The sequence below is a fragment of the Apodemus sylvaticus genome, chromosome 16 (assembly GCF_947179515.1).
Source record: "Apodemus sylvaticus chromosome 16, mApoSyl1.1, whole genome shotgun sequence".
In the NCBI taxonomy this organism is placed as follows: Eukaryota; Metazoa; Chordata; class Mammalia; order Rodentia; family Muridae; genus Apodemus; species Apodemus sylvaticus.
In genome coordinates this window covers 3,991,025-4,062,009 of record NC_067487.1, presented here as the reverse complement: position 1 = coordinate 4,062,009, position 70,985 = coordinate 3,991,025, and the positions used below count along the sequence as shown (strand labels likewise).

General features: G+C 45.9%; 2 protein-coding genes across 6 annotated transcripts; both read left to right on the top strand.

Annotated features, from left to right (window-relative positions):
- Positions 1-12,052: 12,052 nt before the first annotated feature.
- Clptm1l (CLPTM1 like) lies at positions 12,053-31,155 on the top strand. 4 transcript variants are annotated; one of them, XM_052159597.1, is made up of 17 exons: positions 12,053-12,423; positions 12,953-13,053; positions 14,262-14,451; positions 18,166-18,311; positions 19,389-19,467; positions 21,652-21,769; positions 22,140-22,234; positions 22,919-23,003; positions 24,169-24,272; positions 25,148-25,213; positions 25,701-25,751; positions 26,491-26,573; positions 27,362-27,396; positions 28,163-28,218; positions 28,303-28,347; positions 28,985-29,100; positions 30,592-31,155. In XM_052159597.1, exons 1-17 carry the CDS (start codon positions 12,262-12,264, stop codon positions 30,674-30,676), a joined length of 1,617 nt encoding a protein of 538 aa, XP_052015557.1. In that variant the 5' UTR covers positions 12,053-12,261; the 3' UTR covers positions 30,677-31,155. The 4 variants fall into 4 exon arrangements, with proteins under 4 accessions (XP_052015557.1, XP_052015556.1, XP_052015555.1 ...); XM_052159596.1 differs by having other exon boundaries at positions 18,163-18,311; XM_052159595.1 differs by having other exon boundaries at positions 14,262-14,457.
- A 9,081-nt stretch (positions 31,156-40,236) lies between these two features.
- On the top strand, positions 40,237-63,177 carry Tert (telomerase reverse transcriptase). 2 transcript variants are annotated; one of them, XM_052159862.1, is made up of 16 exons: positions 40,237-40,564; positions 40,666-41,980; positions 45,899-46,094; positions 49,042-49,222; positions 49,867-50,046; positions 50,735-50,893; positions 52,499-52,600; positions 53,238-53,323; positions 54,684-54,797; positions 55,064-55,135; positions 56,904-57,092; positions 59,188-59,314; positions 59,781-59,842; positions 60,955-61,079; positions 61,268-61,405; positions 61,961-63,177. In XM_052159862.1, the coding sequence occupies exons 1-16, from the start codon at positions 40,346-40,348 to the stop codon at positions 62,062-62,064; spliced, it is 3,369 nt and encodes a 1,122-aa protein (XP_052015822.1). In that variant the 5' UTR covers positions 40,237-40,345; the 3' UTR covers positions 62,065-63,177. The 2 variants fall into 2 exon arrangements, with proteins under 2 accessions (XP_052015822.1, XP_052015823.1); XM_052159863.1 differs by lacking the exon at positions 40,237-40,564 and having other exon boundaries at positions 40,882-40,953; positions 41,463-41,980; positions 61,961-63,176.
- The last annotated feature ends 7,808 nt before the right edge of the window (positions 63,178-70,985 follow it).

Sequence of the window (70,985 nt, the reverse complement as noted above, 5' to 3'; positions counted from 1 at the left end):
CCTTTAGGAGGAAGTGGGTCACAGGAAGGCCCTGTGTGGTCACAGGCCTTGCCCTGGGTCTGGCTCCAGTCCCATCACCTGCTTCTTGGCCTCCTAAGATAAGGAAGCAGCCTCATGCTCCTGACACTGTAGCTATGAGCCACTTTAACCATCATGCTTTCTCCATCATTATGGGAACCCACAAACCATGATCCAAAATAAATCTTTTCTTTCTATGTTGTTTCTTGTCAGCTATTTGGTCATAGCAATGAGGAAGTAAATTAATGCACCTGAAAAATCTACTGTCACAATCAGGAAAGGGCTCCAGGCACTGTCAGGTACTCCTGCCTTGAGCTCATACATCCTTATATTGTGCCTGCATTACAACCTACAGAACACAGTCAAGGTTAGCTCATCTGAGCTACTCGACTCTTACTCTGTGGGATGGAGAGGTAACGCCCATTGCATAGCACCCTACAGGGCAGAGCAGAGAGCTATATATCCCCAGCATCATCAGCACTTCTGTACCATCCAGCAGGTTAGTAATATCAGTGTGAATATGTGTGGGAGTGTGGAGTGAATTTGTGTATGCTTGTATATAAGGATGTGTGTATGGATGAATCCATGTGTGTTTGTATCTAAGTGTGTACATGCTAATAAAGTACTCACAGGAGCCTGGAACACTCACATGTGTCCTGTTTCTGTCAGTCACACATGGGTGAAAAATCACAAGTTGGCCAGGGAGAAAAACATGAGAAGAAAGTACACTGCTTTCTTGTGAAGTCTGGAGAAAAGCAGGTTTTGGAGAGGAGGCATCTGTGTAGCCACTCAGCCAAAGAGTTTAATGGTAAGGGGAAAGGTCAACAGAATAAACAGAAGTAACAACAGAAAGCTGTGGTTGAAACGCAGCAGGAAACAGGCTCTCTGAGGACTCCAGAGCTGCTCAGCATTCATCCTCAGACTTCCGCACAGCACCAGGACCTCGTGGCCAACTGAGGTTCAGCCCCGCTGAGACTCTGCACTGACAGCATCTGGATGGCTAGAATTTGTGCCTTGGTCTCATTCAGCCTTTCCTGGGGCTTCAGTATCATTGGTGTTGGTGCGGAAAGGGTGGCCTGCCACTGGTGCCTCGTCCTGTCTTACTCCACCCAGCTCTCCTCAGAACTTACCCGATCCTCTGCCTGTGAGGTTTAAAGTGGATATCATTGTCACTACATCTTCCTCCTCAGGAACAGACAGAGTTTGGTTCCATCCTGAGTCCCTGGACTCTCTGCCCAGCCTGAGCCACTCTTTGCCTCACCTGGGCATCCCTGGCTGGGATGTCCCCCACATAAATGCCCAGGGAATACTTACCTTGCCTGTGCATGGCTAGTCATTGGGCACCCTGCACCAGGCCAGGACCTACAGGAACCCTTACTTCTCTGCAGCCTTGCTAATGCACTCCTTTCAAGAGCATCTCCACCCCTTGCAAAAGTGAGAGGATCATGGGAGAGAACAAAACAGAGATCCTCTGCCTAAAGGACCAGGTGCTAACTAGCTATCTGCAAGGGACTTGGTATCCTGTCTGGAGGGACACAGAAATGCACCATACCCTCAAAAGAAACGTGGTTTATATTAACCAGTCCCAAGGCAGCTCTGGGGAGTCAGTGAACTTCTCTGAGTGCACCTGTGGAGGTCTAGCAGATGAAAAGCAGGAGGAGCTGTGTACTGCCCTCATTTGCGAAGTTGGTCTACACAGACCTAGCAATTCTGAAATCACTGTGTGTGTTCCAGAACTGAGAAGCAAACAAACATATTATGGGTAATCAGAACAAGTGACATAATTTGTGGGAACTAATGTAAAAGGCGCATTCAGAGCCCTTACCCAGAATGCACTGAAAGCTCAGGAGCTGGGGTTGGGTGGGGGTTACTCCTGCTCACTTCAGTGCTTGACAAGTCAGCCTGGGTAACAACCGGGCTGTGGATAGAACTCAGGGGTGGAGCACTTGTTCAGCACATGGATGGTCCTGGACAACACACACACACACACGCACACACATACATACACACACACATACACACACAAACACACACACACATACATCATAAGAAGACCACAGAATTAATCATGTCCTCCTGTCTGTGCTGAGGCCTCATGTAGCCAGAAACTGTCATATGAACAAGGGTTGCTCTGGAAAGACCAGATGTGAATGAAAATAAGCGGGATGGAGCGAAGGAGCAGGTTGAGCTGGGGCACTGGACATAAGTGGCACACAGACACATAGCCAGCTGCCATGTGTGGATGAAACACAGCATAGGTGTTGGCACCACAGCATGTGTCTCATCTACCCCCCCCCCAAAAAAAAACCTGACACAGGGATACTCAGTGCCCCTGAGTACTCCCACAGCCCAAGTCTTTCTGACACCTTTTTCCAGACAGGGGCATTGTGGTAACCCTAGAGCACCAGTTCCTCACAAGTAAGGCAGGGCTCTGAAGTGATATGCCAAGAGGGCCGAGCCGACCTGAAAAGCATGAAAGTCCAGACCCCAGAGTAATGGGAACCAGGAATGGTCATCCATCAAACAGCACAGTAATGTGGTCAGAGCCATCAAAGAACATCAAGTGCTCAGAAATAAGATAAGTAGTGGCCTGTCGCTTAGCACCAAGTCTTACCCCAAGGGGAGAACAAGGAGTATCTGCACCATGGAAAGACCTGGGCACTGTTTCACAAGCTCCAGCTCAACGATACACAACAGACAAGATGGCAGCCAGTATCTGAGTGCACATGATAACCACCAATCCTGGAGCATCTCCCCTGCCAAGGTCACTGAAGAGAGGAGAAGCTGAGGTGCATTGAGAGGTCCTGGATTGGACACTGGGCCAAGACATGTACATGACACACAAGAACTGTACAAGACATGTACAGTTCACAGCACCATAGTGGAATCAGCATCCTAACTGTGAACCCTACACTGAGCTTATATAAACTGTTGGCCTTGGAGAAAGTAATATGGAATGTGTTGGAATTCTCTGTACTATATTGAAAACTTGGTAAACTATTTTAAAATGACTAGTAAAAAAAAAAAGTACTCCTTAGAGTAGATCTGTGAGAGCTGTGTTCCAAAATCATTTGAGATCTGCCCCTGCCCCATGGTATTCGATAGATGGGGGGAACTAGTGTCCCACAGATTCAAGTCCCCCAAAGACCTTAGAATGATACATGGCTTAGAAATGAGATCCTTTCTAAGTGAGGTAACTCATTCACAAAAGAACACACGTGGAATGCAGTCACTGATAAGTGGATATTAGTCCAGAAGCTCTGAATACCCAAGACACAACTCAATATCAAATCATTTCCAAAAAGGAAGGAGAGGGCCCTGGTCCTGGAAAGGTTTGATGCAGCAGTGTAGGGGATTACCAGGACAGAGAAGTAGGAGGGGGTTGATTGGGGAATGGGTGGAGGGAAGAGGGCTTATGGGACTTATGGGGAGTGGGGAACCGAGAAAGGGAAAATCATATGGAATGTAAACAAAGAATATTGAAAATAAAAAAAAGAAATGAGATCTTTGCAGATGTACTAGTTAAGATGAGATGTATCAGGTTAAGATGGAACCTAAATCTAAGGACTCGCATGTCTTCATAAGAAGAGACCTCAAGAGATCATGTGGGATGCAGCAAATATTGAATGATGTGCCTGTGAGCCAAAGAATTCAACCTCTTTAAAGTTGAGGAAGAGTCAATTCTTGGAGAAGTGGGAGATGAAGACACTATGATCTCAGGCTTGCAGCTTCCAAAATGGCAAAGCCTTTTTCTTATTACTTGGTCCAAGTAACCTGTTCCTATTGTGACATGTATGGGTGTCCCACAGGGTTTGCCTTGCCTTCCAGCCTTTCAGTTACTCTGCTGCTTTTGAGGGAGCCACAGCCACTCATGCTGTAGGAATGACAAAGCAGGATTCAGGTCCTACATAATCCCCATAGAAAGCCAGGAGGCTATGATCTGCATTCCTTTTGAACTTCTTTCCTTCACTGGGCCAGAGTAGGCATCCAGACCTTGCCCCATGTCTCTGCTGATCCAGGAGATATCTGCTTTTGATTTTCTCATGGTGACTTATTTTTTGTAACATTAATTTTCTTAAAATAAGCATGTTTCTGGACATGTTTGGGCTCACAGAAAAACTGAGAAGGCGAAGACTTCCCACATTTCCCTCTCCCCTAGAGTCCAGGCCTTTTCCATTACTGCCCCATACAGTATGAAGAACATTTGTTCAGTTTGTTTCTCTTTCCTGTGCTTTGCCTTTGATGTTTTATAGAAAATGCATCTGTGAAGCCTGGGTATATTTTTCCTTCATATTGTCTTCCAGGAACTTTGCCATTCTTCATTTTAGCCTTTGGTCTCATGCACCTGAAGTTAATTGTGTTTTTATATGTAGCTGCTCCCTGCCTTTTATTGAAAGACCCATCTTCCTTCCAGTGGTCTGCCTTTCTCTCAAATAAAAGGTAAGTTAACTATACTCAACCTGGTCCAAGTTTTGAGATCTCTCTACTCTGCTGATCTATCTGCCTGCTCCTTCACTGGTACCAAAACTTCTTGATTACTGCAACTGCCCAACAGGTCATGAAACGGTTCATCCTGTCAACTTAATTGAGAAGCATCTAGGACATTAGTGACACATGTCTGGGTGTGAGAGGGCACATTTCCAAACACAGTTAGACCAGGAGGGAGCTGACCTGTTCAGCATGCTAAGCCTTCAATAGATTTACAGTGTGATGGTATCACTGGATGGTAGTGAAAGGTAGGCAGGACTGACATGGAGAAAGTAAGTCAGGCTTTGCTGTGGTTCCTTCTATTTCCTTTTTCTGCTTCCTAACTATCAATATAAACTGCTCTCCCACCACCAGGATTGACATAAACTGTACAAAATAAGCAATTCTTCCTTTTAAGGTATTCTCAGGTACTTTGGTAAAGTAAGAAATGCAATACTGAAGTCAGTCTGCCAGTCTCCTACCTTGTTCTATTTGTCCTAATTCTGCACTGGCCATTCTAGGTTGTACAGGCAGTCTGTGGATAGAACTCTGTGGTACCTTGCTGAGATCTGTTTGGATGAACTGATTTTAAAATGGTGGAATGTCTCAAGATTTTGTCATTCTGCTTCCATGGCTCTCTTCCCACAAGGCACCTGCACTGTAATTCTTGGGCAAGCCCATGTTTTTCTTTCCATGCTTAGATCCTTGGCAATTTGGAGTCTTTCTGGGATTGAGCATGGACACTGAGCAGGAAGTAATGGCTCAGATATATCTTTTTCTAAGTTCCCGTACAATTGTCCCAAGAAAACTACTATTCGAGAATTCATCTTTCCCCATCTTCACCATATTTCAAACTATTGAACTTTATTAGCACAATCTGAACAAGGGTAGAACTCCTGAGAGCTCAGGTGTTCTGACATCACACAGAGAACCATCAGCTCTCTTAGAACGCAAGCTACTGAGTCCATGGCTAATGCAAATAACCCGCAAGTGAGCACAGGGAACAATGGCTAAATACTGGGACATTCTGAACAAACCCAAGCTGCACTCATTGTATGTGATTTGTGATGAATTCCTGGAAAAGTCAACAAAATAGTGAAATCATTAGAAATGATGAGTCTCTGTATGCAGGCTAGTACTCATCTCAGGCTTCTCTGTGCCTGGCAAATCTTGTGAAAGTGTCATGAGACCAATCCCACTTATGTCTTTTAGGCAATCCAACACATTCCCCGGACAATCCCTGAAAGCCCCTTAAGGAGTTTCTATTTTCCTCAGCAGACCTTCAGTGTGGCCTAGCCTGGGGTGCAGACGCCTGCCAGTTGTCTTCACCAGTAAGCAGTAGACTCAGAGCTGCCTTGGTCTTTGGCTGACTATGCTCATAGGTTCACGAGCTGTCTTGTGTCTGAACTGCAATCGATTTTCTTTTCATTATGAAGTGCCAGGTCAACCACTCTGTTCATGGAAGCCTGCCTGATAAAACCAATGAGGGCTTTTGTAACTAAGATAGAAATGCAGAGAAAGTCAAGGGGAAAGGATGCCTCTAATGTGTCATCATCCACACCGTGAGGATGAAAACCGGGATGTACAAGAAGAGTGAGGTGATTCACCAAGGAAACAAGAATGGAAACTTTTTTTCTTTTGTAAATAGGAAAACACGCATAGTACATCTCACCTGAAATGTGCATGTGTTTCTCACCTAAGCAATCTCCCAGCACTCTGTGGGCACTAACTGGGTATCTTACCTTTTAATCCACTTCTGACATCAAAGACCTGATTCAGTATAGAACCTACAGGATAAGGGCTCAGCATCATAAAAATCCCTACTTCACCTTCCAGTCACAAGGAGATTCACATTTCTACCCACACTGACAACAACTTTACTTCCCCCAACACTGGATTCAATAGCTTCCTAGGGTAGCTCAAAGAATTCAAGATCTTTTTCCTAGATGTTCTGATTTACTACCAGGAATACACTTGAACAGATAGTTGCAGATGTCCATTGGCTGTGTCAAGGATGCAATGCCAGGGCAACTGAACATCTACATGGGTAAGGAATGTAGATCTCCTCCACCATTTTTATTGCTGTTACTTAAATAATTGTGTCCTCTCAAGTGTAAGCCAGACAATATCCATGGGTTTTAGGTACTTTTCTTGCTATTATAAAAAATACCCCAAGAAAGCAACTTAAAGGAGAAAGAGTTGACTCTAGTTCAAGTATCTAGACCATCATAACGTGAAGTCCTGGTAACAGATAATTATGGCTGCTGGTCAAGCTACATTTGCAGTCAGAAAGCAGGGGGAGATGAATACCATGTTCAGCTTACATTTTTCTTTTAATAAAGTCAAGACCCCAAGGCCAAGGAATGGTGCCATCCTCATTTAGAGTAGATCATCCTGATTCAACTAACCTAATGAAGATGACCACCTTAAAGGGATGCCTTAAATATCTAGAGTAAATACTCCTTTCTTGGCTCAGTTTCCTCATCTATATAGTATGACTTTTCGATCCCAACTTGGGAACCATGCATGAACTGACTGAGTTACTGTGGGAACCAGTTTCAGCAAGAGGTTGTCACATATACTTATCTTTCTTTACCCACCTGACATTAATTCTTGATGGGTTCCACCGGTGTGCCTTGTAATGAGGTGTTCTCTCTGATGTGCCTGACTGGTTAGGTGCCTGCATCTGCATCTATATCTTAGGAACCCAGTATCTTCTGTATTTGTGGTAACTTTTCTTGACTCAGGAAGGGCTCTGTGCCCTAGCACTAGGTCTTGAGGTAGTAGATTCAGAGCTGTCATTATTGCACTTGTCAAGGGGGCAATTACAGAGACAGCCAGGGACGATCCAGTGCTTAGCAAAGGCATCGACTTGGAGCTTGAAGGCCTGATGAGACAACAGAGCCAGCTTCATGTCTGCCACAGAAAGAGCCATTTCCATGAGCTTGTTGGCTGTCAGAAGCTGTTTAGCTCCCCATGAGCTCTAGAGAATATAATCTATTATTTGCTCAAAACCAGATTTCTTGAGGTAACTATAAACCCCAGACTTGAATCACACTGACAGCTCTGTGGGAGGCTGGCCTGGCTGTGTGTACAATAATGACAGGGCTGTGTTTTACAGCTGACACTGGCAACCCCATTGATTTTCCTTCAGAAGAATTGGACCATCAATGAGGGTAATGACCCTAGAGGACCAGCAATGTCCGCACTACATCAGTTTGAATCTGTGGAATCAAGAAATCCAAATGTTTAGAAGCCTGCCTCTACTGCCCACCACCTTCACCCTCCCCCTCTAACTCTAGTGCCCCACAACCCAATTAAGAGGATAGAAGCTTCTGCCCTATAGCATGGGAAGTGATCAGCCCCAGGACTATGCAGAGCACAGAGAGGAGTCCTGAGCCACAAACAGAAGACTAAAATTAAACATGACCGAATGCACCTGTCAGTCTGCAGTCTGAAATGCAAGCCCTGGGTGAACAAGAAGCAGGGGTTTCATGCCTTCCTCATCCAAATAGCTGACATTTGGTTCCAGTCCTGAGTCAGTGGAGCCAAATCAGGATGTATCCACCATGCCCTACAACCTCTTCTCTCGTATCTTTTCTCCCTTACTCAAGACTGAAGGGACAGTGCATCATGGCAAAGCCATTCCTGCTCCCTTTGTGTTCTGACCATTCCCCAGGATTTTTGCAAAGGGACAAAGTGTCTTGAATTTGCACTTCCCCCGTCATTCTGAATTATCACTGTGGCATTGCCAGAGTTCACACTGAACACAAACAAAAAGGTTCAGGTAATTTTTTTTCTGAACATGTTTCCTGGAATGTTCTAAGGGACCTCAAGTAATACTATTGATAAAAGAATTAAAAGTTATTGTATCACCCGCTAACATGGATATAGCACACACTCACATATACATATGTGTATGTGAGTGGAGAGAGGGAGGGAGAGGGATATGATTGCTGAGAAGTTATCCTCTGCAAGAGCAGTACATGCTCTCACATAACCACAATATGAAGGATCTTCTCTGTGCGAATGTAAGAAATAAATCATGTGATTCAGTTTCAAGATGAGGTACACTTAGAGCCAATCAAAGAACCACAAATAAGCAGGAGGCCTCAGCTGCCTTCTAAAGCTGCCGGTTTTTATCTGCTTGTCTGAATGCTCCCAGTTCATCTGTGGGTTGAAATGTCTCAGGCAATGTATTGCATGACTGAGACCACATATCAGAAAAGGAGGAAACTTGAGGCACAGGAGATACATCAGATATGGCTTTGGGTCCTGAACCAACAGAATGAGGAACTTGGCGAAGGGACAATAATAGATACTGCACCATTATACCTCCATGAAGAACTCAATGAGAAATACTGGGGTAATAAAAATGTGATTAAGAATATAAAAAACACTGCTTTGCATGAAATCTCTGCATGCCAGTCATTTTGTCTGGGCTGATCTCTGACTTCTACAGAACCAAATATAAATCTGTCTCAATTTTATTACTTTGACTCTCCCGTACTCCTTTTAAAATATTTATTTTCTCTCTTCCCCTGCCCCCCCCCGTGTGTGTATGTGTGTGTGAGTGTGTGTGTGTGTGTGTGTATGTACATTGTCTGTGTTCATGAAACTAGAGTCAGAGATGGAAATGGGGATTATCCCTAATGTCTGAACAGACACAGCTACCTAGACTTCAATTATACTTAGTTGTCCAGGGTGTCCAAGACTGGATGGGCTATGAGGGCAGGAGTCCAGCAAATGTAGAACACTGGTTTCTGGGATTTGAAGTTTCTGCCCTGTGAAGAATGTTGACAAACTGTAAATTCAAGGGGCCCTGCTGGAACTGGTGCTTGACAAAGGGTGCAAACTTAGAATGCTGTCACATGCTGACCTAGCTCAGAAGCCAAGCTTCAGCTGGAGTTCCCTCCTGTGCAAGACCCAAAAGGGGGAGGGTGTGAAAACACTTGTCCAGACCCCAAGAGGGATCCACAATAGCAAATCTCTCAGGAAATCTGTGAAGTTGTATAGGTTCTTTCTTGGTGAGACCCCAAATGGCAAATGCCCCACTCTTGAAGCCAGCAAGGATGGCAGCACAAATGGAGAGTGACCAAGGTGCTACCAAGCCCATTTCAGCTATAAAAATAGACCCGGAACCTGACAAAAAATTAGGCATTTGAGGAATAGTGGGAATTCCCAGAGCTCCTGCATCTTAGCATTTGTAGATGCCAAGAGCCTCACCCCACCAGTCTACTAAAGATCATCGGTTCATCTACAGGCTGATGAGAATAGGAAGGGTAACCTATGAGCAAGATAATTTTGCAAAGAGCTTGAAGGCTTCATGTTCATTTGGCTTACATCACTGAGATCAACTGGAGGGAAGGGCAGAGACATAGGACTGTCAAATGTCACTGCAAAGTTGACAAAAATCATAGGAATAAGTGGCTCTGAAGAGGAAATTCATTTAACAAAGGTGCAGAGGTATAATGAGTCTCAGATGGATCCAATGATTCTACTCCAGTCCCATAGGAGTTTGTGACCAAGTACTAACCTCGACCCCACCTGTTTGGATGAAGCCAGTTTCCCTGTGATTCCCCTCAAGTCCTGTGTTAGCAAGTTTGGTGTCAGTCTAACACAAATTAGAGTCTTTTGGGAAGAGGGGACCTCAACTGAGAAATGTCCCTACCAGATAAGCCTGTGTGAAAGTCTATGGTACATCTTCTTGATTGATGACTAATGTGGCAGTGCCACCCCTGGGCTGTTGATTCTGGGTGCAATGGAAAAACAAGCTGAGCAAGCCATGGGAGTAAGCTAGTAAGCAGCACTCTTCCATGGCTTCTGCCTCAGAACCTTCCTTGATATCCTTCTGTGATGTGGAAGTATTAGCATAATAAACTCTTTCCTCTCCAAATTTCTTTCAGTCATGGTGTTCATCACAGCAAAAGAAGCCCTAAGGGACCCTCATGCCGAAACAGGTGCTCCATTTCTGAAACCTTCAATTTAATAGCACCATTTTTACAAAATGCCCCATCACACTTCTGACTGCATGTATGAGAAACATAAGAATACCATACAGAGCATGCCTATGGGAACACTGAGCTCCAAAACATCAGTGGGTAGTTTGTGAAGCCACCATAGAGTAGGGAACTGGTCACGACTGAAAAGCACAAATAGCCAACGAGCTTCTGCAAACAGGAAAAATCATTTTTTCCACTTCTCCCTTGATCTCTGCTGACCACCTTCCTGGGCTGTCACAGCACTGGCCACTTCACTCTAGAAATTGTGCGTACCCTAAACCAAGAAATATTTAAGAAGATTAAAATGAAGCCCAGAAGAACCAATCCCTGATACTCTGTTATGCTTGCAGACAGGAGCCTAGCATAATTGTCCTCTTAAGAGGCTCTACCCAGCAGCTGACTGAAACAGATACAGAAACCCACAGCCAAATATTAGACAGAGCTCAGGGAGTTTTGTGGAAGAGTTGGAGTAAGAATTGAGGAACCTGGAGGGGACAGGAATCCACAAGAAGACCAACAGAGTCAACGAACCTGGACCCTTGGGGGCGGGGGGGGGGCTCCCAAAGACTGAACCACCAACCAAAGAGCATACATGAACTGTACCTACACCCCACACTCCACCCCAACACATATGTAGCAGATGTGCAATTTGGTCTTCATTCAAGTTCCCCTACAAATGGACCAGGTGCCGTTCCTGTGTTTGCCTACCTGTGGATCCCATTCCCCTAACTGGGCTGCCTCGTCTGGCCTCAGTGGGAGAGGATGTGGGCAGTTCTGCAGTGACTTGATGTGCCAGGAGTGGGTTCCTACCCAGTGGGGCCTCCCCTTCTCAGAGAAGGGAAGAGGGGGTAGGGAAGAGAGTGGGGGCTGGCATCAGGATGTAAAGTGAATAGATAATTAATGGACCCAGAAGGTTTTGAGTGGCCTCCCCGCTTCTCAGATGAGGAGAGAGGGTAGCGGGGAGGGGATGAGAGAATAGGGGGTGACATCGGGATGTAAAGTGAATAAATAATGAGCCCAGATGGTTTTATCTGAATGGGTAATGGGTGTGTAAGTCCGGAAAAAGGTCTCCTTGAGACATAACGTACCTCTGCATATGTTAGACAGGACCAACATTTATATTACCCCAAAGGAACTCATTCTTCTGGAAAAAGGGGAAACTGACCTGTAAAGTCTTTTTGAACTTTTCTGGCCATTTTTAACTACATGTTATCAAGACAGTAAAATTGCTGTTTTCACACCCGAGAAAACAGTAATTTTCCCTGAGTCTCCACCGTGTTTTCCTAACTTTTGGACGCTACCCTAGACTTTGAAGAGCTAGCATTATGGTCCCCGCTATCATCCTGGGGCGGCGCCGCCAACCTGCAGTAAGGCTGCAGAGAACCCAGAATAAGAAGAGCAACGAGCATAAAAAACTTTCAAAGAACCGGGAGCCACCAAGGTGGGTGGCCACCGGGGCTCCCTGAGGCATGCCGGGAGTATGGCGCAAGAGGCTGACGTCACGCACGCGCGCGTCCTGCGGTCGTGAGTGCGTGGCGGAGCGTCTGGCTCCCAGAGGGCTGCGCGCGCCCACTTCCGCCGGTGGCTCGGTTCCCGGAAGTAGCGCCCGCCTGATCCGGCGAATCCCGCGGCGCCGGGTGTGGGTATCGGGAGCATGCGGGGCGGCCGGCGGCCCGCGCGAGGCGCGTTGGTTTCCCCGCGGCGGCGGCGGCGGCGCGTGGCGGCTCTCCCGTGAGCGGCGGGCGGCGGCGCTCGGCCCGCAGGTTGCGGCGCCATGTGGAGCGGCCGCAGCTCTTTTACCAGCTTGGTGGTGGGCGTGTTCGTGGTGTACGTGGTGCATACCTGCTGGGTCATGTACGGTATCGTCTATACCCGTCCGTGCTCGGGTGACGCCAACTGCATCCAGCCCTATTTGGCCCTGCGGCCCAAGCTTCAGGTGAGCGTCGGGGAGCGCTAAGAAGGCGCCTCCCGGCGGGGTGCTACCACCTCTACTGACACTGGTCAGAGATGGGTTGCGGGCTACCAGCGTTGCCCCTTAATCACTGATGTCACTGTCCAATGTTGTGATTTGGTGGTAGTGAGAGCTGGAGTTGGGACTTCTCTCTTCTCTGCTGCACTCTTGTTACCACTTGGTGCCCTGCTCTGCCCCAATTATAACTGAGATCGAGTTGCCCTACACGTGTTTCCTAACGGGACCCCAGTGGAAGTTACCAGGAGATCTCCAGCCATATGCGAATCAGGCTCCTAGCTCTGCCCTCTCGTCACCTATGTCACTTCCTGGTTCTAGTGGGAATTCTGGACAGGTCAGCTCTACAGTTAGGTTGTTCACAGCAGTGTCACACAAGGCCATTTTGCCCAAGCTCACCCTCTGAGAGATAGCCCTCAGATTGCTACCCTCTCACAATAGTTACTACATGTTTTCTATAAGGACCTTTTGGCTATTCATTCTTGCTCACTCTTTCCAGCTGAGTGTTTACACCACAACACGGTCCAGCCTTGGTGCAGAGAACAATGTGGACCTGGTCTTGAACGTGGAAGACTTTGATGTGGAGTCCAAATTTGAAAGGTGTGGATGTGGGACAGATTGCCAAAGATGGGTTCCAGGATGTCATGGATAGAATTGTGTATAAGAGTGAGAACATCATATAGAAGCACTCCTGTCTAGGGCCTTTGTAAACAGTCAAGCTGAAAGTAACAGGTGTTGAGTTTGTCACTTAAAAAGTAGCTTTTACTGCCATCTGATGCCAGTGTGGTTTACCACAGCCCATGTAGTCTCTCCCAAGGAGTGATACCTAGTAGTAGTAGTTCATCTGTTACTTATAAGTACATGACCTTTGACATTAGAATATAGATCTCAATGCTCAACTATGTACAGTAACTTTTGAGAATTAACATGGTTTAGCATTTGACATATGATTTTAACTTGTAAAAATTCAAATAAAATTTGTAAAATTGCTTATCAAATCAGGGTCCTGTACAGCCCCACAGGTATCAAGCTCACTAGCCAACCAGTCTTCAGCTCCTACCCAGTGCATCACTGTCCAGTCCTATTAGCCTGTGGCCCTGGGATCGTTATTAACTACTTGAAATGGAGGTTGGATGTCCGCCATTCACTAGTTGTATAGGGGTAAATTCTGCCTCCTGTTCATTGACCTGTGCCAGAATAGATAGTGAAACATTCATTTTGGAGCCTGGAAGAAGTTGAAGACGTATGAGTGGTCCTGGAACAGCCCGTCCTGAGCTCCACTTCTGTTTGCACTTGCCAGAAACACCACAGTGGAGCAATGTAGAGTCAGGTGCATTCTGTGTATTCATGACTGTAGAGTCAGCACCTGTGTATTCAGAGTCCTCTCAGTTCCCGGGTGGAGACATCTTTTTTGAGAAGCTTTAGAGAAATCCACACCCTGTGTGCTTCTGTAGCAATTCCCACAGTACTTTTTAAAGCAAGTTAGTCCCTTCTGAGGCTCTAACGGAGGTAGGGAGTGCTACGACTTTCATAGTCCTTGGGACACAGTAGTGTTCTGACATCAGTAAAGTCACAGGCAGGTGGGTTTCATTTTTAGCAGTACTGAACTAAAATTAGGTTGTGTAAATCTAAAGAGATGATAAGCTGACGTGTGTATAAACAATGTAAGACAGGATAGTGGTGCACACCTTTAATCCCAGCTTCTTGGGAAGCTGGAGCAGTAAGAACTTGAGTTTGAGGACTGTCTGAACTACATAATAAGCATGGAACCTAACGTATGCATGTTTAAAATGACTCTTCTGTTTTAGGACAGTTAATGTTTCTGTACCAAAGAAAACAAGAAACAATGGGACACTGTACGCATATATTTTCCTACATCATGCTGGGATTCTGCCCTGGCAAGATGGGAAACAGGTACACGTGGTCAGTACACTGACTACCTACATGATTCCCAAACCAGAAGAAATTAACTTGCTCACTGGGGAGACTGCTACACAGGTAAAGGTTTGTTTTGTTTTGTTTTAATTTTTTTTATTGGATATATTTTTTATTTACATTTCAAATGATTTCCCCTTTTCTAGACCCCCACTCCCTGAAAGTCCCATCAGCCCCCTTCCTTCCCCCTGTTTTCCTACCCAACCCTTCCCACTTCCCTGTTCTGGTTTTGCCCTATACTGCTTCACTGAGTCTTTCCAGAACAAGGGGCCACTCCTCCGTTCTTCTTGTACCTCATTTGATGTATGGATTATGTTTTGGGTATTCCAGTTTTCTAGGTTAATATCCACTTATTAGTGAGTACATACCATGATTCATCTTTTGAGTCTGGGTTACCTCAGTATGATGTTCTCCAGCTCCATCCATTTGCCTAAGAATTTCATGAATTCATTGTTTCTAATGGCTGAATAGTACTCCATTGTGTATATATACCACATTTTTTGCATCCACTCTTCTGTTGAGGGATACCTGGGTTCTTTCCAGCTTCTGGCAATTATAAATAGGGCTGCTATGAACATAGTGGAACATGTATCCTTATTACATGCTGGTGAATCTTCTGGGTATATGCCCAGGAGTGGTATAGCAAGATCTTCTGGAAGTGAGGTGCCCACTTTTCTGAGGAACCACCAGACTGATTTCCAGAGTGGTTGTACCAATTTGCAACCCCACCAGCAGTGGAAGAGTGTTCCTCTTTCTCCACATCCTTGCCAACACCTGCTGTCTCCTGAATTTTTAATCTTAGCCATTTTGACTGGTGTAAGGTGAAATCTCAGGGTTGTTTTGATTTGCATTTCCCTAATGACTAATGAAGTTGAGCATTTTTTAAGATGCTTCTCCGCCATCCGACATTCTTCAGGTGAAAATTCTTTGTTTAACTCTGCACTCCATTTTTTAATAGGGTTTGGTTTTCTGGAGTCTAACTTCTTGAGTTCTTTATATATATTGAATATTAGCCCTCTATCTGATGTAGGGTTGGTGAAGATCTTTTCCCAATTTGTTGGTTGCCGATTTGTCCTTTTGATGGTGTCCTTTGCCTTACAGAAACTTTGTAATTTTATTTGTCTATTCTTGATCTTAGAGCATACGCTATTGGTGATCTGTTCAGAAACTTTCCCGCTGTACCGATGTCCTCAAGGGTCTTCCCCAGTTTCTTTTCTATTAGCTTCAGGGTGTCTGGCTTTATGTGGAGGTCCTTGATCCATTTGGAGTTGAGCTTAGTACAAGGAGACAAGGATGGATCAATTCCCATTCTTCTGCATGCTGACCTCCAGTTGAACCAGCACCATTTGTTGAAAAGGCTATCTTTTTTCCATTGGATGTTTTCAGCCTCTTTGTCGAGGATCAAGTGGCCCTAGGTGTGTGGGTTCATTTCTGGATCTTCAATCCTGTTCCATTGATCCGCCTGCTTTTCACTGTACCAGTACCATGCAGTTTTTGACACTATTGCTCTGTAGTATTGCTTGAGGTCAGGGATACTGATACCTCCAGAATTTCTTTTATTGTTGAGAATATTTTTAGCTATTCTGGGTTTTTTGTTATTCCAGATGAATTTGAGGATTGCTCTTTCTAACTCAGTGAAGAATTGAGTTGGGATTTTGATGGGTATTGTGTTGAATCTGTATATTGCTTTTGGCAAAATGGCCATTTTAACTATATTAATCCTGCCGATCCATGAGCATGGGAGGTTTTTCCATTTTTTGAGGTCTTCTTCCATTTCCTTCTTCAGAGTCTTAAAGTTCTTGTCATACAGATCTTTCACATGTTTGGTAAGAGTCACCCCAAGGTACTTTATACTGTTTGTGGCTATTGTGAAGGGGGTCATTTCCCTAATTTCTTTCTCAGCCTGCTTATCCTTTGAGTATAGGAAGGCTACTAATTTGCTTGAGTTGATTTTATAACCTGCCACTTTACTGAAGTTGTTTATCAGCTGTAGGAGTTCTCTAGTGGAGTTTTTTGGGTCACTTAGGTAGACTATCATATCTGCAAATAATGATAGTTTGACTTCTTCCTTTCCAATTTGTATCCCTTTGACCTCATGTTGTCTTACTTGCCCGAGCTAGTACCTCAAGTACAATATTGAAAAGATAAGGAGAAAGGGGGCAGCCCTGTCTAGTCCCTGATTTTAGTGGGATTGCTTCAAGTTTCTCTCCATTTAGTTTGATGCTGGCTACCGGTTTGCTGTATATTGCTTTTACTATGTTTAGGTATGGGCCTTGAATTCCTGTTCTTTCCAAGACTTTAAGCATGAAAGGATGCTGAATTTTTTCAAATGCTTTTTCAGCATCCAATGAAATGACCATGTGGTTTTTTTCTTTGAGTTTGTTTATGTAGTGGATTGCATTGACGGATTTCCGTATATTGAACCACAGGTAAGGGTTTTAACAGATCACTGCAGCAGGCTTGTGTCTCGTCAGAGTTTGTGTACATGTCTTATAATGGCAGCTTAAAGGAAGCTTGAAGGAATTTGAATTTATTATCTTTCATTTGAATTGTATCCCGTGGATTTGTAGATAAAGTACATCAGGTTAGTGATGAGTGATGATTCATAGCCCTCTAGCAGACTCCCTCTCTGGCTCAAGGCCTTCTGCATCTTTGAATGAGTGTGCATGCCTTCTTGGAAGGGCAGTTATTTTTCAGAGTTCACCTGAACTTTCAGGTGAAAGTCATCATGTAGACACAGGCACATGCATGTACACACACATAGTGTATGACTGCATGTCTGGGTATTTATGCTTGTAATTCAAAATTATAGGAAGGGTATAGATAAGTGCTATTTATATTTTGTTCACTTATAGAAAACTATATACAAAGGAAATTTTACTGACAAAAGGGTTGTTCAGCCAAGCAAAATTGCTCATTCCTGATACCCTAGTACTTGAGGCTGAGACAGGAAGGTTGCCATGGGTTCCAGACCAGTCTGAACTATAGAGTAAGACTGTTGTAGACAAGGGGATCATTCATGGGCCCATGGCAGAAAACAGATCTTCACTGTCTGGGTCTGTATTGAGTAGAAGCTAAGACAAGTCCCAAAATAAGAATAATGGCAACTTTGCAAAAAGCAGCCATAGTCTAGGGGTGGGAGCATATTTTAAAATCCTCTTCCTATTTGTGGTCCTCCACTGTCTTCTTGAGGTCAGGTGAAGGGGGCTTCATGGTGGTAGTGTTGGAAGAAGGCTGGTATCTTGATTATGATGGGTATGGAGCTTCTGGAACCATTAAACAAAGGTTGTGGCAGTTGTTGCTGGAGACGTGAAGTGCTGTGTGAGAGCTGTTATTCAGGAGGAAATAGGGTAGTGCTGTTTCCTAGCTGAGTTATCCAGGTTTGATTTGCCCAGAGTTTTCTCCCTGGCTCTAGTTTTATCTAGAACAGATGCCTGATCCTGTGCTTCTCTTTCCAAGACTGCACTGTACTCACACCTGCTTTAGTATTGTCTCTTGGTAGTCTTTACCCAGCCGACAGGGATACAGGCCTCCTGTTAGATCCCCAGTTCCTGATCCCTCAGTGCTAGCTTCCTCATGGTCTCATAGAACCAGGGTGGGAAGAAGTAGAATATGCTCTGAGACTGATAGCCCAAGGTTGCTAGAACAGCTAAGTAGGTCTCCTTTCCCACTTTTGCCAGTCTAGGGAACCAGTGGCTTCTCAGATGGAGGCCAAGACCACCCTGTTGCCACAGGCTGGTCTCAGGTAGTATAGCCTCAATTTCTATCCTATAGCAGCAGATAGAAGCAGAGAAGAAGCCATCGAATGCCCTAGATGAACCTGTCTCTCACTGGCGACCGAGGCTGACCCTGAATGTGATGGTGGATGACTTTGTCTTTGATGGTTCCTCCCTGCCTGCAGATGTGCATCGGTACATGAAGATGTAAGTGTCAAATGGAACTCAGGGAGGGAAGCTACTCTTAGAACTGATGACAAAGCAGGCATCAGTTTGGTGAGCCCAAATAAAGTATGTCACACCTGAGTTCTGGACCCTGCCTGTGTTATGAGCTACTCTGCCACAGAACCCATTCAGCTCTTTGCTTAACCATTTGGAGGTTGTGATCAAGGTGGCTGACAAGACTGAGAGAAAGTGAAATTCCAGCTGATACATCTTGCTCTTTAGTCTAGGAAAGTGTCCCACCTGCACTGAAACAAAAAACATAAGTTAGCTGTGACTCCTGTATACTCTTTGGCTTTGCCCTGACCTCATGCTACCTGGGCCATGAAATGCAGGGTTTTGTAGCTGGATTCACTTAAAGATTTCATCTCTAGGTTGTGTAACCTAAATATTGCCTGCCATCCTTAGTTATGTGTACCTGTGATGGTGCTCAGGAAGCCCAGTGCCGAGATCCGTCAGTATGCCCTCATGGTGTCACAAGGCTTCTGAGAGTGGCTAGCTGAGAGTCACTTCTATTCACAACAGATGATTTCTCTGGCATTGTCAAAGATTTCATATTTTCTTTTGTAAGATTTAAATCTTTATGTGTATGTGGTGCTAGGGAATCAAATCAGGACACTGTACCTGTTAAACAAGAACTCCTACCACTGAGCTAAATCCTCAACCCTAATTTTTTATATATATATAAATTCTGATTTGTGTACATGCTCCAAATTTTAAGCATTTGGTGCAGAAAGGGCCAGCACTGACCTTGTCTCCATCCTTCCTCTTAGGTAGCCTGCTACAGTGTATGGGTAGCTTCCTTCTAGACCACCCTGTGTCGTAGCTAGTGCCCTACCATTCACTTAGAGGGAGGTGTGTGGGTCTTATTACTTGTGGCTGTAACTGTTGTCATGGGATGCTACCATTTCTTGCTTCTGTTTGGAAAGTTCTAAGATTCCAGTAGCCAAGATGCAGCCAACAATGATACTGGGTAGGATACTCCTAGTTTCTCAATGTATTTAGTGACCCAAGGGGTTAAATCTGACACTGATTGTAGGTTGTTGTGCTTCAAACCCCCAGGATTCAGCTTGGGAAGACAGTGCACTACCTCCCCATCCTGTTCATTGACCAGCTGAGCAACCGGGTGAAAGACCTGATGGTGAGCCATGCTCTTAGTGCCTTGCTCTGGATATAGCACAAAGCTTCCTTCAGAATGGAGTGATGCCCCTTAGCACATGTTGAGCTCACATAGAGGTCTCAGTACCTGGTTGGGCTCTAGTTCTTGTGGTAACTGCTTGTGGGGTCTCCTTCTGGTGATAGACTCTTGGGGTATTCATCAGGATCTTAGGTGGTAGTCCCACAGAGTTCCACAAGAAAGGCCTGCATACCTGCTCCTGGTATGTGAGGCTTGTGAGGCTTCATAGTTTCTTGCACAGCTTCTTGTCCTTAGGGATAGTTCTGCTGTGGGACCAGAGATTCATACCTGAACCAAGCCTGGGAGGGAGCCACAACTCTTAGTATAGCCATAAGCAATGTCAATATCCTGTGGAGGTGAAATGACTACTGATGCTCTTGTTATAGGCAATAAAGATGCTATTTTCCCAAAGAGAATAAGGGTATTTTGAGAGTAACAGAAATGTGGCTGAATTATAAGGAGATTAACAGTGGTTAACACCGCATCAAGTACCAGCGAAATATCTCGTTTGTTGTCATAGTTGCTGCCAGGAGCTGTGTCAGTGTTCTTTACAGTGGAATAAGTTGCGATAGGAAAGAAGAGCTTTGACTGGGGTCACAAGTGAGCAGAGATTATAAGTGAGCACCTCTGTGCCTCTCCCACTGTCATTTGTTAGTGTTCCCTAACAGCCAGCCTAGATCTCCTCTTGAACAGAATCAAGGCTTAGAGAGCAGGGAGCTTACCATAGGCTTCCCCTCAGAACCTGCGTGGGTTTATTCTGGCTGTGGTTCAGTATGACAAGCCCCACAGTTCCTAATACAGGGTCTTCTACTTTCCTTGGGTGTCACCTGCACCTGGAAGACCTGGTTAGGGATAGTGCAGTCTGTAATAAGGAGGTCTGATTGACCCATTCCCCCGTTCTCTGACTTGGTTTCTCCTTGTTTAAAGCTCATGACACTGGGTTCTGTGAAATGTACAAGCTGTACTTCATAAACCTGGGGATGTCTATAAACATACTACAAGACCTAATAATGCTGACTTCTTGTAAGCAATTGGGAAATTGTGTCCAATGACTATATTTTTGTGCTAGGTATCCATATGTAGATAGAGTCAGAGGCTATAGGCCAACGTCTGCAGACTGTGTACTCTAGTGGTCCTTCTTGTTGGATCCGTTACACGCTACAGTACCTTTGACAAACCCTACTTAGACAAAGGCGTGAGCTTGTAGGCAACTAGCATTACCTACATGCTTGCTCCTTTGGTGCCTATTTTTGTATCTTTTGCTTTGTCTCATGTGAGCCATTTCTCAGGAATGTTGTCTTTAGGGGACAACTTAGTCTGCTAGAGTGGTCCAGCCAACAAGCTGTCTGATGGGATCTTACAAAGTCATCCCTGGGACAAGTCTGGCCACTTAGGGTACGTTCAGAAGCCTCTGCTGCCTGCAGGCTTCTGTGTTGTGAAGAGCCCCAGCACCTAGCTACCAAGTCCTAAGCCTGGTGGCTGCTTAACCCTGACACATTTCAGGTCGCTAGCTCCATTGTGAGTGACCATCATGCCTTTGACACCAACAGTGGTCGTGGCAGGAGGTTGGGGCAGGAAGATTAGATGGATGATATGTGTCAGCTTATGACATGTCCTGCACCATCAGCATGACCACATTTCACACCTCAGTCTCCCATTCTTCTAGGACAGGGCCATGGCACCTCAGCCAGTCTTACCTTCCCTTGGCTCAGCTAGTAAGCTGACTAGTTTCTAGCCAATGCTAGTTGTGAGGGCTTGTGCAGTTTGAAAAATGCTGGAAACACATGGAACAGGGTACACCTTAGAACAATGAGCTCATAGTTAGAAGTAATACATTAGAATGTCGCTGGTGAAAAGATGAGTGCTCAGAGATGTCAGTGGGTGGTTCAGATTGGAGATAGTAGCTGGCAGACAGAGCTCCTATCCTGTGGAAAAGGCACCGTCTGAATATGAACAAGCTTAGGAAGAAGAATGACCTTGCATCAGACTTTGAACCCTGCAAGGCCCACTGGGGCTGCATGGAGCTGCACAAGGTTATGCAGGGACCTATCAATGTTTATTGGGATCTGGTGCATGGCTGCAGGGTGTTGCACTGAGTTCTGGCCATGTTTGATAGCCCTCCCTCACCTATGGATTTCTTGGTGGCAGGTGATAAACCGATCTACCACTGAGCTGCCACTCACTGTGTCCTACGACAAGATCTCATTGGGGCGGCTGCGCTTCTGGATCCACATGCAGGATGCCGTGTACTCCCTGCAGCAGTTCGGTGGGTGGACCCAGGGCCCTAGTCCAGGGTGGAATGGGGTGTTTGTTGAATCCAAGCGATGCTATAGCTGCTTGTTCAATAGCTGACACCAACCCACACTGCTGTACTTCCTTCTAGGGGTCATTTGTGGGGTCACCATTGGCCTTGTGGTCAAGAAGCTTGCATTGATGCAGCTCCTTTTATCCCTTAAAATGTGACTGTAGGAGTTAGCTGAAATCGGCTTTATTCAGAACACAGTATTTTAAGTGCTACAATTTCTGTTGACTTTTACTCCAGACAAGATGTATGTTTTCTACAGTCAGAAGAATATTCGTGACATTAGATAAGACTAAAATGGCTCTTCTTGAATTATAATGTGTTTTCTTTACAGGGTTTTCAGAAAAAGATGCAGATGAATTGAAGGGAATTTTCGTAGACACCAACTTATATCTCTTAGCATTGACCTTCTTTGTTGCAGCCTTTCACGTGAGCTGTCCCCTGGGTTCTTGTCACAGGGAATGGGGACAGACATTGGGGTGGTTCATTGGGCACTGGCACATATAGTTGGGGTCAGTTGACCTAGTTCCTGAGTTCTGCACAGCTCTGGCCCCAGTTGTTCCTTGTCCAGGTGCCGGTTCCTCTAGAACTGTGTTACCCAGCTAGGAAAGTGAGCAGTTCTACCTGTGTGTATCGTGTGTCACGTATAGTACACAGAGGAACTAAAGAGCTCTCTGACACTGTGCTGGATACAGTCAGGGTGCAAAGTAGGGAGGCATGGGATATAGTGGACCTTCTGGGTACTAGTTACTGCAAAGCAAATGTAAATTTATAAGCCCACTTTCTACAAGGGTGACTGTAAGAGTTCACACAGTGAGAAACTGGACTGTTAGAAGTAATGGGTGAGACCTAGGTTGGGGTTAGCCACACCCCAAGAAATACTCTCCCTGGGATTTGAGTCAAAGATGTATGTTTGAAAATGCCCCACTAATGTCTCCCTCCAAGTTCCACAATTCTGGCCTTTGAAATGTGTAGTGGTGGGTTCAGTAGACAGTGAACATGTCTTGCTAAACCTGAGGTTTGGGCCTAGTGTACTTGTAGACTGCCTGCTCAGTCAGTGAAACTGCTATATGTGACTAGACTGCAAGCTGCTGTCCTGTCTGTTCTTTACAGCTTCTTTTTGATTTCCTGGCATTTAAAAGTGACATCAGTTTCTGGAAGAAAAAGAAGAGCATGATTGGAATGTCTACCAAAGCAGGTAGGGCCCAGGAACAGTCTACCTGCCCAGGGGCTCCGTGTGAAGTATGCAACTCTTGCCTGTTCCTCAACAGACCTGGATTTTGTGCTTGGCTGTGAGATGCCTCTTAAGTTGGGCAGCATAAGCCCAGGTCCTGTCTCAGTAGTCTCAGCAGTTAGTAAGCATCTCCAAATCCCACTGAGACTTTAGGCCATGGGGCACAGGCCTTCTATATGAGGGTATGGAGTTGGGCTGCCTATGGAGGCACAAAGTGCATGATCCTGTTGGTCAGCTTGGTTGCTCATAGATTCCAATATAGCACCAGACCTTCTGTCGGCCAGCTCCCTCCTGCTTGATAGGGCTCTGGCTGCAGGTTTAGAGTCCGTTTTCAGAATAAATCACCAATACTTGGAGCAGTGTCCTCATCAGTGAGACCTGACTTTGCAGAATCATTTCACTGAATAAGATCCAATATAATGGCTTTGCTGTATAAAGGAAGGGGCAGTGGCTAGTAGGTAGAGTTGTCATGATGGTAGCAGGCTTTGAGGTAAGTATAGGTACAAGTGTAAGGAATAGAATTTAGAGACTTCTCCAGCAAGAGCTGGATTTGATTGGCAGGATCTGGCACAGAGAGTGTAAAACACAAGACTTCCAGGGAAGCTGTTCAGTGTCTCATCAGGCAGCCATGGAGAAGCTTCCTGCTGAATCTAGTAAACTGTAGTCCTGACCTACTAGTCCATCCTGTGAGCAAAAGTACAGCTTTATAAAAGAAACAAACCCTAGAATGGTACAAAACGAGAATATAGAGTATGGAAGCACTCAGCCTGGGCAGCTAACCAGTATCTGTGCTTATTAGTGTCTCAGCTGTCACTTAGATCTGGTACTTGCCTAGACCATGCCCTCTATCCTCTGCTCCACTCTGGCTTCTGGTAATTAAAGTGCTTTGAAGACTTGCAGGGTTGTCTACTATCCCTTTTGTCTCCCCTGGTGCTAGGCATAAAACCCAGGGACTCTACGTTCTTAGGTACAGGCTCTGCTGCTAGGCTCCACCTCCAGTAGAGCTGTTTGTGGCCAACTGGAGAGAGGGGAAGGGGAGAGGAGGGGAGCCAGGTTTACAGGTGGTTAGAGGTGTGTGCAAGGGGTAGATGCAATTTGCCCTTACCTCCTTGTGTGTTCATGTCCCCAGTGCTCTGGCGTTGCTTCAGCACTGTGGTCATCTTTCTCTTCCTGCTGGATGAACAGACAAGCCTGCTGGTGCTGATCCCTGCAGGTGTTGGGGCTGCCATTGAGGTGAGTCCTAGGAACTATGCTGGGTCAGAAGGACTGGGGTTTCTGTGAACTTCAACACTTGGGCAGCTGTTCTGAGTCCTGAAACAGGCTGCTATCTGAGGACCTGCACACCTCGAGAAACAGGTTTAGAGAGGCAGCTGCTGGGTAAGGAGGTATCTAAGGGTACATCTTAGAACAGTAGATTGTGTTAGACCTGTATTAACAAGTTTGATAAGCTCTAAGTGAAACAGAAGGATGATATGACACTGAAGAAGCTCCTGGTTTGATAGGAAGTTGGAATGGAACAGTCATGTGGACAGTAGTTAATGCCAGTTGACACCTTGTGACCCTGTGTTCCTGTGAGGTGCTTGTAGAAAGGAACCATAGGGGCCCAGTCTGGAAGGAAGCCACCACGTGGGCCAGATCCAGAGGTCTAGTTCTCAGAGTTGGTTCTGTTGAGTACCTTCCCCTGTAAATGACTGTTAAGAAATGGGTTTCACAGTAAGGTGCCTGTCACAGTGACAGCATGAAAATCCATCTCAGGCAATGTTCTAGACCTGACCTTAGTAAATGTTGCTGGCACAAGGTTATAGCAAGGACATTGAGGAAGCCATGGATCCTAGTGAGTCTAGGGAAAGACTTGGGGCCCAGGATGAAGACTGGCTAGATTTAGGGTAAGTGTGAGTACTGGTTTCCTTGTGTTTTACCAGTGACTGCACATTCCACCTAGTTGACAGCCATGAGTGTATGTGGTGCAGAGCCTTCCCAGTCCACAGATGGCCATGAGAGATGGAGGGAAGAGAATCAGTGACGACTAATGGGCCCATGGCTGAGGGTACTAGTCTTCCTTATCCAGCATCTCACAATTAAATGTACATTTCCTTGTCTCTCTTCAGCTTTGGAAAGTGAAGAAGGCATTGAAAATGACACTGGCATGGAGGGGGTTGAGACCTGTGTTTCAGGTGAGACCTCTAGTGACTACTCCAAATACAGCTTTTCCTGAGCACACTGGCCAGGCCGTCATGTTGTAGTCCCCTTCAAGTTAGTGCTGAACTTTGTGAAGATACTTTATCCTGTCTTTGCTGCCTGGTTCAGGGCTTCCCAGCACATGGGCACATGCATGCCAGAGTGCCCCACGGAATGGGGAGGGTCCTTACACAGGTAGGCTTTGCAGTTCTTAACTGTAGGACTTCACTCATCCAGCTCCTATCAACTTTTTGATCAGTTGCTAATTCTTTTTTCACCTGATTTATCAGAAGACTGGACTGACTCTGGGCCATTGTGATGGTGGAACAGGGGCAGGAGTGGCCTGTGCCTAGGCCAGAGGCTGGTACAGCCAGTATTGGCACTGAGGGTAGTGCAGTGGGCCTATACTGTTTATTGCTCCGGTGCCAGCTTTGCTGTGGTGATAGTTCTGAGTCAACTGACATTATATTAATCTTAAAACAGTTTGGCACCCATAGTGAATCTGAGAGGAAGACTGAGAAGTATGATGCTCAGGTAAGCAATTGGGGACCCCATGACACCATAAGGTACTGGGTTCTTGTAATTTGGGGGAATCTGTCCTGGGAATGCAATGGAACCAGCCTGAATAGCAGTCCCAAGAATGAACATGTGGGTGTACCCTCTTCCCAGGGAAGAAATGAGCTCCCAGGCCACTGGTTCCCAGTTTGTCACTTGGACAATTCCTGCTACCTAGGAGATCGTGTCTACTAGCCAGCTGGCTTCTTTATGCATTCATACAGAGGCCACAGAAAGCCTTCTAGCACCTCGACCCTAGTAGCTTTCCACTGCTGCTAGGGAATGGGACATGTTGGATTTGATAGGATGTCTCCGTGCAGGATGGTTTTAGTGTTTCAGCTCAAAGCTCAGATATTTGCAATTTAGATTTTAGTGAGATGATAACAAATACCAAGCCAGAGTAAATACAGGGCCTGTGGTGCAGGTGCAGCCTGGGTCTATGACTTGCAGGCTTCCTTGGTTTCTCCTGGCTGAGTCTGCCACTCTGATGCAGGCAGCATATCTGATGCATCACAGTCACTGCGCCCATGGTATACATTCAAGGGTCTTGCTTTGGGGCCTTGGCAGAATTCCATGGCCATTAGACACAATTGTGCTATTACCTGAAATGTTATTGGGGTCCCACCTTTTTTGCTTGCTCTCATCATAAGTTAGATGATGCATCTGCTGAGGTGTTTGGTGGTTGGGGTGTTTAACTGGAAGCTGCCTTTCCTCACAGGCCATGAAGTACTTGTCTTATCTGCTCTACCCTCTCTGTGTCGGGGGCGCTGTTTACTCACTCCTGAATATCAAGTATAAGAGGTGGGTGCTGCAGAGTTCACACCCTCAAGTCTTCTCATCTGAAAGCCTAGTTTGGTTTTTGAACACAGGGCATCTGCACCTGGTAACCCACCCCCACCCCCAACTCTTGGGCTTCCAGGAACTCGGGACTCTTCTCAGACACAGGCCAGGATCAGCTGTTGCTCTGAAAGTCAGTACTAGGCCTTTATCTCCTCTGGGTTGTGAAGAGGACAGGAACCATGGCATGCTCTTATACATCTCAGGAAATCAAAGGCTATAGGGACCACATGGTAGACAGAGGAATACATATCTTCAATCTGGGAAGTGCAAGCTTTCCCCTACTTCGTCACTGACTTTTGAGTACAGAGATTGGGCAGTTTGAAAGATGGGAAAGCTAACACTAGGCTGTGCTATGCTCATTGGTTTCAGCTGGACAAGAAGAATCAGAAGGACTAGAAGACTCGGGACCCTGTGTCAGGTGGAGAGATGTGGGCAATGTGCTTCTGGGGTCAGGCTGATACTAGGATGCGTGAGCAGCATAAGCCAGATAGGACCCCAGGGTTGAATGCTGTGCATAGGTTCATATCTCACTGAAGTACAATGAATGTACAGAATGAAAACTGTTTAGTCAAAGTGGTGTCACCCCACGAGTCTGCTTCCATAGAGAGCTGTCTGCAGGCTGCTGTGGCTGCCCAGATACTCTGGGTTTCAAAATAGTTTTTCAGGAGAGTACTTTTCTATCATTTTAACATTCAGCAACGTTCCCATGGCCTCTCTGAGGGTCACAACTCCTTTTACTTCTATTTCAGTTGGTACTCCTGGCTCATCAACAGCTTTGTGAATGGTGAGTACATGTGTCTCCGTGGTGATAATGTTAACAGTAGGTGCTGCCTTTCCTGTTCCTCTCCATCCCTTATGGAACAAGTTTCTAGGATTAAAGACTAGTGAGTCCCTTACCTTTAGAACGTATACAGTGCCCAGCACTGTGGTACCTGGGCATCAAACAAGCCTGTTCCTGAGCTTGAATAAATACTCCAGTGGATAGTCTGTTTAGTTTCCTAAAAACAGGCAATACTAGCATTCAGATCCCACCTGACATTTCATCCATAGAACTTCTCAGAGTATGTTAAGTTACCGTTTGTGGTCATGCTGGGAGGCTAATCGATGCCCTGCTGCTCTGTGTGTGGGTCACAGCACATGGTCTCTATACTGGGTGTGCCCCATGGCTAAGGGTCACAGTTGTCTTCTCATGCTTTGGGGTGTACCAATGAGCAGTAGTAAGGTCAGGCAGCCTCACAATAAGCAGGTAGTTCTGGATGGCCATGCTTCCAGGGATGAATCCCAGTCTTAATCCTGGCACCTTCCCCAGTGCACCTCTGATGACCCTGGTGCCCAGCATTTGCTTCATCCTGGGGATGAAAGTCAACAGCAATCAGTAAAACATGTGCTGCTTTTCTGATACATCCTTGGCTCTTGATGAGTTTATTAGCCAGCAAGCTGCACTGTGACAAGACCAGCAGATGTCTTTTAGAAGCTGGGTGTCCTAGTGTGCATAGCCCCAGCAGAATGTATGTTTGGTTCTTTTTCATGGATGTTTTCTGTTTGCACAGGTGTCTATGCCTTTGGCTTCCTCTTCATGTTGCCCCAGCTTTTTGTCAATTACAAGGTAAGGCCAAGGAGTCTGTTAAGGCAATACCCCTATCTTCTCTATATTGCCTCTGACTGACCTATGGCATCTTCCTTGTTTCAGATGAAGTCAGTGGCACACCTGCCTTGGAAGGCCTTTACCTACAAGGTAAGCCATGGGCCTATGCCAAGAATAGCTGGAAGACTCTTTGTGGATACATTCATATGAACCCACCTATGTGCACAGAAACACAGTAGTTTTGGCCCTATCCACTTTGTTGAAAAACTAAAACATCTTTTCAGATTCTGAAGAGCCACAAACCATGCAGGATCAAAGTTTTAATAGTCATGACAAGGGAGAATTTTGAGTGAAAGGCTATTTTGGCAACATTGTCAAAATGCAAATATGTTTTGGCTCAGTAATTGAGTGTTTGAAACCAGAGCCCTATGTCTTCCCAACAGTGCCCAGAATCCTTCATAAAGAGGTGGTAAGGCTGAGCCAGTCAGAAGCAGTTTCAGTTCTCTAAGGAGCCAGCCCCAGTGCTGCTCTGTTCATCTTTTCCTAGCTAACTTCTTGACTCCCAGTACAGAAAGCTGCAGATTCTTGTGGGCATGATACACGTGGCCCTAGGAACCTGCTGTCCTGCTGGTGCTGCTCCGTATCTCTGCACTAGATCTTCATTCACTTGGTGTGAACATTACAGTTATAGGTCCCACCATATGCTGAGTGGCAGCTCACTGACTTGGGTTATAAAACATAGGGCTCCAGCTCTGTAGTAGTTTCACTGCTCCATCTTGCTTTGCAGGCTTTTAACACCTTCATTGATGATGTCTTTGCCTTCATCATCACCATGCCCACATCCCACCGGCTGGCCTGTTTCAGAGACGATGTGGTCTTCCTGGTCTACCTTTACCAGCGGTGGTGAGTGTGTACAGGCAGCACCTCCTCAGTGTAGAGCCCTGCACCTGTCTGTCTTTTAGGGGGTGGCTTTTCTCTGTTGCCCAAAATAGGTCCTAGCTGTGCCTTGTGATAACACAGTGCAGGATTGTTCCCTGCACAGTTGTTTTAAAAGTCTAGCAATTAGTCCTTAAGCACAGGTCTCCAGTATGAGGTAGTGGTGGGGTACTGGTCTTCTCTTAGGCTACATTCCCTGCAGGTGAAGATCAGTGGTTCCCTCACCTGAGCCTGGACTGTACTTAGCAGCAGCAGGTAGTAGCAACTAGGGCCTCAGACCAACAGCACAGCCAAGGTACTGGCTCAGCCATGGAAGAGCCTCTAGGACATATACTAAAATGCAAATGCATCCCTGTCCTCCCTTTTCCTCTCTGGGCTGGCATCTGGCCTTTCTCTCAGCCCCAGCCTATGGCTGTGTCTGGGGTAGGGCCAGGTTTGGGAATTTCCTAAAACCAACCTTAAAACTGATAGACGTTCAGACTACCCATTTCCTGACCTCAGTGAGCTTGAGTCTATGTTGAGGAAAAGGCTTCTGTATGGAGTGTTGCTGCCTTGCCTCCCATCCTCCAATAGTTGGCAGTAGAGGTTGCCCACCCTCACCCCCCAATCTCCATATGGTGACAGCTCTTTCCTCTAGCTTCCTAAGCTGTGGCCTTCCTATGCAGGATGAGCCTGTCTTCCCAAAGCTACTTTAGCTGCTTGCAGATGTTCTTGGGCTAGGACTGTTTGTCCATGCACTTATGTGTCTGAGAAGGATGTTGTCATAACACAGTACCACATCCATATGCTGAATGAGGTCTCATTCCTAGGTTTTCATATCCATACCCTGACATACCTGAAAGTAGAAGTAAACTTGTGGGGAACCCTCACTTACCTGGTACAGGGTTTTTCTTAGGAGTACCATATCAAGCCAGCAGGGCCCTTGAAAGTGGTTCCAAGTATTTATGCAGAGACCCAGCCCCAGGGCTTTTGGCAAAAGTGGGCTTGTTTAAAGCTAAGGTCTGGTTGTTTGTGGGGCACTAAGGAGAATTCCAAACAGTGAGCACCGTATCCCTCCTTACCTTGGTGTCTTCATAGAAGCAGGGTATGTTGCTAGAGTGGGAAAGGAAGTCTCAGGATTGAACAGCGTAGCTGCTGCAGGCAAAGCACTTAAAGCCATGGAAGCATCTAGAACTACTGCTTTTGTAACTGTGCCTAGAGCTTTATACATTTCTCCACATGGAGGCCTCTCTAGGTCCCACCCTACTGTAGAGCTGCTGTCCTTCTCTGGTTAGCCTAGCTCTCATTTCCTGACCCTGCAGAATGTGACACATGAGAGAAGGGAGGCAACCCCAGGACCTATGAAGGTTCCAGATGTTGAGGTGGCCCAGATACTGGAGGATGTTTTCAGAAGAGCTATGTTCTCTTGAGGACATAAGGACTTGCCTTGCTAATAGTCATCCATCCCTACCATTGCAGGCTTTACCCTGTGGATAAGAGCAGGGTCAATGAATTTGGAGAGTCTTATGAGGAGCAGCCCAAGCGGAAGCCCCACCCAGACTGAGCATCTCAGCCCAGGCTCCCAGGCGGCACTACACAGCACAGTTGTGCCATGAGTATTCCTGGGGGCTTTGGGAGAATTCCTAGATACCACATCTTCTGCGTTGCCAAATCCCTCTGAGCATTTCTCAGTATCCCTGAGCACCCTCTCTCCTCGTGTTCGGAAGGAACCATAGCACTTAACCATACACCCCACATGCACTTGGGTCTTGGTGATGGTGCCAGTGGGCAGCCACCCAAGGGTAGCTCTCAGTGCATGAGTGTCCCATGGCAGCCAGTGGACACCTGAGCACGCAAGGGTAGGGAGCATGATGGATTTCCACGTCAGCTTGTCCAAGTGCTCCTTATGTGGATTTCACACACAAAGTCGTTCTGTACCGACTCTGGGATCAAATGGCTCTTTTTCCCTTTTGTTTAAAATTTGATTGTTTAAAGCTTAATGTATGTATGTTTCTATTTTAAAATAAATTTCTTTGGCTGTGACATTTTTCTTAACCCCTAATAATATATAAAATATTGCTGATGTTATACGTTAAACCTTTCTCAGAAACCAATGCAAAGGATAGGTTTGTTTCTGCATTGAAAGGAGCAAATGCCCCGTGTATTTCCTAGCTATGGAGCCACAAATGTCCTAGGAGCTCACATTGTCATTTAATGGCTGGTCATAGTTGCCAGCATTCACGTTGGTCATGTTTTTAGGAGAAATGCTGAGGAGAGGAGTAGGTGCAAAGAAGTCATTCCAAAGGTAAGAGGAATGTGTTGAGAACAGTTGAAATATGCTCTGGTAACATGAGCCTTGGCATCCCTGAAGGTTTGTGGGTAGTTGAAAATGGTTTCTTTTGCTCCTCTATAGCATTCTTCTTCCTGCTGATGCCAGGCTCTTCTCTGAGAGTTGGTCACCTGGAAGGCTGCTCTAAGTGGGATACATTCATCCTTATCTGTACCTTCCTGGATGAGATAAGATTCTGGGGGAGTAAACTGAAATCCAAGTCTCAGTATCAGCCTGATTCAGTGATTCAAAAGACAAACAATTGGTTTCAGATAGTCCCTTTAGTATTACCAATTAAAATACTAATGCAAATAGGCAGTCTCAGATATGTATAGTAGGTGACACATCCCCAAGGTTCTTTAAAGGTACCCCTAATACAGATGTGCAAAGCACATGGCATTCAGAGGTTCATTATACCTGGCTCCTGGGGTAGGAGGTAGGCTTGAAGCTGAATTGGAGGTCCTCACCAGGCAGAGCACAAGTCAAAAGCAGTGGGATTTGTTAGGGTATATAAGGATGGGTAGCCCGGGCAACTGCCTGGACCTGTGCCTGTGATAGCATATCCAGTTCTGAGCACTGAGGGAATAGAGGTCTCTACACACCAGTATTAGAATATTCTCCTTCCCCAAGGAACAGTGACAGCCCTGACTCCAGCAGCTGCTTCAGCATGGTAACCTCTGAAAGACACAACCATGGAAGAACTCTGGAATGCTACATAAAGTCAGTTTACACTCCATGGCTTAGAACACGTGTAAGATGGGTCTCCAAAGATCAACTCTGAAGAGGGACAGGGCTGGGCATGGGAGCTATGGGGAACTTTCTTACCTTTCCAATTTCTCAAGCTGTAACTTATATTTCATGGCATATGGCCTATTGCCCCACCCTCATCCTTTCCTCTTGCCCTTCTACTCACCTTAATAAGAATCTTGTGATATTGTCTCCCCGCCCCCCCCCCCACACACACACACACAGGCATGCACAAGCCAAACTGACCCTTGAAGACAGACTTAAAGTTCTGTGGTGAGACTTGGACTATGGTGAGATAAGGAGTTTGTAGTGGCCATTCCTGGTTGTCAACTTGACTATATCTGGAATGAACTACAATCTAGAATTGGAAGGCTCACCTATGATCCTAATCTGGAGGCTCAGAGATACAAGTTTCTGACCTAGATCTTGGCATGGAGATCTTGAAGCTTGGTGGCTATGAATTACTGAAGATTAAGACAAGAAGATCTCTGAGTTCAAGGTCATCTGGGATTAAAGGCGTGGAGGTACAAGCCTTTAGTCTGGGCCACACCCTCTGCTGGAGACCCACACGCCTTTAATCTGGCAACACCTATTGGAGACCTACGGCCTTTAATCTGGGGTACACCCTCTGCTGGAGATCTATATAAGGACATTGGAAGAAGGAAGATTTACTCACTCTTCCTTGCCTTTTTGCCTCATGGGACTGAGCAACTGCTAGATCCTTGTACTTCCATCCACAGCTGCTGCTGTCCATTTTGGGGGAGTTGGACTATAAGTAAGTCATCGACAAATTCCCTAACTATATAGAGACTGCCCATACATTCTGTGACTCTAGAGAATCCAAACTAATACAGAAGTTGGTACCTGTATACACCATGGCATGTGTGCCTCCATGCCTTTAATCCCAGATGATCTTGAACTCAGAGATCTCCTTGTCTTAATCTTCTGAAATTCATAGCCACTATGCTTCATGATCTCCATGCCAAGATCCAGGTCAGAAACTTATATCTCTGAGCCTCCAGATTAGGATCATAGGTGAGCCTTCCAATTCTAGATTGTAGTTCATTCCAGATATAGTCAAGTTGACAACCAGGAATAGCCACTATAGAGTTTGTCCACGTATCTTTCATTTGTGGATTGAGGAGCAACAACAGAATGCTAATGAGGGCTGGAGAGATGACTCAGAGGTTAAGAACATTGACTGCTCTTCCAGAGGTCCTGAGTTAATTCCCAGCAACCACATGGTGGCTCACAATCATCTGGAATGGGATCAGGTGCCCTCTTCTGGGAAGATAGCTACAGTGTACTCAGACTCAGTAGTAGTGCAAGTTTTCTAAAAGAATTGTGTTTACATTTTCATAGAATGAGGGCTATGATAAAGAGATCTAGTTCAGACTTCACTGTGACTGACTACATAGGTGCCTTTTTGTGCCCTCCTTGATAATTTGCATGGCCCCTGAGATGCTTGTTTTATTTTTCTGTTTTTCCCATAAGTGTATTTGTAGTGCTATTATTATTAGGTATGACACACACCTGTTCACTTGGGCTCAGGAGCTCTAGGCTAGCCTATGAAACATAGTTGGCCATCTGAAAACAGAAATAAAACAGCAGTCAGTGGAGTCAAGCTTCCAGCAAACCAGTTAGAGCTGAATTGACACTCTGAAGAAGAGAAAACATAGAGGGGCTATGAACAAATAACATTTGGGAAAACCTCAAACATGATGAAAACTGGGAGAGGTGTAGACCCAGAGAACTCTGAGGGAAAATAAAACACAACTCCAAGTCTTCACGGTACTCTTCAAACTGCTGTGATACAGCCACAGAGAAAAATATTTAAAAGGCCTAAAACAAGATGTGTGATATAGAAAGCACAGAGAAAATGAAGCTGAGGCTGTCTTGTGAGAACAACTTGAGGAGACCTAAACCACTGCAGTGAATGCATTCTGCTAACTTAGAATTTGCTACCCAATATAAATACAGTTTAGATCCTAAAAGTTCATCAACACAAAACAGTAGCACTAGTGGCTAAGGAGGACACACTGATAGGAGTTCAGAAAAGTGGGGAGTGCTCATTATGGGGACACTACAAAATGTACTTTCATGTTACTTAAATCATTTTAATTATGGACCACATCAAGCTAAATAAACAATGCTTCAAGGTAATAACATTTGGAAATTATGTCTACACTAGCAGAGAAGGCAGCAGTAACATGCCAATTGCTAGATTCTCATAGAATCATGAGTCACAATGACAGAGGTGGGTTCTGAGAGTGTGTCCTTGTGTAAACAGTATGCTGTACAAACGGAATTGGCTGCAGTGCCACTACACAGTGTTGTCCCATAAGACTACTATCACATATGTGGTCCAGTGATGACTAAAGCATCTTTTAGAGTTTTGCAAATGAGTCATGTGACTAAGCTCACGCAGTGCAAATCAAAATCACACTGGGATAGTTTAAAAGATACATACTATAAACCCTAAAATTTCTAAACCAAACACGTGTGTTTCCATTAAGCCATCTTTGAACAATAAGTACTCGACCCAAGTCACACATAACTATAATCCCAGCCTTTGAAAAACAGGATCAGGAGTTCAAGGCTAGCCTATTTGGACTGCATGAGACCTTGTTTCAAAAAAAAGCAAACAGGCAAAAACACAGAGAAGACAGGTGTAAAATGAAGGAGGGGTATATGGGTCAAGTAGGAAGTAACATAGGAAACAAGTCAAGACATTCTGCTAGTTATATTAAATATATATGGTTTGTACACCTCCAATTAAAGGCAAGGACTGTCAAACAATTAAACCCAATTGTGTACTGACTTTAAGAAACCTGTTTTTAATATAAAGCCAAGACTAGGTGATAGACCACATTCATACTCAGCAAAATAAAGCTAGGCTGACCCTAATGATATCAGGGAACATGGGTTTTAAGAGAAAAACATTACCAGGGAGTAAAGTATGTCTTCTCATCAGTTTGTCATAGGAACATGGTAGTCATGTTTATATGCCCAGCCTCGGAGCTTCAAACAAGTAATCAGAGATTGGCCTACAAGGAGAAAGTCAAATCTATATCCATCCAATGACAAAATCTCACAGCACTGACAGCATGAGCATGCAGAAGGTCGGTAAGATACAAGAGGCATACAGAACACACTTCCCATACCACCAAGTTAACATTCACAGGCCCTACCCCCACAGACACTAGCAAAATAGATTTCTAAAGAATACATGGGACATTTACCAAGAAAGACATATCACTGGCAGTAAGACAATTTAAATATCACACTTTGAAATAACTCATGGATCAAAAAAGAAAGCATGGTGACATAGACTTGTTATCACACCACTTGAAAGGCTAAGGCAAGAAGATCGGCATAAATTTGAGGCCATCTTGGGCTACATTACATCCTGTATCTTAAGGGAGAACACAAAATATTTTCACCTGAATTGAAAACAAAATACCAAAATTTATACCTGTGTGCCAAGCTGAAAGTATGACAGCCTGGTAAAAGGGAAACTTGCTGTGTCTGTTATACTTCAGAAACTGGAATGGTTTAAATGTCCAAGGTGTCTCTCTTAGACTAAAAAAGGAAAAGGAAATGAGTCTTGAAGTAAGTGGGATATGATGAAATCAGAGTAGAATTCAAAGAAACAGCAAAATAACCCACACTGAGAACCAGGACCTCCAAAACTGGTTCTTAAAAGACGGAAGAAACTGCTACACCAAGTGGGTGGGTGGGTGGGTGACACCAGGTCACCAGGTTCTGCACATTTGGAAGTAACAGGAGTGTATTGTGGGTGGCTTTGTGCCAGTCCATCTGACGGTCTAAGCAAAACATAAATACTTTGACCTCAGACTTGATACCTCTTGCCCTTTGAAACATTGAGTCTGCTATAAAAAGCTCACAAACATTGTCTGCTATAAAAAACCTTTTCTGCTAGAAAAGCCCAGAGATGGTTCTTACTTCAGAAGTGCCTCAGTGTCAGAAATCTAGCACAGCTTAACCCTGAGGCCTGTCCTATAAGTAAGCATTTGCCTCACTCCACTCCTGAAAGCCTGGCTTTCCTGGGCACATGAATAGAGGGGTGGCCTGCAGGCCATGGCTTTCCATGGATGTCCCTCAGTGGTCCCATCATCACAAGTCCCTTAAGTCTGTCTTCTCTTCCTGTCTGAGTTTAGGCTTTTCTTTTTCATTGTGTAATTTTTCTTTGGTAAGTAATACATTAATAATTCATGCATGTCTATTCAACAATGGAAAAATTGTAGCCTGTTTTCCACATGTGTGCTTTCCTGGATGACCTTATCTATTCAATCTGTGCTTAGTCTAACTTCTTTACACTTACTTCCTCATTGTCTTTTACAATAAACTTTACTTGGTATTTGGTTCATTTATAAAACTTTTTGTTCCTTTGACTTATATGGGGGCCCTGTTTGTTTGTTTGTTTGTTTGCCTTTTGTTTTTTGAGATAGTGTTTCTCAAAATGATGTAACAGAGCCCTGGCTGTCCTGGATTCACTTTGTAGACCAGACTGGCCTCAAGCTCAGATCTGCCTACCTCTCCCTCCCAAGTGCTGGGACTAAAGGCATGCGCCACCATGCCCAGTGCAATTTATACGTGTGTTTTATCTCAAGAAGCTCTGTTTGCTTCTCTAAGTCTTCTAACAGGCTCTTCAGTTAGATTCTGCCTTCCAGCTTTTGCATTCTAAACATAGACTCACATCATGTGATGAATCAGTTTCAGTAGCTGTGAAGTTTTTACATCTAACAACACTGTGGGTACATTTTTCTTGTTTCTTCCTACACTTATTCTGTGTTTGGACTTTTTAAATTTTGTCTTTTTTTTTTTTTTTTAATTTGAGATAGTCCTACTTGGTATCTCAGGACCACTTTGAACTCATGTCAATCCTGTATGGGCCTCCTGAGTACTATGTGTTTGAAGGTTTGTTTGTTTGCTTTTTCTTCATATTTTGTTAAACTATGAGTTTAAGACTTAAAATGTGAAATATTTGTTGTTATAGGGAGAACTTGAGGACTTGGCAGGAAACAGCACTGCTTCCAGAATTCTGAATACACACACTCACACACATACACACACACACACACACCCCAAACACAAACACACACAGAGACACTGTGGTGAGGCAGAAGCCACAGTGTGAGAATAAGAAACCCAGAGTAAAAGACAGGAAGATAAAAAAGAGGACTGTGGTAGGTACATTAAACAGAATAGTAAGTCCTCCCATACATCTTTCAAAGATCTTTCCAGCTGCTATTTAATTGTCACACAGAAGAATGAGAACAGTTAAAAACCTCCTACAGTATAGAAGCGATGGTAGCAGGACTCAAAGCCATCTCCTTACAGTGGCTTAGGTAGACCTTCTTCTCCTCTTAAGCAGTGGCAAAGATGCCTCTTAAGGAGGGGATCAGGCACCTTCTTTAAGGACTGAAAAGCTGAACAGTCTTTTCTCAAGTCCAAAGCCAGTAGCTTAATCTTACATTTCTCTCCCTTCCCTTGCTACTCATGATTACAACCAGCTCACATTGGATCTGATGATTTGCCCAGCTTGGAAGAAGCATCTCTTCTGAAGGGCATCACAGATACCCCATCCTCTGAGAAAGGACCACATAGGCTGACCATCCCTGTGCTTACAAAAGGAACAATTAAGAAACTTAATTCTATAAGCAAACACAACCTTTCCAAGACCCAAGTGGATGATTTTATCTTACTGTTTTCTTATATCTCATCAAATAACTTCCAAGGGCTCAAAAATCCAAAGATGTAAAAAAGGAACTGTGCTCTGTTTGCCAAGCCATGAGGATTAAATAATGACATTCAAAGAGATTTTTGTGCCCTAAGTACTTTTTATTGGTTTTCATAGATGGTCTAATGTGCAAGATGAAGCAGAGATGGGAGTGGTATCAGCATGGATTAGGGTGGCAGTTGTGAGGGAGGGGTGCGGAGAGAACAGGACAAGGTAACCTATCTAAGGAGAGGCCAAGTCAGTGCCAAAACTTCTAAGCCCAGAACTAGTGCATACTCCTTAGGTTCTGTTTGGGAAGTCAGGGAGTCACCAGCCTTGGGACCTATAAAAGTGCATGGTGGCATCTACTAACATACTCCCTGAGCTGTTTGTTGTTGATGAAGTAGTCGGTATGAAATTTCAGTGTCAGTGACAAACTATGTAAATGAGAATTATTGTTTCCATGTTTCCATCTTGACCACTAAAAAGTAAACCAGTTCCAGTGATCTCCAAACATGACAAGCTACAGGAGGAACAGCAGTACCATCCAGAACCTTGCCCTGGTTCTAGATGGGGAGAATTCAGGGGGAGTCACTTGCCACCAGTATGTTGGGGTAGTGACAGGCCCCCGAGATTTCCTACACAGACACTCCTTCCTATATAGGTAGGATACTTGGGGTCCTCTCCTTTACCTCCTTACCTGCAGAGTTTATAACCTCTGCCACTGCCTGTCTCCAGGATAGTTCCTGGGGTGTAGCCCCTCCCAAAAGAGCCTCTACCTGGCCTCATGTCTCTAAGAACAGCTTTCTAAAGCAGGAGGCCTGTTATAAGATGGCTCTCTTTAGTTTCTTCTAGTCTGTTTTTATTTGATTCTGATGCTTGAACCCAGGGCTTTGTGTGTAGTCAGCAAGTGCTGCCCCCTCCCCTCCTCTTCGTTGTTTTTTGAGGCAGGGTCTCACTTTGCCCAAGTGGACCTTAACATCAGCATATATCTGGCCTGGTTTTGAATGCCTTCTCATCCTGCCTCTGGCTCCCAGGAGTTGGGATTACAAGTGTGCACAACCATACCCAGCTATATTTTTATTTTTGAGACTGTTTTCTATGCTGGTTTCTTTGGGGAACGACACTAAGGTAGCTTCATTGTTGGCATAAATTTCCCAGTTCAGGTCCATATCTCTTAAGTAGCAGAACTAAGCAAATCTCAAACACACCCTTTGAAAAGACTGATGCCCACTAAACGAACTTCTAAAATAGCTACTGTAATCCTGAGCATTTACAAGGCGGCAGATCTCCTATACGGGAGTAAATAGGAAAAAGCGCCTGTTCAAATGCTAGGTCGGTAGATAGAAGCAATTTCCTCAGAAAGCTGAAGGCACCAAAGGTTATATTTGTTAGCATTTCAGTGTTTGCCAAATTCAGCTACCGTGGAGACCACAGATTCCCTATTTTCCAGAGATTCAAAATTCAACGGCCCATCTCTAACTATGGCTCAGGGTCATGTCACCACATATACCCCAACAACAACAACCCCCACCCCCATCCCACCTTCTCCACCCCCCGCCCCCACGGCTCCATGTGTGCAAGTACTATCACAGCTGCCAGACTAGGAGGGCTGCCATCCTAAGGTTAAGGTCGCTGCTTTGGCTGTGTGCACACTCACTCAATGGTCCTGGCCTCACTACGGGTGCGTTGAGATGATGCTCTGGACCCTGGGGTGAAGGCCGCTGGAACAGTGATTAAAGCTAATACAGGGCTTTACCTAGTCCCTTCCTTTGGTGGTGGGTGTTAACGTAACATATTTGGGATCTGAGCGTATGGTAGCACCACAATAAAGCCTTAAGAACCTGTACAGTAGAATTCCGGTTGTAATCATGAAGCCTGGTTGGGAAGAACTGGATTGTCACCACCCAACCCACTCCCTGTCTGTGTCAACCACAGCAGGCAGCAGCGGTCAGCACAAGAACAGGTCTTAGGTCCTTCCGCCTACCTAACCTTGAATACATCAAGCATAGGCTTCTTAGCTTGCCACCTCTCCCCAGTCTAGACCACCTGGGGACGCCCAGATTGGGCGAGAAGGAAGCCCGAGAAGCATTCTGTAGAGGCAAACCCTGAATGACTGCACCTCCCTTCGTTACTCCTACACTTCCGGCAACCACTGAACTTGGCTGAATAACACTCCCGGTCTATAGTCTGCAAGCACTAGCTGTGGGACCATCTACGGAAAAGTACAATTGCTGCGACCCCGCCCCTTCCGCTGCAACGCTTGGCCCGCCTGAATCCCGCCCCTTCCTCCGTTCCCGGCCTCTTCTAACGTCGTGAGCTCTTAGTGGCCGGGATCCTGACTGTTTTCTAAGCACACCCCTGCTTCTTGATTCCCGCACGTGGGGAGGCTCTTCCTGACGACCTTGAGCACAATGACCCGCGCCCCTCGTTGTCCGGCGGTGCGCTCTCTGCTGCGCAGCCGATATCGGGAGGTGTGGCCGCTGGCAACCTTTGTGCGGCGCCTGGGGCCTGAGGGTAGACGGCTTGTGCAACCCGGGGACCCGAAGGCCTTCCGCACGTTGGTTGCCCAGTGCCTAGTGTGCGTGCCCTGGGGCTCACAGCCTCCACCTGCTGACCTTTCCTTTGTCCAGGTGGGCCTCCAGGTGGGATCCCCATGGGTCGGGGTGGAAAGCCGGGAGGACGCGGGACAGCACGTCTAGCTCATGTGTCAAGACCCTCTTCTCCTTACCAGGTGTCATCCCTCAAAGAGCTGGTGGCCAGGGTTGTGCAGAGACTCTGCGAGCGCGACAGGAGGAACGTGCTGGCTTTTGGCTTTGGGCTGCTTAATGGGCCCAGAGGCGGGCCTCCCATGGCTTTCACTACTAGTGTGCGTAGCTACTTGCCCAACACTGTTACTGAGACCCTTCGTGGCAGTGGTGCATGGATGCTACTGTTGAGCCGAGTGGGCGACGACCTGCTGGTCTACCTGCTATCGCACTGTGCTCTTTACCTTCTGGTGCCCCCCAGCTGTGCCTACCAGGTGTGTGGGTCACCCCTGTACCAAGTTTGTGCCACCACGGATACCTGGCCCTCAGTGTCCGCTAGTTACAGGCCCACTCGACCTGTGGGCAGGAATTTCACCAACCTTGAGTCCGCACACCAGATCAAAAACAGTAGTCACCAGGAAGCACGGAAACCCCTGACCTTGCCATCACGAGGTACGAAGAGGCATCTGAGTCTCACCAGTACAAGTGTGCCTTCGGCTAAAAAGGCCAAATCCGATCCTGTCCTGAGAGTGGAAGAGGAACCCCACAGGCAGCTAGTACCAACCCCGTCAGGCAAAACATGGGTGCCAAGTCCTGCTGAGTCCCCCGAGGTGCCTACTGCAGAGAAAAATTTGTCTTCTAAAGGAATGGCATCTGACCTGAGTCTCTCTGGGTCGGTGTGCTGTAAACACAAGCCCAACTCCACATCCCTGCTGTCACCACTACCTCAAAATGCCTTTCAGTTCAGACTATTTACTGAGACCAGACATTTCCTTTATTCCAGGGGAGGTGGCCAAGAGGGACTAAACCCTTCATTTCTACTCAACAACCTCCAGCCTAGTTTGACTGGGGCCAGGAGACTGGTGGAGATCATCTTTCTGGACTGGAGGCCTAGGACATCAGGACCACTCTGCAGGACACAGCGCCGCCTATCACATCGTTACTGGCAGATGCGCCCCCTATTCCAACAGCTGCTTGTGAACCATACAGAGTGCCAATATGTCAGACTCCTCAGGTCACACTGCAGGTTTCGAACAGCAAACCAACAGGTGACAACCAGCCCACCGCACCTGATGAATTTGCTCCGCCTACACAGCAGTCCCTGGCAGGTATATGGTTTTCTTCGAGCCTGTCTCCGCAAGGTGGTGCCTGCTGATCTCTGGGGTACCAGGCACAATGAGCGCCGCTTCTGTAAGAATGTAAAGAAGTTCATCTCGTTGGGGAAGTATGCCAAGCTATCACTGCAGGAACTGATGTGGAAAATGAAAGTAGAGGATTGTCACTGGCTCCGCAGCAGCCCAGGTGAGCACGGCTGGTCTCCAGCTGAATGCACTATGGATGCAGAAAAGGGAGACAATGGGTAGCAGTAAGCCAAATCCCCAGTGGTATGGTGGCTTTATGCAGTCAATGGTTGATGAGTTCCATCTGATGGTCTCTGACTCCAAGCTCCCTCCAGCTCACCTTGCACAAACTAAGATTCTTGTCCAAGCCCTGAGCAGGTTCTCAGTGCTGGGGACATTGTGGTAAACAGATAAGCAGGGGTGCATAGTAGATAGGAGTCCTGGCACCTGGTGAGAAGAGAGAGAAGCACTGGTGAGAGCTAATATAAGGGTCCGTTGTTCGCCGAAGAATGGTACCCCAGACTCAAACAGTATGCAGAAGCAAGGAGTGTTTTATTCTGCAGAACTCGAGCATTTGGGGATCTCTCATTCCAAGATGGAGGGACAACCAAGTGAGCTCACAGGCTAGCTTTAAAGGGGATTGGGGGGTAGGTGACCTTTATCTTACTCCATCTCTAGGGGCTTTTCATTACTGGTGCATGGAGGGCCTGGAAACTGTTAGTGAGGAGGTCTGGAAACTTGCTGACCCATTATCCTTGCTTCAGGCTAGGTAGCTGGCAGCTTCTAATGGCAGGATAGTTTCTGACTAGTTACCTAAAGCCTGGGTTTTTTTTCCTAGTATCTTACTTGCCTGGACTTGCTCAGCTCTTAGGCCCAGCTGGTCTCCTAGACTGCCAATTTGAAGCCTGTTAGGAGTCAGCCTGTCTCACTACTCCAGGTCATCCACAATCCCCCTGTAGAGTGGTGCCTCACTAATAACAATGGCAGACCAACACAGGAACCCATTGTCCTTGTGGGTAGTGGAGTGCCTGCATTTCAAAGGTTCTTCTGCTTCTCCCAGTGTGCAGATGCGTGCTTAAGCTATAATGTTGCAGCTGCTTGGTCCACAAAGGGTAGGGTTAAAGAAGGAGAGATAAATGAAAAAACCGTTTCCTACAATGAAGATCCCTGTCCCATCTTAGGTATGAGAAGGGACTGGGGAGTGGAGCCTGGTGTGTAAAAGGGGAATGTTTATGTCACTTGGGAGGCTGCAGAGCCTGGGCTCCAGTGCCTTCCTTGCCTGGTTTTCTGGGTTTAATGTTGAGGTTCGCCCACTGTAGTCACTTCTTGGCCCCTTCCCTTTCAGCCAGCCCTCCTGTTACAACCTGTGCATGTATGGAAGGGACCAAACTCCTATCCTTCTCTCCTTCTCCCAAATTCCTAGGATATGAACCAGTTATGGGGAAACGATGGTAGAGCCATGTTTACCCACCATGGATAATCTTGGGAAGCTCCAAAGTAAGGCTTTTAAAGTATATATCTGGCCAGGCAGTGGTGGCTCATGCCTTTAATCCAGCACTCTGGAGGCTGGCTTTAATCCCAGCACTCTGGCCAGGCAGAGGTGGATTTCTGAGTTCCAAGGCCAGCCTGGTCTACAGAGTGAGTTCCGGGACTGTCAGGGCTCTGCTACACAAAAAAAAAAAAAAAAAAAAAAAAAAAAAAAAAAAAACCCCTATCTCAAAAACAAACAAAAACATAAAACATACTGCCCTGGAAGTGATAGGACACACCTTTAGATTTGTTCCCCCACCCCCACCCCCAGACAGGGTTTCTCTGTATAGCCCTGGCTGTCCTGGGGCAGGACACACTTTTAATCCTAGCACTCTGGTGGCAGAGTCAAGTGGATCTCTAAAGAGTTTGGGGCTAGCCTAGTATACAGAGTGAATTCTAAGACAACCTGGGAAGGCTACACTCAGAGGCCTTTTGTTTGTTTGTTTGTTTTGCTTTTTGTTTTGTTGTGTGTGTGTGTGTGGTTTTTTTTTTTTTTTTTTTTTTTTTTTTTTTTTTTGAGACAGGGTTTCTCTACGTAGCCTTGGCTGCCCTGGAACTCACTCTGTAGACCAGGCTGGCCTATAACTTAGAAATCAGCCTGCCTCTGCCTCCCGAGTGCTGGGATTAAAGGCGTGTGCCACCACAGAACATCCCTGGCTCTCCAGCTAAAGAGCCTGTGTGGCCAATGCAAGTCATCACACCTGCTGAGTTCTCTCTCTCTCTCTCTCTCTCTCTCTCTCTCTCTCTCTCTCTCTCTCTCTCCCCCCTCCCCCTCCTCCTCTCCCCTCCCTCTCTTGCTCCCTTACCCACAGCTGTCAGTATTGATTGCCCAGGGTTACTGAGACACCCCCTGGAGGAAAGGAGATACTGCAGCCCCTTAGCATCCTGTTTCCTCAAAACAGGTAGCAGCTCTCCATTCTCTGGACACAGGCTCCTTCCTGCTTAGACCAGACTTTGCCAGATCTTGCAAGCTTGGTAGCTGCAAAAGCCAGAAGAGAGCATCAGATCTCCCTGAACTAGCATTACAGAGGCTTGAGAGCCACCATGTGGATGCTGGGAATTGAACCCCAATCCTGTGAAAAAAGCAGCCAGTATCTTAACAGCTGAGCCATTCATTTCTTTAGCCGGTTTGCTCTTAATTCTCTATGCGCCCCATCTTGTTATCTGAGTAACTGCAAAGTGCATTTCCTTGCTGTACATGTTTTCATTTTGTCTTTACCTTCTAGCAGTAAGAACTTATGTGCACTGTTCTCTGCCAGTGGTCAACTGACATTTGAGCCTTAACATACTTAGAACTCTGATTAACTTCTCCACTAGCTCCTATCCTTCTTGCTGATTTAGATCTGCCTTCAGCCTCTCTGTTCCCAAATTAAACATCATTCTTGGTTTTTTAAAGGTCGCTACTTGTTTAGTTTTAACCTTCCACACCGTTTCCTCCATATATTGACTTATTTTTAATGATCATTTTATATGTTTTTGCCTGAATATATGTATGTACACCATGACATGCCTGGTACTGGAGCTGACCAGACTGGAACTAGAGTTATAGGAGGTTGTGAGCTACCACGTGGACCTCTGTAAGTGCTCTTAACCACTGAGCCAGGTCTCCAGCCCTGAGTCCTTTCTTTATTCATTCTGTCTTCTGGCTTGTACCTCCCTCTGGAATTTCCCTTCTTCACACATTTCCTTCATATTCATCACTGCTAGTTAACCTACCTTTTCCTGGATAAAGAGGCCCCTGTGGTATCTAGTGATACACAGAGTATATATAGCTGCTATGGTGCATGGACCTCACATGTCCTGCATGGCAGTAAGAGCAACCTATTCTCTGCATTTCTCTAGACATCTCTGAACCACACTGCTCAGTGGCAATGGGTGTGTATAGTCAGTGGCCCAGTAGTATAGCACCAGCTCCCACTGAGGTTTGCCTGTGTATGTGTGTGGAGGTCTGAGATTGACACCCGGTGTCTTCTTTAATCACTTGGAGCTTGCTGATTCAGCTAGAGTCCATCTGCCTTTGCCTCTGTAGGACTGGAATTACAGGCACATGTCACCACTCCTGGCTTTTAAAAACATGGTTTCTGACGATTGAACTCAGTTTTTGTGCCCTTCCTGCAAGCCCTTTATCAACTAAGCCATGTCCCTATCCCCTATCTGAAGACATAATTCAATTAGAGTTGGTAAAAGCTAGGGTTTGCTAAGTCAGTTTATCCAAAAGAATCAGTGGGTAGTCACAGTGGTGCTAAGTCAGATTCAGAGATTGGTAGTGAATGGTTGCTATTGGGGGATGAAGGATGCCTCTAGAGCATCTCTCTGTCAGTCAGCAGCATTCCATCTGTAGTCAATAGGCCCGCAGGATCCCCACCACAGACATGGTTTTGTCATGGAACTTTAGTTTACAACATTAAAAAAATACACACAAAGGTTAAAATAGTTGATTAATACATTTTATTAGAGCCCAGCATGTCCAGGACAACACCCAATAGGCTCATTTTGGGACCCATGGCTTCTATGCTGGACATTGTGGGTGTGAAGTGAGTCATAGATGTTGAGTATCTACTACTTTCAGGGAAGGACTGTGTCCCCGCCGCAGAGCACCGTCTGAGGGAGAGGATCCTGGCTATGTTCCTGTTCTGGCTGATGGACACATATGTGGTACAGCTGCTTAGGTCATTCTTTTACATCACAGAGACAACATTCCAGAAGAACAGGCTCTTCTTCTACCGTAAGAGTGTGTGGAGCAAGCTGCAGAGCATTGGAGTCAGGTACCACACAGCATCTCTCAGATATCAGTGTCTCCTGTTTGCATACACAGAGGTACTGACTCACAGTGTGTGGCACCTGCTGGCTTGTGCATGGGCCTTGAGAGCGTAGTCTCCCTGTAGCCATGAACTGGAGACCCTGCTTTATTGCCTGTGAAATCATGAGTTGGATCTGTACCATCTATAAGATCCCTAACGTAGGAGAGCTTTTTATCAAGCAGGAGCAGAGCTGGTGGTTTCTACCTCATGTCTACCCCTGAAGGAAGTGTCTCCTCAGTGGGAAACCACAAGGGTCCACCCTGAGAAGTGGCGGGGCTCTGAGTGGCTGAGGTTCTGTGCTGATTCAGCTGGAGTTTGCTGTCTCAGCAGAAGGTACAAAGGCCAAGCCGAAGGGGCAGAGGAGCAGCCAGGCAAGGCCTGAAGAGAGCAGACTACTATCTTAACTTTCTTTTTTTTGTTTGTTTGATTGATTGATTGGTTGGTTGGTTGGTTGGTTGGTTGGTTGGTTGGTTGGTTAGTTTGGTTTGGTTTTTCAAGACAGGGTTTCATTGTGTGGTCCCGACTGTCCCGAAACTAGTTCTGTAAACCAGGCTGGCTTCAAACTCACAGAGATCCACCTGCTTCTGCCTCCCGGGTGCTGGGATTAAAGGTGTGCACCACCACTACCCAGATCCATGTTAGCTTTCTTGAAGTCCAGCCTCAGCTATGTATCACACATTACCCGCCCATTGTGCTTATGGGGATCCTTAGTGACCAGCACACGGTTTCCTGGCGGCAGGCAGAGACACTTTTGCTTTCTTTCTTTTTTTATTAATGAATTTTTTTTTAATTTTATTCAATATATTTTTTATTTACATTTCAAATGATTTCCCCTTTTCTGGTTCCCCACTCCCCGAAAGTCACATAAGCCCCCTTCCCTCCCTCTGTTCTCCCACCCACCCCTTCCCACTTCCCTGTTCTGGTTTTGTCTTATACTGCTACACTGGGTCTTTCCAGAACCAGGGGCCACTCGTCCGTTCTTCTTGTACCTCATTTGATGTGTGGATTATGTTTTGGGTATTCCAGTTTTCCAAGCTAATATCCACTTATTAGTGAGTGCATACCATGATTCACCTTTTGAGTCTGGGTTACCTCACTTAGTATGATGTTCTCTAGCTCCATCCATTTGCCTAAGAATTTCATGAATTCATTGTTACTAATGGCTGAATAGTACTCCATTGTGTAGATATACCACATTTTTTGCATCCACTCTTCTGTTGAGGGATACCCGTGTTCTTTCCAGATTCTGGCAATTATAAATAGGGCTGCTATGAACATAGTGGAACATGTATCCTTATTACATGCTGGTGAATCTTCTGGGTATATGCCCAGGAGTAGTATAGAAGGATCTTTCAGAAGTGACATGCCCAGTTTTCTGAGGGACTGCCAGACTGATTTCCAGAGTGGTTGTACTAATTTGCAACCCCACCAGCAGTGGAGGAGTGTTCCTCTTTCTCCACATCCTCACCAACATCTGCTGTCTCCTGAGTTTTTAATCTTAGCCATTCTGACTGGTGTAAGGTGAAATCTCAGGGTTGTTTTGATTTGCATTTCCCTGATGACTAGTGAAGGTGAGCATTTTTTAAGATGTTTCTCTGCCATCCGAAGTTCTTCAGGTGAGAATTCTTTGTTTAACTCTGTACCCCATTTTTAATAGGCTTATTTGGTTTTCTGGGGTCTAATTTCTTGAGTTCTTTGTATATATTGGATATTAGCCCTCTATCTGATGTAGGGTTGGTGAAGATCTTTTCCCACTTTGTTGGTTGCCGATTTGTCCTTTTGATGGTGTAATGAATTATTTTTATACACTCCATATTTTATTCCCCACCCTGTCCACCTATCCCATACCTCCTCCCCTCCCCCTGTCTCCACATGGATGTCCCTACTCCCCACTCCACCTGACCTCTAACCACCCTAGGGCCTCCAATCTCTTGAGGGTCAGGTGCATCATCTCGGAATGAACACAGATCAGGCAGTCCTCTATTGTATGTGTGCTAGGGGCCTCATATCAGTTGGTGTATGCTGCCTCTTTGGTGGTCTAGTATTTGAGAGATCTGGAGGGGGGACAGGTGTCCAGATTAATTGAGACTGCTGGTCCCCTACAGGATTGCCCTCCTGAGTGAGGTAACTCAGACCCCAAAGGACATGCATGGTATGTACTCACTAATAAGTGGATATTAGCCACACACACACACACACAAAGAGTTCAGAATATCCGAGATACAGTCCACAGAACTCAAAAGGTCAACAAGCTGAAGTGCCCAAGTGAGGACACCTCAGTCTTACTTGGGAGGGAGAAGAAAGTAATCACAAGTGGGGAGGAGGGGAGGGACCTGGGAAGGAAAGTAGAAGAGAAGAGGGAGAGGGGTAGAGGGGAACATGATCTGACATTGGGGGAGGGAAAAGGACTAAAGCCCTGAGGATCAGCAGAAAGAATGGAAACAGGCAACCTTGGGAGATAGGAAGTTGGGGGTACCCTTCAGAATGCACCAGAGACCTGGGAGGTGAGAGACTCACAGGACTAAAAGGGAGAGACCTTAGATGTAATGCCTGACAACAGGGAGAGGGAAATTACAGAGCTACTTTATGCTTTCATACCTGTGTCTAAGCCAAGATAACCACAAGAGTCAACAGACTGCTTCAAAAGTTCCTGGCCAGTGGGACCCCCCAAGAGGGAACACCAGGGGCAGACTATGGGACCAGATGTCCCAGGTGCCAACCCAGGCTACATGTCACCCTGTCCAGACAGTTCTATGGGGTGTCTGTTTTGTGTGGGTTGTTATGGTCCTAGATGTAGCCCTATAGCATGGTCAGGTGTCAAGTACTCCAAGTTCCCAACCACCCTGATAGGACGTGTCTCATGAACTTCCTGCATGCTCGTGTCATAACTCCACAGTGCTCTCTGTAACAGGCAACACCTTGAGAGAGTGCAGCTACGGGAACTGTCACAAGAGGAGGTCAGGCAACACCAGGACACCTGGCTAGCCATGCCCATCTGCAGACTGCGCTTCGTCCCCAAGCCCAACGGTCTCCGGCCCATTGTGAACATGAATTATAGCATGGGCACCAGAGCTTTTGGCCAAAAGAAGAAGGTGACTGGACTTGGCCCCTGTACTGATGGTTGAGTCTATACTCTGACTTAAGTAAGGGCTCATGAAGTTCTGAGGGAGGCTAAATAACCTGTTGCTCCTGAGTCTAAAAACTCAGCATGTGGAAAGGTCTTAGAAATGGGAGATGGTCCCAAGAGCCAGAGAGCATGGGACACAAGCCCTGGAGATCCCTTAGGAATCCTACCAGGTAGGGTAGGCACTATATGGCCTCTATGTGAGGGGTGCAAAGTAACTAGGAGGCAACTGCCACCCGTCTCCATATCCAGATGTCAGTAACAGCTCTGACCCTTACCAGTGCCTATGTAGTCATTAGTAATGCTCCAGAGGCCAACATGAAGCTATTGATGCCTCTGTTCCACTGGAGGACCTCTGTGAGTGAAGGTAACCCTGAACCTGACTCTAGCCCAATGGGTATGTTTCTAGAAGGCAAGTGCCCCTGGGGGTGGGTGAGCACAGGTTGAGGCAGGTTGGATGAGGGCCCAAATACAGTCAATTGACTTAGTGAGATAGGCCTTCTAAGACTCTGGCTCTGGGCTAAGCTAAAGCAGTCTGTTCTGAGAAATCAGGGTGGTCAGGGGACAGCCTGCCAGGTCCCTTTCTAATGTGTCTTTATGGCCCTGGCACAGGCCCAGCATTTCACTCAGCGTCTCAAGACTCTATTCAGCGTGCTCAACTATGAGCGGACAAAACATCCTAACCTTATGGGAGCTTCTGTACTGGGTATGAATGACATCTACAGGGCCTGGCGGACCTTCATGCTGCGTGTGCGTGCTCTGGACCAGACACCCAAGATGTACTTTGTTAAGGTGGTCATTTGGATTCCTGTCTATCACATTTGTTCTCATGGTCTGGGTTCTAGGGACCTCCATGGAGTAGCCAATGCTGGGTGACCCTGTTGCAGCCTCAAGATGGTGATTGGGAATGTTGGCCTGCTACTCTATACAGGCCAAAAATGTTATGTCCAGTTCTCTTAGGATCAGGAATATGCCATTTTGGGGGAAGCAGCCAATAACTAGCTCCCAGGACAGTCTTGAACTCTATATGGTTTCCCTGGACAGTACATTTCAACCTCTCTGGGCTCTGCTCTGTGGGAGATTCCTTTGGATGGTGGGTTCTATTCAGAGAAGTAGCCAAGCCTGACTACCACCAGGGCCTGCATGTTTTAGCATCTGGGTTAGCCAGGGGCCTTTGTAGGCCCTGAGGTTCTTCAAGGATAATGTAGGCTTTCCTTTTCCTAAGGTACTCAGTCTGGGGCAGTGGGATAGAGAGAGGACTATAGGCCCACTATGCCCAGGGTCCTTTGTCTGGAACAGGAAATTTGTGGGATGGAAAAGTACAGTAGTGTAGTAGAGAAGAGTGGAGTATCCTCCTGCATCTCCCTATCTCCTGCAGTTTTGCTATGGGCAGGTGGAACCCAGGCACCAAGGACAAAGTCAGCAGGACCCTTGACCCTGGACCCAACCATGCTTAATAGTACTCACATGTATCCTACAGGCAGATGTGACTGGGGCATATGATGCAATCTCCCAGGACAAGCTCGTGGAGGTTGTTGCCAATATGATCAGGCACTCAGAGAGGATGTACTGTATCCGCCAGTATGCGGTGGTCCGGAGAGATAGCCAAGGCCAAGTACACAAGTCCTTTAGGAAACAGGTAAGACCATAGTGGACTCTTGTCAATATTGTGAGCATGTGAGTGTCACAGGCCTGTTCACATTACGGATATATAGTATCTGTCAGTAACACAGGTGTGACTGTGATAGGTTCACATTTGTGGCATGTCTATGGCAGGCAACATGGGTGTCCATGGTGCCAGTGATCATTTGTCTGACCCAGCCTGCCTCGATCTATGGGAACTCCCAGTGGAGCTTCCCTTTCCTGGAGATACCTACAACTATTCTCAATTTAATGATTTATGCATCCAGTGACCTCTTCAGTAGGCAGATGGGGTCTGCAGATTTAAAAGTGGAAGAGTTTGCACTTAGGCCTGGGGGAGGCACAAAGTGACTTCCTTTGCTTCTCCCTAAGGTAAGACAAGACTCAAAGGCAAGCCTTATACATGTGTGACCGTGCAGTGGTTGTGTGCCTTCTGCACCAAGGGCATATCCATAATCACTACACCTAGGAGATTCCTTCCCTGCTTTGACCAGAGCAACCACCATGCGCCTGTGGAGAGGATAGAGGACAGCGTGGCATCTACCATGTGGATTCTGGGAATTGAACTAAGTCATTAGGTTTGGCCGTGTTGGCTTTACTTGTTGAACCTTTGATGCACCAGCCTAGGTAAACACCTGAAGTTACACATTCTCTCTAAGAGCCCTTAGTAGTGCTGTGCACATTCTGGCATGTCGTCAGTTCTTTATCATCCCGTTCAAAGTCTTCATTTATTTATTATAATTTTTTGATAGCCTCTTTGTTGTTTAAAAGCATATTACTTAATTATTTTGAAAGTGCAGGCATTTTCTATATATCTTGCCTCTCTTTTCTAAGTTAATTCTTGTGCTTTAACTACTCTGACTTTAGTCCTGACAACAAACCCACTTGACACATGGGATTTTTGATTATTTTGTGCTATCACGTGGTTGATGGTACATAAGTTTCATTATGATAGCTTCATAAATGTGTATGATGCATTTTGACCATATTCACGCATGGAGTCCGACATGGGAAGTTTTAAAGTTCAAGGCCAATGTGTGATCTCAACATATGAGAGAATGGGGCAGAAGGATTGTAAGTTTGAGGACAACAGGGGCCAAATAGAGACTGCGGTGTTCATACATGCCTCTGGGTCTCACAGCTGGCATGCTTGGGCTTGTTCCCATGTTGTATCAGTAGATGGTGCTGTATTCCTTCTGGTGACATCCTATCTTGCAGACACAGGTCCTGGTGGCCACTTTGATAAAAGTCAGGCCTCCTAGAGAGTCTGTTGCAGGAGATGGAGAAGCCATCTCCTCCATACCCCTGTTAGCTCTTCCTCCTGGCCACACATTTCTCTGGAGAAATCAGGGTGCTGCTTATGTTGCGATCGTTGGTAACCACAATTTTGAAGACACTTGGCCTGAGGAAAACTGACTGTGGCAAAGGCTGCTGTTTCTGTGGCACCTCCTGATGGGGTGCTGGAGTCTCTCTTCCCCACACAGGACTCTGCAATGGAGTGGTCCTACGTTGTTCTGTTTTTGGGCTGGGCTGTGCCTGTCCATGCCAGAAAACCACGTGCCCCTCTGGTTCCCCTGAAGTACTCACCTCTTCGTTGCTACAGGTCTCCACCCTCTCTGACCTCCAGCCATACATGGGCCAGTTTGTTAAGCATCTGCAGGACTCAGATGCCAGTGCACTGAGGAACTCCGTGGTCATCGAGCAGGTCTTTGGGCTTCCTATTAATGGGCCACACCTGGGGAGAGCTTCTCACCTTTATTTGTTTATTTGCTTCAGTGCAGGAATGTGACCAACATGCTCCTTGGTAGTGGGACCCATGAACAAGGGTAGCAGGACTGGTACAGTCCTTATGACATAACCAGAACCCTCCAACTTAGGTGGGCGTGCTAAGAGTTGCTTTGAAGTGAACTTCCCACCTTCTTGTCACCCATACCTCAGCTGTTCTACCAGTGAACTGGTAAAGATATCTCCTTCCTCAGTTTTGACCACATGATCATAGGACAGTTCACCTGCTCTTGGACAAGTTGGACTTGATCTGTGGTCCCCATCTTGACCTGTTATGTCAGAAGCTATGTTTCCATAAGTCACACACAAATCTACACAAGTCATTGGTTCTACAGAACCTTCTTTGATACATATTCTACCTTTAGGGCAGCCATGCTCACTTAGACTTTTGGACAATTGTATTTTGGCTTGTCAGGGTACTATGTGAGCTGTAAGGTTCTAGACCTAGTAGTGGGGGAACAGAAAAGGTTACATCAGTAAATGCTTGGGCTTAAGTGGGCATCTGGTGGATGCAACATTCAGCATCCTTATGCTAGTCTGTCTGCATGCTTTTCTAGAGCATCTCTATGAATGAGACCAGCAGCAGCCTGTTTGACTTCTTCCTGCACTTCATGCGTCACAGTGTCGTGAAGATTGGTGGCAGGTGGGCACAGGCATGGGGCAAGTGTGTAGAGGGTGGGCAGAGAGGCAGGACAGGTAGGTAGAGGCTATTCTGGTTGCTGCTGACTGGCTACAGCCTTAGAACTCTGAACTCTTGAGTGTCTGCCTCCTCCTCATTCCTCCCTCCCTGCTCCTCTTAATAGAATTATCCTGCCTTTCTGCTTGCTGACTTTTGGGCCACAGACCTGCCTACCCATGAGGCCTTAGGAGCCCCTGGATAAGCATGGCTCCAGTGAAGTTAATAATTTTGTGTGCCTTGAGCTCATGTTGCCACTTTGTCAGAGTGGCACCTCACTTGTGCAGCCAGACATGGGGCACACGGAGCACTGAAGAAGAGAGTAAGTACAGTGCCCATGGCTCAGTTCCCCCAAGACTACCATGAGTTAAAAGCACAGACAAGGCACTCTTTTTCCCCCCACAAACAATTTGGCTTTCATATAGAGGCGCAGGATGATTTGACGTGTATAAGTCTATAAACATACATATATAATGACACAAATGCTCCTGAAAATAAAAATTACATGATCATCTCAATAGATGCAGTAAAGGCTTTTGACAATAGAATTCAGAGGCTCTGTAACTTAACATTTGCAAAATAGGGAACACACTATAAAATAATTAAGATTATAACCTATTTTCTTTTTAAAAAATATGTAGTTATTATTTTATCTAAGTACACTGTAGCTCCCGAGTCTGATAGTACCGAGCACAGATTCATGAGTCTATGTCCAGATGGCAGGAAACTTAACCCACTCCTCATGTGGTTCACCTTGATAACACTTAAAAGTCAGACCCATGTACACAGTGCCTCTGAGCTTCCAGACAGTTACTCTAGTGGAGAGGATCTGAGCAAATGTGAGTGGTGCCTCCCTGGGTGACCTCCTTGTCCTGGCCAGCTGATGACACCCACCCCTGCCAGCACCTGCATGTCTGCACCTGCATGTATGTTTGGTTCCATTGTGTTCTCTGAGAAGGCACTAACTTTTTCACACAGCTGTCCAAGAATGTTCCTTCACTAATAATCTGTTGTTATGAATTGTCCCAGATAAATATTCAGAAGGCTGATTGCTTGTCATTCTTGTTTAAAATTTAAAAGCTGTGGAGTCAGTGGATAGGGATGTAGTCTTCCCCACCCAAGGTTGTAGTGGAGGTGGGGAATAAAAGAGATTCTGGTGGTTTGTTATCTTCTTAGGCTTTGGCAATTCACAGTGGTAGATACCACTGTTCATATATGTGACCTGTGAGCATGTTCACTGAATGGTGTCTGTTTATTCATGTACACATGGGGAAGGGTGTCAGATACAACTGTGAAACTCACCATGGCTGCTGCTTCTGACCACCAGGTGCTATGTGCAATGCCGGGGCATCCTCCAGGGCTCCAGCCTATCCACCCTGCTCTGCAGTATATGTTTTGGAGAAATGGAGAACAAGATGTTTGCCGAGGTGCAGCGGGATGGGTAAATGCTTCCTTTTTACTGCTCTCAGGAGCTGGATCACTGAGTGGGTGTTACAGTTGCTTTATGTTCCAGACGTGAAGGCCGTTGCCTTCACCCCATGAAAAGCCTTGACGAGCCATTTCTGTTAGGACAGTGAAGCTGTCATTCTCTTCTTTTAAAGAATCACTTTGTTTTGTCTATGTGCATTCCTGTACTTAAAGTGTTATAGGTTGGCTCACTTAAAGGTGGATGCTCTGTGAGACCTCTTGATGTGCCTTTTTTTTTAGGTTGCTTTTACGTTTTGTTGATGACTTTTTGTTAGTGACACCTCACCTGGACCAGGCAAAAGCTTTCCTCAGGTAAGGACCATCATGGCTGAGTTTCTGCTGTATGATGTATGATCAAGGTGTATGTGTGTGTGTGTGTGTGTGTGTACACATATCTGTATAAGATATAAAATGTGCTAAAGCAGCACATTTAACTGGTTAATAATTTTGCATTTCTGGAACTCATATGGTCACCAAGACCAAGTAGCAGAGGCAGCTCACCTGTGCAGCCAGATATGGGTCGCCTGTAGTATCAAAGAAGAGAGTTTGACACTCATAGATAGTCCAACTTGGACTCATCAAGGATGCAGTGTGGTGAGAGACCAGGTCAGGGCCAGCATTTAAAGAGTCTCCAGATAGGACAACAAGCATTAACTCCCATTCCTCCCAATTGAGTCCACAGAAGGGCTGTTTGCAGACACCTGAAGCACAGAGCCCTCCTGGGAGATGTGTTGTCCTTGAGCATATTCCTGACAACTTGGAGATTTCACATCACACAGTGAACAAGCACTGGGTGAACAGGCTCTGTGGAGTCGCTTTTCTTTATGATATTGCTAGAAAGAGACTAGAGAATTTGGACTTACCAAATGGTGTTTTGAGGCATGACTGTTGCATCAGGAGCAATCTTTTTTTCTTACATAATATTCATACTAGTGTGTTATATAGTGTGTATTCTAGGCTGTGTTTCTAGTATGTACAGGTTAGGTCAGGGTTTTGGGCACATCTGGTTGTAAAGTTAATTTCTGTGGCTCAATCTAGAATCAGGTACTGTGGCCTTCCTGCAGAGCAGCGACCATATATTGAGATTCCTCAGGCACTGCAGAGTTTGAGGGCTGCTTCATTCAGGTATTTCAGAGGATTCCCCCTCAGGTACTGTAAAGTTTGTAGGCTTCTTTTTAGGATTAGTGACAAGAGACAAGGAACCTGAAAGTGGTTAATGAAACTGAGCCCTAAGAAGTTGTCACCACCAAGATACTGGTGTTTCCAGTGCTCTGTGCAGACTTCTATAGAAGGGCCCCAGAGCCCAAAAGGCCATGCTTGTCAAGTTCAACCCCAACAAAGGCCCCACCACATCTGTAGCACTTAGGAGCTAACTAGCCCATAGGCAGTGGCCACTGGGGACAGAGGACACTGCTGCTGTTGAGGACATTTCCAGAAGTCAGTTTTACCCCTAAGACCTTGTCAGGGAAATGTCAGAATGCCCCCAGATAAATGTCGGGGCAACCAGGAGGGGCTGCAAGGTGGGCTTGTCCATAGACACCTGTAGGACAGACTTACTGCAGGGGCTGACCAGTCACAATGTTGTAGAAGCACAGGCAATGTATAGCATCAAGTAGCCACACCCATGGTACAGGAGCCAGACTGCTGCTGTGAGTTCACCTTGGGGAAGGGAGAGAGGGTGCACCTCTGTCTTCAGCTTACTGGGGAGGTCTATCCATAGGCAATATTGTTTAGCATTTGCTGATAGGGGCAGCAATGCACATCTATAAGCATCTCAAAAAACTATAAGAAAATAGACTTTGGGGGTAATAGGAAGAGGATGCCTTGCTACATAGATGCTAAGATATGACCCACAGAGTCATGTGAACTTTCCACTTGTCCAAGACCAGATGGCTTTATTGCTCCATTGCTTACACAGAAGACAGGAGCTAGGCTGTAGTCCAGAGCAAGAGTACATGGTGTTCCATCAGGGTACCCACAAGCATTTGCTCTCTCTGGTCCCAGAACACCTCTGAGAACTTCTGTGGCATGTGCTGGGTGCCTCCAGGCTCCCATAACCAATGTTCCTTCTCTTATTCAGCACCCTAGTCCGTGGCATTCCTGAGTATGGCTGCATGATAAACTTGCAGAAGACAGTGGTGAACTTCCCTGTGGAGACTGGTGCCCTTGGTGGTGCAGCTCCACTCCAGCTGCCTGCTCACTGCCTGTTTCCCTGGTGTGGCTTACTGCTGGACACTCAGACTTTGGAGGTATTCTGTGACTACTCAGGGTAAGCACACTGAGGAGCCATGAGGTCATGGGAGCAGATGGTGCCGAGGGTGCTACATTCTGTTTCCTACTTCTTGACACAAGTGACCGTGAGACCTGAAGTGATAGAGGCCAAAATGTGATCCCCTTCTTTGTGGAGATGGGCATGGGCAATATGAGAACATCTTCAGCCTTGTCCCAAGTCTCCTGCAGACCATGGAGCCAAGGCCCTCCTTTGTATGAAGTATAAGGGGATGGGAAGGGATGGGGGTTGGTCTCCACCTACCAGGAACTCACAACCCAGATGTTGGCTCAATGAAGATAGGACAGATTTGAGATAAGCACAGGTGAAAAGAGCTGGACCATTTCTTTTTATGAGTGAAAAGTATGAAAGTTCTGACATTACGGTAGGAGACTGACAACCCGCCATGTTGACAGCTATTCTGAGTTCAGATCCAACCTTCTGTCTCCATTGTGCTCTTTGAGGGGTCACATTGTAAGGCAAGAGTTGGGTGCAGATAAGCCATCTGTACAGTGCCCTCACAGGCCTGAGCTCCTCAGCCTCCCTGACTTTGCATGCTGAATTGGTCCAGTCCCTGAGATTTAGCTCAGACTTCTTGACTTCACCTCTACTTCCCAGACCCACTTTGCTGCCCTAGTCCCCAGCTCAGTGCTGAACACCAATTTACCTGCTCCAGCCCCTGGTACTCCTTGGTTTCATGGGGTCATAGGTAAATCAATCAAAAAACAATTTCCCCTCTGAACATAATACTAGAGCCTGAAGACAACACACCCTTAGGAAGCCAGGCTAGCCCTGGACAGGGGCCACTAGAGACCATATGTGGACCAGTAGGTCTCTGCTTCCAGAGTCCATGTTAAGAGTGTCTGTGAGCTGGAGAGATGGCTCAGTGGTTAAGAGCACTGACTGCTCTTTCAGAGGTCCTGAGTTCAAATCCCAGCAACCACATGGTGGCTCATAACCATCTCAAATGAGATCTGATGCCCTCTTCTGGTGTGTCTGAAGACAGGTGGAGTGTACTTACATATAGTAAATAAATAAATCTTAAACTGAGCCGTGCTAATCCTCCAAATGCTATTTGGAATTGTTGGACAAGAAGCCATAGTTCTGAGATCTCACAACCACAAATACAGTTTGCACTGAAGAGTGTCTGTAAGCTCGCCCTCTGAGGCTTCAGTGTGGACTGGGCTCAGTATCCTTTTGCCTGAGCCAGGGACCGTGTGTGTGGAGCTCAGCCAGAGTGACTAGCAGCATCCTAAAGGGAAAGCATAGTGGTAGGAATGTCTTCTCCCCAAGCCACAGCTCACATGCAAAGTGTGATGAGAGCTGACAGAACTCCGTGGAGTATCATGGAGCAGGACACCTCTTCCTCTGGCCTCCACCCACACGCACAGGCACACACTCACACATGTATAAAATTAAGAAGCCTGGCAGAGGTAACTGTACCTGTCACTTGTATTCATCCTTGAGGATGATGCAAAGTCACTGGATGATAAGAAGGTACCACTCCATCCTGTCTTGCACACATCATCTCTTGTCCTAAGGTGACCAAGATGCATCCTGTCACCTTCACCCCTTAACCCTGTCCTGAACACATCCTATCTGTTGTCCCAAGGTGATCCAAGATGCATCCTGCAGTCTGGTTGGACACCACTGTAGGCATTCCCTTACTGTTTGCTCTCACCAAGGTCTCACTGGAGATAATCTACTCCAGTCACAACCCTGTGCTAGGAAGGTGCTCTGTCATGCTGCATCCACTTAAAGAAGCACAGGGTTGTGACTTCCTGTAAGGCTCGTAGTTCCTTCTGAACTGAATTTTCATAGCTCTTATTTGCCACCAATGAGCAAAGATGTCTAGTAATCCCAAGCCCAGATAAAATGGATGTTTTTCACTACTTCTGGTTGGGTTTGGCTGTTCAGGGCTTCTGGTGGTGCTATAAGCAAGTACCGAGAGCTGGGATAGGTTCCATGTATGAAAGTCCAACCCCATCTAAGCCGGTAGTGTGTGGCAGAGAGGGACAAGAGGCAGAAGGGCACTGGTGTTGGTCTCTCAAGAGGAGCTAGTGTGGGAATCACACAGGATACCTTTGTGCTGCAGTTACGCCCGGACCTCAATTAAGACGAGCCTCACCTTCCAGAGTGTCTTCAAGGCTGGGAAGACCATGCAGTACAAGCTCTTGTCAGTCTTGCGGTTGAAATGTCATGGTCTGTTTCTAGACTTGCAGGTGAGTAAACGGGCAGCTACCTCATCCGTTGGATATTAGTATAGGTCCTGCTCTGTGTATGGGGGCGTGTTCATGTATATGCACATGTGTGTACAAGTGCAGCGGTGTATGTGAGGAACATGTAGAAAGGTGGACATGTACTGAGGACCCCTGAGCATTCGCCCTGCTCATCCCCATCACTTTGCAATACTGACATCTGCTCCCACAGAGAAAGAGATTCCCTGGATCCTGACCTTGGCTTTGGACTCTTAAGCCATAGCTGCTGAGGTTCAGGAGGGGCCACTGTGGTGGGCTTTGGTCTCAGCTCTCTCCTGCTTCCTCCTTCCTGTTTCCTACCCATTGGGGTCTGGCTCAATTTTCTGTGTTTTCCCCACAAGTGGCTTTCTTACCTATTTAACAACACAAAAAGTGCTCATTTGTGATTTCAGGGACATTGCTGATGGTTTTCTTTCTCTTGGGACTCCAGGTGAACAGCCTCCAGACAGTCTGCATCAATATATACAAGATCTTCCTGCTTCAGGCCTACAGGTGAGTCATGGGCTGTGCCCCACTAGATGGAGGCACAGACCAGAAATGCCATCCATGCTGTCTGCTGGGGCTCTCAAGCTCAAGGCAGAGCAGCTATTTGCTCCCCCTGATTGGGTGGCATGCTGAAATGCAGTCAGGAAAAGGCAGCATTTAGTTGAGTTTCTACACAACCCCATATTTGTAAGATAAGAACCTCTTCTGGTTTCCCTGTGCTGGGAGCACATGTAACCTTATGTGCTAACCAGAGCACATAAGGTCTTGAGACAGGAGGGGATGTTGGCCTAAGGAGCTCCCCAAGAAAGCACCTCAGAAGGAGTAGGATGTGTAAGGGAAGCAGGGGATTCAGAGCCTCAGAAAGCAGAAAACCAGAGCTATTGCTGATACTGTCACCAGTCTTGCCCCAGAAGGCACAACAAGCAGCCAGCTGAAAGCAGCCTTGGCATTGTGGTGCCCTACACATTGGCTTGTGCCTCTGGAAAATTCTTATCCTTGATTATCTGCATCTGAAGTCAGGTGCATTAGGCTAGACCCATATCATTCATTCATTACACAGTCAGTACTCTATATGACCATAGGCACATAGCATACATAGGCCCTTTCTTCTGAGGTTTTCTGTAGGGATGGAATTGGTTTTCCTTGACTCATGAAAGGAGAGATGCCCTGCAGAGCTATGGCAGAGGGTCACCATTCTGCCAGGAGTTGGCAGATAGTCACACCAACCACAGGTCAGATTTATGCCACTGTGGATCTGACTGCTTCTTAAGTAACCTCCCTGGTCACTGGGGCTGGGTGTGAGGAAGAGCTTAAAGACACAATTTCAGTGTTGGACAGTCTGCCCCCAATGTCATATGATGCAACAGGTGCATAGGGTACCTCGTAAGGGAATAGTCACATGGCAGTATACAGGAATGAAGACATGTGCGCACACACACACACATACACATGCTTGTGTGTTCACTTGTAATTGTAAGTTCATTTGTACATGCAATTATATGATGTGGTGCATATAAATCTCTGTATATAATTCACATGTATGCATAGAGCGTGCACTTGTGTATATACATGTGCACACTTACCAGGGTCTCTTCCCATCCACTATGGCTCCCACTCAGGTTCCATGCATGTGTGATTCAGCTTCCCTTTGACCAACATGTTAGGAAGAACCTCAAATTCTTTCTGGGCATCATCTCCAACCAAGCATCCTGCTGCTACGCCATCCTGAAGGTCAAGAATCCAGGTACGTAGATGGCTGAGGGCCAGCATTCTTGTAGAGGGGGTGAGCATCGTGCACTCACTCAGGAGCTAGTGTACCCAACCATCTTCCCAGGCCTCACCCCTAGCAGGTCAGGAGGTTGTTGTGAGTTCCTTGGAGGCCATGAGGGTCTGTGGCCAGCTGGGTTCTTCAGCCTCTGTCTGATCCTGCAGGAATGACACTAAAGGCCAAGGGTGCCTCTGGCTCCTTTCCTCCTGAAGCCGCACGTTGGCTCTGCTACCAAGCCTTCCTACTCAAGCTGGCTGCTCACTCTGTCATCTACAAATGTCTCCTAGGACCTCTGAGGACAGGTGAGTAAGCTCCCTCCCTTCAAACAGAGAGTGCCTAGGTGAACCCAAAGGTAGACTGTAGATTCCATGCCCATCTCCTGGGGAGGGGCCCACTCAGGTAGCCCCAGGTGAGTGGAGCTAGGCTCCTAGACCACAGCTTCCTTCTCCTCCATCCTGCTCCCTCTGCTCTGACACTTACTTCAGAATAACTGGGGTGACATGTTTCACTCAGGATCCCTGACTGGTCCCTTTATACCTCTGCTGGGCTGCTTCCTAGATGCAGGGGATGAGGTGGGGGGGGGGGGGTCCTCAGGTTTCTGTCTTGCTCCTGTTTCTGGATTGTCAAGTTTGTGGTCCTTGTGTGCCCATTGTGGTGGTGGTGGTGGTGGTGGTGGTGGTGGTGGTGGTGGTGGTGGTGATGGTGGTGATGGTGGTGGTGGTGGTGGTGGTGGTGGTGTGTTCCTGGGTGGGACTCCTGCTTACACCCAGCCTACACATGGCCAGGACTTGACCCAGGCAGGCTAAGGAACTACCTCACCCCTTTGGAATGAAAGTTGAATACATCTTCTGTTGCAGCCCAAAAACAGCTGTGCCGGAAGCTCCCAGAGGCGACAATGACCATCCTTAAGGCTGCAGCTGACCCAGCCCTAAGCACAGACTTTCAGACCATTTTGGACTAACCCTGTCCCCTTCAGCTGGATGACCATGAGCATTGTAGCCTCAGCACTCCTGGATTTGTCACAAGAGGGACTGGTCTATTGTGAGGCTAGGTCATCCTCCAAACCTCTGTGTCATGGGAGGTAGTGTGGGAGTTTATCCCAGTGCCTTGTTTCCTGTAATGGGCTTGATTTCTTTCCCGATGCCCTCAGGGAAGCAGATCCCATCCCTTTTAGTGGCAGGGATCCACTAGCAGCAGCACTAAGAGATGTGCACCTAGTGCACATGGGCACTGGGACAAATGACAGATGTGAGATTCCTGGGCCCTGGAGTCTTTTCACACCTAACCATGGAGCCTTTCCCAGTCCATCAGAGTGTCTCAGAGATCAAACAGGTCATTGAGCCAGTGGCCTAAATTACAGCCTGAATATACTCTGAATTCAGGTGACTGCCTTAGCTACTTTTCTACTGCTATGATAACACCAAGCCAACTTATAAAAGCAGAACTTTTCTACTGGAGCAGTAGCTGATAGTTTACATCTCGATCCATAAGCACAAGGTTGGGGGAGAGCTATCTGGGAAATGGTAGGAGTCTTTAAAAAAAAAAAAAAAAGAAAAGAAAACTTTTTTCAGTGGTAGTCTGACAAATAACTAAGAAAGGTGGAGGTTGAAATCCAGCAGGTCACAGTAAAATCCACAGGGATCACACTGGGGATATTCCATGACTTCTCTGAAGCTAAGATTCCCTGGCAGCATTTGACAGTAACCATGGTGGGTATCTACTGAGATCACTGTGCAGATAAAATAGGGTGAAGTGTATTTGTACTGAACTGGAAAGTCACGTGCAAATAAAGAGTAAATCATGGAATTGCTTTCTGTCATCATACTAATTTGAACTATCGCTCAAAAGGACTTCTACTTATATGTTTTTTATCCTCGCCCCTGCCTCTGTACATCTTGACTGTCTTATAACTCACTGTGTAGATTAGGCTGGCCTCAAACGCACCTGGATCCACCTGCCTCTGCCTCCCCAGCTCTGGGATTAAAGATGTATACCACTATTCCCCAGCCTTCTTCCTGAATTACTAACCACTGATTCCACATTATTCAGCCTTCATCACGAAGCTTCATTCAAACTGCCAGCCCATATCTTTTACATAAACTCTCCTCCTCCCATACCCCCCACCCCTCACCCCCCACTCTAACCTGATTCCTTCCTCAAGTTTTATGAGTCTCCCATCTTTGAACCATTCCTTTTGCTGAGCCCACACAATAGAGATCTTAACTCCATCCTTTTGCTTTGACTTTCCTTCCTTCCTTTCTTCCTTCCTTTCCTCATTTTTACTGTTTAATTGAAAATAACTCTTTTATAACACAATATATCCTGATTACAGTCTCCCCTCCACTCTTCCCACTTTGTCTCCGCCTCCCTTCTCCTCCAGATTCGTTCCCTTTCTGTCTCATTAGAAAAGAACAGGCTTCTAAGAGATAACATCCAAACATGACAAAATAAAATATAATAAGATAAAACAAAAACCATCACATGAAGGCTGGACAAGGCAACCCAACAGAAGAAAAAGAGCCCCAAGAGTAGGCACAAGAATCAGAGAACCTCTCATTCACACTCAGGAATTCCATAAAAATACTAAGCTGAAAGCTATATTATATATGGAGAGGACTGGTGCAGATCTGTGTTGGCCCTGTGCAGTCTTTGTGGGTTCATATGAGCTGTTCTGAGTTGATTCAGAGGGCCCTGTTCTTGTGGTGTCCTCCATTCCCTCTAGCTCTTACACCCTTTCTGCCTCCCCTTCCTTAGGCTTCCCTGAGTTCTGAGGGAAGGGAAATGAAGAGGTTTTGCCCTAGCTCTCTGAGTTATCTTGTCTCTTGGTGACCCAATCAGTGTTGGGTATGAGTTTCATCATGTGGAATGGGCCTTAAGTCAAATCCGACATTGGTTAGCTACTCCCTCAAGTTCTGTGCCACCATTGCCCAAGCATGTCTTATGGGTAGGAGAGATTGTAGATCAGAAGGTTTTGTGGCTGGGCTGGTGTTTACATTTCTCTTTTGGTAGCCTGCAGAGCGCCTTCCCATGCCAAAGAGACTAGAATGTAGGGGTGAAGGCTCCATGTAGGTGCCAGTTTGATTTCTCCATATTCAATAATTTGTGTGGGTGATGTCCTCAGCAATGGGACTTTGCTGTCAGTTTGCAGAAAACAACCTGTTCCCTCAGCAACAACCCTGGGCTGTTTGGCGATTATGCCCCCACCACCTTTGGGCAACAACTCAACCGAATACACCTCAGTCCCTTTACTAGAGGCCCCATTTGGTGACAAGAGATGGCTAGTTAAGACTCAGTATCCACCATTATTAGATCTCATTAGGATCATCTTCATACATTTCAGAAAATTTCTACTGAACCAGGTTTCCATATCATCCCTCAAATGCCCATCAGTTCCAGCTGTCTCTCTCTGAATTCCCTCCCTCAACTCTATCTCCTCCCACCTCCCCACCTGATCCTTCTATTCTCCACCCCTACAGTCCACTTTGATTATATCTCCCCAGCCAGGGAGATCCATGCTCCCATCCCTAGTCCCATCCTCTATACCTAACCTCTGTGGTTCTTTAGATTATAGCTTGGTTATCACTGACCTCACAATATCCACATAGAAGTAGATACATACCACATTTGTCTTTCTGAGTCTGGGATACTTAACTCAGGATGAAGTATAGTTCTATTCCATCCATTTACCTATGAATTCTATAATGTCTGTTTTTCTGATATCTGAATAATACCCCACTGTGTAAATTTACCACAGTTTGTTTATCCATTATTCTATCTAGGGTCATCTAGGTTGTTTCCAGTTGTAGGCTATTATGAGTAGAGCCATAATAAACATGTTTGAGCAAGTGTTATTGTGGTAAGATGAAGTGTCCTTGGGGTATATACCCAACAGTGGCACAAGTGAATCATTCCCGGTTTCCAGAGAAACTACAATATTGATTTCCTTAGTGGCACTGCCATATTGATTTCCACAGTGGCTGTACAAGTTTGCACCAGTGGGAGTCTTTTGAAACCTGAAAGCCTCTTCCCGGTGGCACAGCTTCTCCAATGAGGCCACACCTCCTGATCCAGTTCCACCAGCTGGGAACCAAACATTCAAATATATGAGCCAATGGGGGTCATTCTTATTCATACCATCACATTCCATTCCCTGGCCTACATAGACTTGTAGCCACATCATAATGTAAAATGTATTTAGTCCAACTCAGAAGTCCCCATAGTTCTAAAGTCCCTGCTGGGTGATAGTGGTAAATACCTTTAATCCCAGCACTTGGGAGGCAGAGGCAAGTGTATCCTAAGTTCAAGGCCAGCTTAAGACAGTCAAGGCTATACAAAAAACTCTTACCTGGGGTTGGGGGAGTCCAGAGTTTCTTCTGAGACTCAAGGCAATTTCTTAATTGTAACCCCTATAAAATCTAAAAGCAAATTATATACTTCCAACATACAATGGCACAAAATATACTATTTCAAAAATAGAAAAAAGGGGGCATAGTAAGGAACTACTGGACCAAAGCAAAACCAACCCCAGCAAGGCAAATTCAAAATTCTATATCTCTGTGCCCACTGTCAAAAAGCTTATTAGATATCTCTCCATATCCCATGCCTTCCAGCTCTGTTGATTGCAACACACTTCTTTCTCTTAGGCTGGTTCCATACTTTGGCTGTAGCTTTCCTTGCTAGGTGTCCTGTGACTTTGGCATTTCCACCATCTTAGGGCTTCTAATACAATTCAGACTTTACCTTATAGCTTCATGTGATAGCTTCTCCAGGTCTCTATGAAGAGACTCCCCTGGCACACATCTGGCCTCATCTGCTTTCCTTAACCACAGAAGGTGATCCCACAACTCCTCTCCACTTATATTTTCCTTGATAAAGCAGTAACATTGTGGCTGATACTGTCAAGTTTTTCTGCTTGCTTGGGCTAAAACCTGGCCCTCTCCATGACTTACATTTGCTTAACCTTAGATCTGTTGGTGATTTTTGTTTTTAGGTGGACTTCAACCTTTGCCTTTCAGGGGTTGCAGATTTAACTGGGTGGAGTTTTTCCTTGAAGGAACTACTCCATTTATTCCATTTATCATCAGGGCTTCCTATCGTTTTGAGCATGAGGCTTAACTCCAACATTGTCTCCTGGTGCTCTTTATTGCCTCGAACTTTATATTTGTTTTTACCCCTCTCACTCTTTTTCTTTGTTTTTACTCCTACTCACCCTGTAGCCCTACATAAGAGTGGTCACTAATAATCATGTGACACATATACAGTCAGTACTAGCTTATCTTGAAATCTCCACTGCCAAAGACAGTAGTGTCTTCTTCAATTTAGCCTCAGGCAGATTTTTAGGGCAAGATCAAAGCCGCTTTCTTTGCCAAAATATCACAAGAATGATCTGTAGCCTGGCTACTAATATTTTCCCCCTCTGAAACCTCTTGAGCTGAGCCTCCATGATTCACATTGCTCTCAGCACAACCATCTTCCATGCCCCATTAGGACAGCCGTTGAGCTCCACTTACGGCACTTAACTAATTTTCTAGTCCAAAGTCTTTCATATTTCTCTAAACAACAGAATGCTAAGGCCTACACAACAACACCCTAGTCCCTGGTACTAACTTGATTACTGTTGTATTTTTGTCAAGAAACCATGATTAAGGCAACTTATAAAGGAAGGCATTTATTTGGGGTCTTGTTTACAGTTTTAGAGGGTTAGTCCATGAACATTGTGTCAGGGAGCATAATGGCAGGTATGCATGGCATTGGGACAGTAGCTGAGAGCACTCACATATGATCCACAAATACCAGGCAGAGAGAAACTGGAGACAGACAGACAGACAGACAGACAGACAGACAGACAGACAGAGGGTAGGTCTGGCGTGAGCTTTAAAACCTCAAAGCCTACCCCTAGTGACATACTTCCTCCAACAGAGCCATACCTCCTAATTCTTCCCAAACAGTTCCACTAACTAGGGAACTAGTTCATTTAAATATATGAACCTATAAGGGCCATTCTCCTTCAAACCACAACAACCTAACAAAGGGGATGAGAGACCCCTACCATGAAAACTTTAAATCCCTTAATAGATTGAAAAAGACACTAGAAAACAAAAAAAACTTCCTATGTTAACAGGTTGGTAAAATTACTATTGTGAAAATATAACCATCCTACCAGAGGCATCTACAGATGCAGCCCAAGCTTAACAAAAACCCCATAACATTCTTCAGAGAAATAGAAGACAGAAAAAATAAAAATAAAAAGTACTGTCTGGCAGTGGTATCAAATACCTTTAATCCCAGCACTTGGGAGACAGAGGCAAGCCGGTATCTGAGTTTTAGGCCAGCCTGATCTACAGAGTGAGCTCCAGGACAGCCAAACTATCTAAAAACCTCAATATAAAGTCTGAAACTGCTAGAAGAAAAGATAGGCCCTACCATACAAGATAAGGACTTTCTAAATAGGACTTCATTTGCCCAGGAATTTTGGCCAACAGCTGACAGTTGGGACCTCATAAAACTAAAACACTTCTGCAGAGCTAAGGAAACAGTCAAGAGGAAAGGAAGGCAACAGTGAGAGGGCATCTGCCAGTTATACATCCAACAGGATGAATACCCACACCATGTACAGAACTGTAAAAGCAAAGAGTCCGGAGACAATTGAGCCATTCAGAATATGGGTTGCAGATATTATCCAATCAGAGTTCTCAAAAGAACTAAGAATGGCTTTTAAAAACTTAAAGATATTCATCATTCCTGGCAATTTGGAAAATACAAGTCAGAACAACTTTGAAATTTTATCTCACCCTGGTCAGAACAACTAAGATGAATGTAGCTAGTTTTGTGAGTCAACTTGACACAAACTGGAATTTTCAGAGAAAGGAGCCTCCCTTGAGGAAATACCTCCATGAGATCCAGCTATAAGGCATTTTCTCAATAAGTGACCAAGTGGGGAGGGCCCATTGTGGGTGGTGCCATCCCTGGCCTGGTAGTCTTGGGTTCTATAAGAAAGCAAGCTGAGCAAACCAGGGGAAGCAAGCCAGTAAGCAGTACTCCTCCAGGCCTTCTGTATCCACCCCTCCCTCCAATTCCTCCCCTGTGCAAGGTCCTGTCCTGACTTCCTTTAGCAATAAACAGCTATGTGGAAGTGTAAGCTGAATAAACCCTTTCCTCCCCAACTTGCTTCTTGGTCATGATGTTTTGTGCAGGAGTAGAAACCCTAACTGAGACAGTCAGTAAGCAACAACAAATATTGATGAAGATGTGGGCAAAACCATCTGCATTGGCTGTGTATTACAAACGATGTAGCAACTGTGGAAATCAGTATAGAGAATTATCAAAAATCTAAAAACAAATCTATCATACACATGACCCACTTATATCACTGCTTGTCATATGCCCAAAGGATTCAGTATCCTTTGTCACAGATACTTGCATGCCCATGTTCATTACTGGTCCATTAAACATAGCTAGGAAATAGAGAGTAGAACCTACATGTCTTTGAACAGAAGAATGGATAATGGGAATGTGGCACATATATACAATGAATTACTATTCAGCTGTAAAGAAAAAAAAAGAAATTGTGAAATTTGGAGGTAAAGAGAGAGAACTAGAAAATATATCTTATGGGGTAACTTGCTGAGGTTTGGTCTGTTGCTGTGTATTGTAATGCTAAATTATGTGCCTGAAGGTCTAGGCCTACCAATGAAGTCTCATGTTTACAAGCTTTTTTGGTACAAATATTGTTTCTTGATTTGAAACTATTGGTTAGATAAAATTGGCTACAGCCAATTACTAAAGGGATTAGAGGTAGGTGGGTTTTGAGTTACCTGGTTGGGGGTGGAGAAGAGAGAGGAGGAGGAAGCCACCATGAGGGGCTTGAGCATGTGGCTAGGAGAAACAGCAAATCATCACTGCCCTCAGGGTGCCTTGCTGAGCAACTAGTCCTTGGCCTGCATCTGGGAAACCTCACCTGTTGCCCAGCCCCCAAGAACCATGCTGCTTCTCCTGATTTAGTAATCTGGAGGGAAGGTTCCACTGCAGCTGTCCCCCCACCACCACCAGCCTATGCCCCAAGGTGTCCTTGTGGGGGGTCTCACCGTGGGAAAGTTACCAGTGATCACCTGCTTCGTAGCCTTCAAGTGCCAGAGTGTGTATGTAACTTTTTGGGTCTCCAGGCCTGGGGAAACTGTTGGAATGGATATGTAGTCTTTTAAGTGTTAACAAAATAAAGGGTTGTATCGACTTTGTTTTTAAGTGACACCCATTCAGGGCCCTCTTATTCTCAGCCTTCTGGAGCCAGCCCACGTGGGATCCGGATCCTTAACCACTGTTAGGGAGCCTATGCTTGACCTCTGTCTTTATACCTGACTCCGTTAATTTTTTATACCTGACTCAGGCTGTTTTTTATGTTGGAGTTCTGTCATGTATGCAAACTTGCTAAATATATAACTGTATAACATCAAAAAATCTAAATTTGTGAATTCGTGTGTGTGTGTGTGTGTGTGTGTGTATGTGTGTGTGTGTGTGTGTGTGTGTGTGTGTGTGTGTGTGTGTGTGAGAGAGAGAGAGAGAGAGAGAGAGAGAGAGAGAGAGATGACAACGCTCCCTTCAAGAGCCATAGACTATTGCAAGATATTTGATCACACTGTGAACCCCAAGATTGTGTTATTTACTGTAAAAACTTGTTTCTACTTGTGGTGTGGCTCTCCCTTAGCACACACCTTTAGTTCCTCTGGCTGGAATTCAGACACACCCTCCCTACATATCTTTAAGCCCAAACAATGAATGTGAAATTAATTTGTAGAAAGAAGCACTCAACTTTGAAAGTGATTTCTAATTGAGTGGCAGACAGGTGGCAAATCAGAGCAAGATTTGACAGATCAGGATATGCCCAACTCTCACAGGAAGAGAGAAGAAAGGGAGAGAGCACAGAAAAGATAAAGGAGGCAGTGTTGGGGTCTAGGAATTGCCTCACAAACCACACAAACACTCTCAGTCAGACAGGGTAGTTATTGAGCATACACCCCAGAACTGATTGATCAGGGTCATAGTCCAGATTCAGGAACTGAGTCATAACCCCAAGTTAAGATCCTACAGGGCTTTTAAGCCTAAAACCCACAAACATCTGTGTCAAGGTATTCCACCAATCAGGATTTAGGAATAGGGAATTTCCTTAGGAACATGTCTTTGTTGTACACTTATCTTGCTCCCATTGGTTGGGGTACTCAACTGTGGCAGGGGACTTGTATTGTCTAATATTTATGTCTTAATTTCTCTGCCAGAGTGGGACTTATCTAACATTCATGTCTTAACTTGGAAACTAGGGTGTCAGTTACCCATGTATGTACATGTCTTTTTCTGTCAAGTAGGATGTCAGTTCCCAGGGAGGTCTTGGGAACTTAAACTTTACTCAACTATTATTCAAAATGGATTCGGAAATTCCAAATAGTTTCTTATATTGGTACAGGTGTCTCTCTTATGTTGGGCTCCATCTCATGGGCAGTTTATACCATAAAAACTTATACACAGGTGCAGGAAGTGCTGATGGGTAATTGATTTGGATCCAAGCTTATTGCTATACAAAGCAGTTCTGCTGACTTCTATTATGATTAGTTTCCAAGGGCATAGAACATATCAGAATATGTAATCAATCTTGGGATAGAAAGTTTCTTAGTAAGCCGGACGTAGTGGTGCATGCCTGTAATCCTAGCACTTGGGAGGCAGAGGCAGGTGGATTTCTGAGTTCGAGGCCAGCCTGGTCTACAGAGTGAGTTTCAGGACAGCCAGGACTACACAGAGAAAACATGTCTCGAAAAACCAAAAAAGAAAAAAAAAAGAAAGAAAGAAAGAAAGTTTCTTAGTAACAGCAGAAACATATGAAAAAGTTTCCTTATA

Excerpts from the sequence above, each read along its gene's own strand:
- Clptm1l (XM_052159594.1), top strand. The coding sequence starts at position 12,262 with ATGTGGAGCGGCCGCAGCTCTTTTACCAGCTTGGTGGTGGGCGTGTTC. Across the intron at positions 19,468-21,651 it reads ACCGGGTGAAAGACCTGATG|GTGATAAACCGATCTACCAC; the intron begins GTGAGCCATGCT and ends TCTTGGTGGCAG. Across the intron at positions 26,574-27,361 it reads CTGAATATCAAGTATAAGAG|TTGGTACTCCTGGCTCATCA; the intron begins GTGGGTGCTGCA and ends CTTCTATTTCAG.
- Tert (XM_052159862.1), top strand. The coding sequence starts at position 40,346 with ATGACCCGCGCCCCTCGTTGTCCGGCGGTGCGCTCTCTGCTGCGCAGC. Across the intron at positions 40,565-40,665 it reads CTGACCTTTCCTTTGTCCAG|GTGTCATCCCTCAAAGAGCT; the intron begins GTGGGCCTCCAG and ends TCTCCTTACCAG. Across the intron at positions 54,798-55,063 it reads GCCGAGGTGCAGCGGGATGG|GTTGCTTTTACGTTTTGTTG; the intron begins GTAAATGCTTCC and ends CTTTTTTTTTAG.